This window comes from Desmodus rotundus, chromosome 1, assembly GCF_022682495.2.
Source record: "Desmodus rotundus isolate HL8 chromosome 1, HLdesRot8A.1, whole genome shotgun sequence".
NCBI lineage: Eukaryota > Metazoa > Chordata > Mammalia > Chiroptera > Phyllostomidae > Desmodus > Desmodus rotundus.
The window spans coordinates 69429773-69501861 of NC_071387.1; the positions used below are offsets into that span (position 1 = coordinate 69429773).

General features: G+C 38.2%; 1 pseudogene; it reads right to left on the reverse strand.

Annotated features, from left to right (window-relative positions):
• Positions 1-24348: 24348 nt before the first annotated feature.
• On the reverse strand, positions 24349-29205 carry LOC112302790 (large ribosomal subunit protein eL42-like; annotated as a pseudogene).
• Positions 29206-72089: the final 42884 nt, after the last annotated feature.

Here is a 72089-nt window from a genome sequence, read left to right on the forward strand (position 1 = left end):
GTAGGTAGGCTTTTTTGTACAGTGTTCTTCGTTTGGAATTTGTCTGATTTGTTTCTCACAATTAGACTGAGTACAAAGACCACAAAGGCAAACTATTTTTTTCACCATATCATATCAAGGCTACGTACTATCAGTATGACTCATCACTGATGGTGCTAAGCTTGATCACAAGGTAAAGGTAGTGTTTGTCCAGTTTTTCCACTGTAAAGTTATTCTTTTTTTCTCCACTTCCAAACTGTACCTTTGAGAAAAGAAAGGCACTGTTGCCCTGGTTAGTGTGGCTCAGTTCGTTGGAGCGCTATCCCATAAACCAAAATGTTGTGAGTTTGATCCCCGGTGGAGGCACATACAGGAAGCAACCAATCAATGGTTCTCTCTCACATCGATGTTTCTAATGTTTCTCTCTCACATCGATGTTTCTCTCCCTCTTTCTTCTTCTTAAAAGCAACAAAAATATGTCCTCAGACAAGGAAACAAAGAAAGAGAGGAAGGAAGGAAAGAAGAGGAAGGAAAGAAAGAAAAAAAGAAAGAAGGAAAGAAAGGAAGAAAGGAAGGAAGGGAGTGAGGGAGGGAGGGAGGGAGGGAGGGAGGGAGGAAGGAAGGGAGGAAGAAAGAAAGAAAGGAAGAAAGAGAGAGAGAGAAAGAAAGGAAAGCACTGTTAAATTACTTTAACTTCTTCTGTATAGGAGACTTGTTATATTTTCCACTTATTTGTTCAATCATTTTAATATCAATGTGAATTTGTGTCTATTTATTTAATACTTTTAGTTATAATCCAAAACTACGTTGTTTACTTTGTTGCCCAAATTGTTCTAGCTTTGACCATGAGGAATTTTTCAGTCCCTTTGAAATACAAGGTCTAGCACAAATGATGCCCCTTTTTTATTACAAAATCTTTTATTACAAAATCATAAGCATGTAATTCTTTAATATAACAATATTTCACTCAAGCATACCATATGACATTTTAGATGGAATGTTCAAATTAAAACTGTAAATTATTATAACCACATTATTACCCTACTGACCACATTCAAGCAGGCATTACCTCTGCCAGACTCTATATATCCCATCTAGGGGTGGGCACAGAAAGTAGGCATTTTTCATTAGAATGGGAATAATATAGCATCAAATGGCATAATCCGAGTTGATGATTTGCTTTTATTAAATATAACATCAATTTATTTTTCTTTCATTCTTTGACTATTTATTGAACTCGTAAGCGCTGTGCCAGGTTTCTGTAATAAAGGTTAGCTCTGTCCTTATATAAATGCCCTGATGGGTAAGCACAAAGTGCTAGGGGAGGTCACATGAGGAACATCTAACTAAGATCAGAGGAAGGAAAGTTTCTCTTGAGGAGGTGATACTTGAGCCAAATCTTAATGAACAAGTGGACGATCATAAAAGGGTAAAAACTGTACTCTAAGTAGAGAGAACCATACTGCAAATGACAAAGAGACAAGAGAGAATATGACATGTTTGGGGAGCAAATATTCAAGAGCAGATACCATCAATGTTAAAATTTCACACTGTATCTACAGGCATACATGGTATACAAATTCAGTAGATAAGTTTTACCGTTACCGTTAATGTTAGGTGATGGAATCTGCATGCTCAAATACGTTTCAAGTAATTACATCGCCTATTTTTGTTTGAAAAGTTATCCCTTCCTGTACTGTCATCAGCATATTTGAGAAAGATAGCATTAACTTGTTCCTCTAAGTCTGCCCCACAGGAACCTGGTATCCCTTGGCCAACTCAACGTGTAGTTCAGAGCGACCTTGGCGTAGAGGATTAGGGGGAAGATTAGGGAATAATGAGGCTTAAGCAGTAAATTGAGGCCAGACCGTGAGTGATCTCGAAGGCTGCAGTCACAAGTTTTGACTTCACTTGAGGTCAGCTGGTAACTGTTGGATTTTAAATACAGAAGTGACATACTTCAATTTACCTCTTAGATAAAATTTTAGAGGTGATGGGAGCTGATTGAAATGTAGCAAGTAGTATTCCCATTAAAACAAGTGAAAATTTAAAAGGCCCGAGCTTAAACAGTGGCAGTGGATAAAAAAGAAAAGACATAAAAGAAGGGGGCAAGAAGATTTGGAAGCATCAAGGTGGTAGAAACCACAAAACAGTACTGGATTATTGAGTTTGAAGATTCTGTTGCATATCTGTGTGGAGATATCAAATCAACCTTTGTATATAAATATATAAAGTTAAGGTAAAGGAAATGAGCTTAAACTATAAATTTCAAAGTTGTCAGCATTAAAGTTAATGTAACTGATGGCAATGTGCTAGGTGAGAGGATGATTTGTGTAGAAGTTGGCAGCATATAAAGTCACTGTCATGCTTAACAGAGGGCCCACAGGAGTAGTGTTTCAGTGATTTGGTTAAATCACATGCCACAGTGGTGCCATCAAGAGAACCCTTGGCTAAGATTCTAGCTTTGGGGATTTTTTTAATCCTCACCTGAAGATATATCTATTGATTCTAAAAAGAGAGGAAGGAAGAGAGAGGGAGAGAGAAAGAACAATGTAAGAGAGAAACTTTGATAGGTTGCTTTCCATACACACCCAACGGGGGTCCAACCTGCCATTGAACCCACAACACTTTGGTGTACAAGACAACACTCCAACTAACTGAGCCACCTGACCAGGGCCTAGCTTTGGAGATTTGTTAAAACTGAAAAGAAAACTAAACTATTTTTTTTACTTTTGCAAAGATGTTTACCTTCTGATATTTGGTTTCCTCAATACAAAAAAAAAATAGAAATTGGTAAGCATACTACCTGCCAATCAAATTAAAAAATCTTCATGAATTTTATGTTTTTTATTATTGCAATAAATCAAACCCATGCCAATATAGAAAATTCTGTAAACAGTACTCAGGGCTAAATATTTTCAGTAGAGATGGAATGTAGAGAAGAGAGAGGTGAGTTAAGTTAAGTCCATAAATCCCCTTCAACTTTCATTTTGCTTCTTCATCTCTAACCCCTCAAATGTTCCTAAATATTGGTGGTCACAAATGGGCCTAAGGGTGAATTTGGCCAACATATATGTTTTATTTAGCTGCAGAATTTTTTAAAATTGAAATTGTTACATCACTGAAAAGTCATGTTTTATGTAAAATTCTAGTTTTTTAGTTTATTGAAGAATTAGATCTGGAACACTGGATTCATGTCTTTTCTATAGTAATAATAATTGGAACTGGATAAGCTTGCCCCCTTCTAAAGGAGCATCTGCTTCTTGGTTCACCACATTTCTACCGTTCCCTATTTCCTTACACAAGGCTGGATACGCTCAGTCATCTTCCTGGCTTAGCTGTGGAGCTTTGGTTATAATCTTGGACTACCCAACTTCACAAACAATGACTGAAAAGAAGAAAAGGAAAGGAAAATATAGATTTAAAACTAGGAAGAAAATATACAGTGGGTTGTATTTTCATAATTCCTTATACCCTGCTTTCCTCAAAGCATTGGTTTTTTTACTTGCACTAAAATGCATTTTAAATAGGGATAAAGGCACTTACTATAAGATGCGGCACAGTTCAGTTTCATCTCTAGCTTCTGAAAACTTGAATCTGCTTTTAAGAAAAAGACTCAAAATGCTGTTTCTATGAAACTTTGTTTTTCAAACTAGCACTTGTGATGACATATTTTCAAGGTATCCATAAAGCCTTTGAAGACTGGAAAGTCTCATGCTTTGATTTGCAAAATAATTTTAGAAATTAGTATAAACATATCCTGGACTATTTGGGTACCAGTTTTTTAAAACTTCCACTTGATTTGTGACCAAGTTTGCAATTATTTTGCAATTACATCATTGCAAATGATTTCCAGGAGGCAACATTTCACCTCTAGTACTATATTTTTAAAATATAAGTGCTCAGGTGACCACAGTTGCATTTTAGTTCATACATGATTATTTCCTACCACCTCTTTTAATTGCCTCCTCTACTAGATGACCAGTTATTTTTCAATTTTGAGAACTGCTGAAAAACATCAGGTTGGTCTAAAGGATTTTGTTTGAAAACAACACAAATGTGAAGACTGACCAAGAGGACACATTTAACGTCATAAGTTAATAACAGGTGCATATTTTCTATTTTCCTAAAATGAAAGGTAGAGATATTAACATAGTTATCGAACACTGAATATGCTCCAGACTTTATGCCAAGAACTCTGTGTACCTTACCTTGCCTAACCCACAAATTTTATGAGGCAGCTACTAACCTTATTTTGATGAGGAGGAGTTAAGATTCAGGGAAGTGAAGTACGTTGCCCAATGTCACACTGTCAGGATTAAAATCTAGACTCTTTGACCTGAAGAGCAGGGTTGTTTGCCAAATGGAAGTGACAGATATAGAGGACAGGAAGGGAAGGAAAATATAAATCCCTTAGACAAGTAAGCATGAAGTTAGCTTTGTCTAATTCTTTGTCACATGACTAGTACCTCTAGTTCAAAGAACTACATTTGCCAATTGCTCTAGTCGGCAATGAATACCTGCAACTATCCCATATCAGCAGGGTCTACAGCTGACCTCTCAGAGGTGCTTTCATGTTTAGCTGTGAATGTTGTTACCTGGTCATTTTATACACTGTTAATTCTTGAAGATCTATATGTTGAAAAGTTACCAAAACCTAAAAGTTTTTTATGATTCATAGAAAGCTGAAACATTTCAAGGCGCAACTTCATTTCAGTAAATTTGGTCTATTATCCTGACATCTTAAAACTCTGCTACTTACATAATTAACTTTTTGCCATGAGAAGAGTGCTATTATTCTTTAGATAGCATTTCTGTGACTGTCATACATTTTCTGAAACATTAAGTTAATTTAATTTTGCTTGAGACTAAATAGGAGAATAACTTTTCTTTTGGAGAAAACTCTAAATGTGGATGTGAAAGGCAATACACATCCTTATTAATTATTATAGTAAAGTTATTTAAAATACATGTAGATTTATTGTTTAATTGCAAAGTTCAGAACTCTAGAATGATAGTGACTTTGAAGATGAGAAGCCATCTAGTAGAGGAGTCAAAAAATTTATTAGTAGTCTGTAGTTGTCCATACTCCTTTATTCATTCTTGGCATGTTTAGAAATTTACCGGTCTTATTTATTTGAGAGCTTGTTTCGGATTTGGTCATATGACATCCATCCCTTTAGGTATGAGTATTAATTACCATTTGGGGATTTTTCTGTGCAGAGAACTCCCAGTAGAGGAGAGCAAACCGGTGCACCTGTCTTGGGTTTGGTGTCTGGGAAAAATACCCACTGCTAAAATATGGGGAACTGTTCCAAGCGTGGGAAATGTGGCCCAGCCCCAACTCAGAAAAGCCAGTGGGGAGCGAGGTTAGGTGGGCAGGACCCACCCCCACGGATAAGTTCTCCCGTGGGGAATCAGGCCTGCATTGTACCTAGGCCGCTTTGAGACTTGCTTTTTGCTAAAACTCCCTCACCCTGAATTGAGGCAGCAAATGTTTACTGCATATCATATAGCAAATGTTTTATTGATTACAGTTATCTGCCTTTCTTTAAAGTAACTTCCTAAAATCTATGCTGAACCTTCCAAGGACCAGTGCAACCAGCTCAACCACTTTTCCCTTTACATTTGCAAATATCCTTCCTCTTTTATGTAATTAGCAACACCCTCTCTTTTGTTTTCTGTAACCGCCTAAAGGGAACCTGTGCATAGTAAGTGAGGATCATCCTCAATGTAATGTACCCAGAAAATCAATAAAAGCCTGTCAAGGCAAGGGTCAGGGTGCTCTCCCCTCCAGAGAGTGGCCACGCTGTCCCTTTTCCTCCACAGGACTGGGTAGTCCGTGTGTATTTGTCTATTGCCGCCACAACACCGGATCCTGCAGGCTGGGATCCGCATCAGTAAAAGATACAGAAAATTTAAATGAAAACTCAGCTGCTGTGAAGAGGTGGGGGGTAGGGAAAGGAGGAAACCTAAATGTTAAAGAAGACAAACTGTAACTATAAGATTAAAAAAGAGATCATCAGAAGCTTCCCACACACTATTTGGGTGTTATTTACTAAGTCGTAGCTTATATGTATAATTGCCCACGGTCAACCACCAAAGCAAATCTGGTCGGCATTTTCACCTCACACTCTGTATACATGATGCTTTGCTCTGTTTTTTCACATTTTTTTAATGTAATACCTCGGAAATATGTCCGAATCAGTAATTCTAGGTTTTCACACAATAGTTTTGAAGTGAAAAGAATAATGGAGTAAAGAAAGAGAAAATGAAGAGACTGCAGCTGTTCACTCCCCATGTAAAGGGGGCTACAGCGTGAAAACTAAGGAAAAGTATAGTGTTCATGGAATATGTAAGTAATAGTAATGTGAGGGCAGATAGAAGTTATTTATGGAGCATCTTGTAGGTGTCAGGCAATATACTGCCCAGTATGGACATGGTACAAAACAGACTTGGGCTCAGTCTTCATGTAAGTATATTAGGGAAGAGAGGCAATGACCATGTAATTAAAAGAGTTTGAGAGTTCCATAAGGAAAGTGCTAGGTGCTAAGGAAGTATATATAGAATGGATCAAACCTGTCTAGGAAGTCTGGGCAGTGTCACTAAGAAAGGATGTTACTAATTAGTCAAAGCAATGGAATTGTGAGAAAGAGCTTGCCAGGCAGATACCCTTCACTTCCACAAAGGAGAAAGGTAAAAAGAAGCCTAAATACATAAAGGCAAACTGCGAAACAAGCTGTAAAGAAAACCAACAGATTCGGTGAATGGAGGGCCTAATTTACAGTGGTCTGAGAAGACCTCTTTGAGAAAGTGATCCTTGAGGTGATATCTGAAGAATGCAAAGGGGCTAGTTATGAAAGAGCAAGGAGTAAGATGATTCAGGTAGAAGACCTTGAGAAGGCACACTCCCTGGTATATTTAAGGAACTCAAAGTAGGTCAGAGTCCCTAAACATGGTGTGTCAGCAGGAGAGTAGCATGAGATAGAATTGAAGAGGAAGGCTAGAGCCAGATTTAGCAGGCCTGGTGGACTCTAGTTTATAAGGGGAGTCATTGGGGAGTTTTTGATCCATGGCTCAACATGCATAGAGACCTCACAATGGCTCTGGAAGATGAGTAAACTGAAGCTATGAAAAATTAAATAGGATTCTAAATGCTTTGCACACTGTGAAAGACAGAGCCAGCTTTTGAACCTAGGCCTATTTAACCTCATGTTCATTGGAAAGGTATCTGTGAGTGAATCACTTAGACTAATGATTGACAATGAAGAATCCTTGGAGAAACATATTCAGAAAGAGTTTTTGGACTTTTCAAAATCCCCACTCCATAGAGAAAAACGCTGTGAATGGAACCTCTTAGTATTTTAGAATTGAGAGTGTGTGTCCAGATCAAATGCTAAAGAGAGAACAAACTTCACCAAAAAAATCAAAACAAACACCACAACCTCCCAAAAAGCCCCGAAACAGATGGTCTTTTTAAGTTCTCTTTATTTATTTAAATACATGGAGGCAAAAAAAAGAGACAATTTTTAGACTGACCAATGACCAATGTTCTCATATTTTATAACTCAAGAGATAGACTTTCCCTCTTTTTTCTTAGTAGTCCATCTGTGACTTTTTTCCTGTTCTATTAAATATTGTGTCTTGGCTTTTGGAGTCCTAAAATTATGTTGTGTCCTTTATTGATGGTGACAGTCAGTAACCTAGTGAGCTGGCATCTGCTTCCCGATTCCCCACCTTCACTGGCACAAAAGGGTGTTCTCCACTGAGCACCTTGGAAGAATGATCAGGCATGGACTGGGGTAATGGCCAATGAACAGCTCATAGAGGCACACTTCTTATCCCTTACCTAGTCTGGGCTGTTTTCTTAGTTGTCACCTTGAAGAACCCTTCTGGTTATGAAATTTCCAATGACTATTTTTCAGAGTCTGAAAAAATAAGAATAGATTAAATCATTAGATAGGAAAAAAGGGTTTGAATTGAAAACACAACCTAATCATTGTGGTGAACACCGTCTGTTCACTGGTGATCTGGGCAAGTAAGGGAGTCCTGGAGACTTGACAGCTGGCTCGCAGATTTCTGAATGAGTGAGGAAATTTTCCAGTTCATCTGTGGAGAATTTAGTCCGACATTACAGCATTAAGCTACCCATCTGCAGCCTGCAATTGGTATAGACAAGAGAATCACTATTGCTTTGTGGAGACAAGCCACAGATCTGGGATGAAGCAGGCTGGCATGTGCCTATTTGGGGTTGGCAGGGCTGAGGTTTAGTCTATTGTTGCAAGACTGCATTACCCAAGAAAAGTGAGAGTCTGATTGCATTAGGCATTCATCACACAGTGTCTTACAATGGACCGAATGTATGGAAGGAACTGAGAAACCCTGACTCTGTAAAGGCTGTTGTTCATACTCTCTTGCTTGTTGTTTGTGCCCTTCCAAATGGGCTAGTGTCTTTTTCCTCCGAAGTCCATCTATTACTCCAGTTGGATGGCTCTGTTTTGATGCTGATATCAGTTTATGGGTTATTATATCTATTTACAAATGATGACTCAAATGAGAAAACTCTGGAATGGAAAACACTCCATATGCCCATAAATCACAAACTGAATAAAAGTTGGCAACATGAAAGTGATTGTGTTGGAAGCTAGAAAGCCTCAGTCAGCCAACCTTTATTGAACCTCTGATATTGTATGCTCCATTACTTGAGAGACTGCAAAGGAAATAAAGAATATGGAAAAGTATGTGCAGAAAGTAATTTAAAGGTCATACAGTCCAAATGCCCATCTCAAGCAGAAGACTAGTTTCTTGCCATTGGACTTGTATTTTAAAGGGTAGGATAACTAAAAAAGAAAATGTATATGTTGGCCCAAATAGAGCAAATAGAATGTAGTCCTTCCTTTTTTAAAAACCTTTTTTAAGTATATTTTGTTGATTATGCTGTTACAGTTTTTCCCAATTTTCTACCTTTATCCCCACTCTGCCCCGCACCCCCCAACCCTCCAGCATTCCTCCCCTCAGTTCTTGTCCATGGGTTGTACATATAATTTCTTTGACTTTTCTGTTTCCTATACCATTCTTAACCTCTCCCCATCTATTTTATGCCTACCAATTATGCTTCTTATTCCCTGTACCCCTTCCCACTGAAACCCCTCCATGTGATATCAATTTCTCTGATTCTGTTTTTGTCCTAGTTGTTTGCTTAGTATTTGTTTTCATTGTTGTTGTTTTTAGGTTCAGTTGTTGATAGTTGTGAGTTTGTTGTCATTTTACTCTACATAGTTTTTGATCTTCTTTTTCTTAGATAAGTCCCTTTAACATTTCATTTAATAAGGGCTTGGTGATGATATAACTTGACCTTATCTGGAAAGCACTTTATCTGCCCTTTCTTTCTAAATGAGAGATTTGCTGGATAGAGTAATCTTGGATGTAGGTCTTTGCTTTTCATGACTTAAATACTTCTTTCCAGTTCCCTCTTGCTTGCAAGGTTTCTTTTGAGAAATCAGCTAATGGTCTTATGTGAACTCCTTTGTAGATAACTGTCTCCTTTCCTCTTGCTGCTTTTAAGATTCTCTCCTTATCTTTAATCTTGGGTAACTTAATGATGATATGTCTTGGTGTGTGCTTCCTTGTGTCCAGCTTCTTTGGGACTCTCTGAGCTTCCTGGACTTCCTGGAAGTCTATTTCCTTAGCCGGATTGGGAAAGTTTTCCTTCGTTATTTGTTCAAATAAGTTTTCCATTTCTTGCTGCTGTTCTTCTTCTGGCATCCCTGTAATTTGGATATTGGAACATTTAAAGTTGTCCCAAAGATTCCTCAGCCTCTCTTCATTTTTTTGAATTCTTGTTTCTTCATTCTGTTCCAGGTGGATTTTATTTCTTCCTTCTGTTCCAAATCATTGCTTTGAGTCCTGGTTTCCTTCCTGTCACTGTTAGTTCCCTGAATATTTTGCTTTATTTCACTTTGGGTAGTCTTCATTTGCTCTTTCATTTTTCAACATTTTTCGACCAAGCTCAGTCAGTTCTGTGAGCATCTTGATTACCAATGTTTTGAATTCCACATCAAATAGGTTGGCTATCTCCTCATTCCTTAGCTCTTTCTCTGGAGTTTTGCTCTGTTCTTTCATTTGTGCCCTATTTCTTTGTCTCAGCACACCTGTTGTGTTGTAAGGGGGTGGGGCCTTAGGTATTCATCAGGGCAGAGCAACCCTCTTTGCCCCAGCGTAGTGTTGTCTGTGGGGGAGGGGCCAGAGAGGGAACAATGGAGCTTGCCTGCTTGTCTCTAGCCCACTTTTCAACAAACTCTCATGTGAGACTGGGAGTTTCTCCCACTGTGGCAACCCCTGCCATAGTCCACAGTCAGCTCTGAGTCTCAGTTTCCCATTCAACCAGCCCCGTTTGCACAGTCCACCGCCTTGCCCTGGTTCCTTTCAGCCAACCCCACCCTTGAGGTCTGCCTCCTTGCCCTGGGGTCTCTCTGTCAGCCTGTCTTACCAGTCTGGTTGGTCTGGTTGACTACTTCTTTAATTCCTTGGTTGTCAGAGTTCCATGCAGCTTGATTTTCTGCCACTTCTGATTGCTTATTGTTTTTAGATTGGTTGTTACCCTCCTTTTGGTTGTGCATGGAAGTGTAGGGTTTCTACCTATGAAGGGTTTCTACCTACACCTCTATCTTGACTGGAACTTTTTTTTTTTTTTTGCATTTGCATGAAGCTGTTTGGTTGACTTTAAAATAGTCATACTAGTAGTAATATTAGTAAAAAGTAATAGTAAAAATTATTACAATTTATTGAGCTCTTACCAAGTGTCAGTTACTTTATAAGCATTGTACCTTAATCTTTACAAAACTCTATGAGATAAATACTATCATTAAATTCCATTAAAATATGACAGTTTTGAAGTGCACCTAGATTTTGTGACTTGCCCAAGATCAGACAGAGTGAACAGAGCCAGGATTTAAACCCAAATGAAGAACCTCAGGTTATTTCTACATGTGAAGGGAAAGTAGATTCTGCATAATAAAAATTGAGATAAATGCCTTTTCTGCACTTATAAGTTTTCTAACTAGGGCAAGTCTTTTCCACTCTTGAATCTCAGTTTATTCATTTTAAATGCAAAAATAGTGATCAACACAAAAGGTGGTTGGGGTGATCATACAAAATAATGCATGTGAACCTGCTTTAATTTTTTTTTAAGCATTAATAACATGATCTTTCATTTAGGCAACAAACATTAGTTGAGTGCCTCCATTGTGTTCAGCACTTTGTGCTAGAATAATAACACATGGTGGAGGCCACAGATAGCTCATCATGTTGTGGCGAGAAGCAAGTACATGGTTATATTGTAGTGAGATAACTGTCACGGCATCAAGAGAAAGAGAAATAAGGAACTGTATCGTGAAAGGTTGAAGATGACTTTGTAGAAGTAATGTCTTACCTTGCTGTCTAATAGAGAAGCAGGCTCATGTCTGGCCAGAAAAACATCTTATGGTTTGTGATGTTGAGGAGAGATGAGAAGAGCATGGTATGTTAGGATAAAGGTGAAATTTTAAAATATTTTTAAACAAGCTTTTTATTTTAGATTTAAAGAAAAATTGTGAAAATAGTAGTTTCTGTATATATACCACACCTAGATTCTGTTATTATTAATGTCTTACATTAGAATGATAGGATTGCCACAATTAAAAAACATTGACATATTAACTAAAGTCAATACTTTATTCCAATTTTTATAATTTTTAGCTAATATCTTTATTCCATTATGAGATCCAATCCAGGATACTATATTGCAATTAGTCATAATGTCTCCTTAGGCTCCCTTTGGCTGTGACTGTGTTTTCTTGTTTTTGATTACCTTAAAAGTTTTGAGGAGTACTAGTCAGATAATTTGTTGAATGTTCCCCATTTGTTATTTGTCTGATGTTTCATCAACAGGCATATTATCAATATGTCTATCACTCTTAAAAATTAACCTGATCACCTGACTTGGGCAGTGTTTGTCAGGATTCTCCATGATAATTACTCTCTTCCTTCTTTTTATACTGTATTCTTTGGAAGAAAGTTACTATGCATAGCCTTACTCAAGGAGAGAGGAATTATACTCCACTTCCTTGAGGGTAAAGTAGCTACATAAATAATTTGAAATTCTTTTGAATGAGCAATTTTTCTATAATCCCCACTTATTTATTTAATAATTATATATAATTATATGTATACACATATAAAATCTTCATGAATATTTATTTTATACTTTGGAGTATAAACCAATACTTCTTTCTTTTGTTGATTAAATTGATTCATCTATGGCCATTAGGAGCTCCTTCAGTTATCTCTTTGTCCATTTAATTTAATCCTTTCATTATGTTTTGGGTGTTTCCCCCCCACCTCCTTACTTTCTGACACTGCTAAATGCCAGACTCATCTTGTATATTTTGTATATTTTCTATTTGTGTCCTAGAAACAGCTATTTAAAAAAAAAAACACCTGGTTTCTTTTATTGGAGAATGGTATAAGAAATCAGGATCTGGGTGCTAGATGTGTTTATTGCTACTGGGATGTCATTGCTTCAAGGCTTTCTGAGCTAACAGAGAAAGGAAAAATATAGTATAAACTAACCAGTGTACATACACATATTTATGTCTTTTCATTTTATATTTTAATCATTTTTATTTTTCAACTACAGTTGGCATACACTATTATACTAGTTTCAGTGTTCACCCCAGTGATTAGACACTATATATATATATATATATATATATATATATATATATATATATATACACATATATATATATATTATATATAACTTACTAAATGATAGCCCCAAGAAATCTCCCACCCATCTGACACCATATACAGTTATTAGAATATTAATGACTATATACCCTATGCTGTACTTTACATCCCCGTGACTATTCTGTAACAACCAACTTGTACTTCTAAACCCTTTCACCCTGTTCTCCCATTTCACCAATCTCCCTCTCTTCTGGCAACTATCAAAATGTTCTTTGTATCTGTGAGTCTGTTTCTGTTCTGCATGTTTGTTTATTTTGTTTTTTAGATTCAATTGTTGAAAGAAGTATTTATTGCCATTTTATTGTTTATACTTTTTATCTTTTTTTCCTTCTTCTTCTTAAAGAGGACCTCCTAAAATTTCATGTAATACTAGTTTGGTGGTGATGAACTCCTTTTGCTTTTTTCTTGTCTGAGAAGTTCTTTATTGCCCTTAATTCTAAACAATAGCTTTGCTGGGTAGAGTAATCTTGGTTGTAGGTTCTTACATTTCATCACTTTCAATATTTCTTATAAATGCCTTTGGACTGCAAAGATTCTGTTGAAGAATCAGCTGACAGTTTTATGGGAGCTCCCTTTTAGGTAACTAACTGCTTTCTTGCTACTTTTAAGATTGTCTTTAAGTTTTTGCATTTTAATTGTGATGTGGCTTGGCATGGGCCTCATCTTGTTTGGGACTCTCTGCACATACTGAACTTGTATGTCTATTTTCTTCATCAGATTAGGGAAGTTTTCTGTCATTATTTTTTCAAATAGGTTTTCAATTTCTTGCTCTCTCTTCTCTTACCAGCACCCTCATGATGCAAATGTTTGTACTCTTGAAGTTGTCCCAGAAGCTCCTTCTCTCTATATATTTTTTTCTTTATGCTGTTCTGATTGAGTTTATTGCTTTCTTATATTACAAATCTCCAATTTGATTCTTGGCTTCATCTCCTGTACTGTTGATTCCCTGTAAATTATTTTTCATTTCAGTTAGTGTAGGCTTCATTTCTGACTGGTCCTTTTTCATGCTCTAAAAGTTCTCACAAAGTTTACTCAGCATCTTTATAACCAGTGATTTGAACTCTGCATCTAGTACACTACTTGTCTCCATTTTGTTTAGTTTTTTTCCCTGGAGTTTTGTTCTCTTCTTTCATTTGGAACTTGTTTCTTTGTCTCCTCATTTTGGCTGCCTTCCTGTGTTTGTTTCTATGTATTAGATAGAGCTGCTCCATCTCCCACGTTTGGTAGAGTAGATTAATGTAGTAGGTGTTCTGTAGGGCCCAGTGATACAACCTCCCTGATCACACAAGCTGGGCATTCCAGGTGCATCCCCTACATCAGCTGTATACACCCTCCTTTTATAGTTGAGTCTTGATTGCTGTTGGCACATCAATGGGATGGACTTACTTCCAGGCCTATCAGCTGCAAAGACTAGCTGAAGCCATCAACCTCTGACCACTGTGGAAGATTAACTGTGTAGGAGCCCACCCCACAGAGCAGAAATTACTTCAGCAGAACTCCAGGGCCCAATGAATCTGTCCCCTGAGCATGTTGCTTGTAGAGGTCATTGGGTGGTGATGCTTCAACGTGGTCTGGAGATATCCACTGGTTGCACTGGCTCTGGAGCCCCTGGGATGTGCAGGCCAGGGCCAGACACTACCTGTGTTCTGACCAGGGCCACCCAACACAAGCTACAATATGATCTGCAGAATGTTCCTATTTATGCTGGGCTTAAAGGTGCCCAGGAGAGGCAAAGCTGCAAACCAAGACTGGCTGTCACTAGTGTGGGGCCTGGAGCTAATTAAGAAGAAGTATGGGGCACCCTGAGACCAGATGCTAATTGTTTTGGAAATTTTAGGAAAATCTCAAGCATGAGCCAAGACAGGCCAATCTTATGGAAAGCCATTGGAAACAGCTTGGGTGAGCCCACAAGTTGGTTAGGGCAGGGTCTCAAGGAATCACCAAGGCGGGGAAAACAGTGTGAGCCAGGTTCATGAGTTTCAGATATGGCACTTACCTGCCAGCTCTGTAGGGGAAGTAGGACTCTTCAAAGGAACAATGGCTACCTCCAACACTTCTGTCTGGGAGAAAGCTGCCTCCCCAGCTCTCACGCCATTGCCATAGAATTCAGTTCCTCCTCATATGTCTCTGGTGCCTTTCTAGCTTCTGCCCCAGCTCTGGAGCTCAGAGTAAGTGAGTCTGAGTAAGTCTGTTTGAAGGCCCTTTAAGGGCAACTGCCTGGGACTCCACAAGCACTCTGTCTCCCTCAGCTCCAAGCCTTGTTGGATTTTATAGCCAGAAGTTATGGGAATTTCTCTCTCTGTCCCTGAGACCCTGGGCTGGGAGGCCTGTTATGGGTAAGTGACGTCTATAGCTGAAATATCCTTCCCTATTTTTATCTGTCATACATCATTGTGGGACCAGCCCATTCCACATCTCTGCCCCTCCTTCCAGTCTCAATTTGGTTTCTTTAATTTCCTAATTGTAAGACTTTCATTCAGCCAGATTTCAGGCAGTTCTGAATGATGGTTCTTCTATAGTTAGTTGTAATTTTGATGTTATTTATAAGTACTTTATATGAAACCATCTGTATCAATATTGAGCTAAACATGAGTTCATACTGATGTGCCAACTCTAATCCATTACAACGTGGATCATTCTAGCCTTTTCATCTTGTAGATTCTTTGGAATTTTCAACATAAACAATCATGTGAAATAACAATAGTTTCATTTTCTTAACAATTTGTATACATTTTTGTAATGCTTAAGGTAGAACTTCCATTAAGATATTGAATAGGAGTGGTGAGAGAGAACACCTGTGCCCTGTTCCTGATCTTATGGAGGAAGCATAATGCAGAATGTACATTTTGTAGTTGTTCTTTGTCAAGTTGAGAAATTTATCTTCTATTCCTACTTTTCTGACAATTTTTTATTAGCCCAAATTTATTCATTCATATTCTTTTTTAATATATTTATTGATTATGCTATTACAGTTGTCCCATTTCCCCTCCTTCACTCAACTCCATCCTGCCCACCCCCTCCCTCCCACATTCCCCCCCTATAGTTCGTATCCATGGGTCACACTCATAAGTTCTTTGGCTTCTACATTTCCTATACTATTCTTACCCTCCCCCTGTCTATTTTCTTCCTACCATTCATGCTACTTATTCTCTGTACCTTCCCCCCTCCCCCTCCCACTCCCCTGTTGATAACCCTCCATGTGATCTCCATTTCTGTGGTTCTGTTCCTGTTCTAGTTGTTTGCTTAGTTTGCTTTTGTTTTTGTTTTAGGTGTGGTTGTTAATAACTGTGAGTTTGCTCTCATTTTTACTGTTCCTATTTTTTATCTTCTTTTTCTTAGGTAACTCCCTTTAACATTTCATATAATAAGGGGTTGGTGATGATGAACTCCTTGAACTTGACGTTATCTGAGAAGCACTTTATCTGCCCTTTCATTCTAAATGATAGCTTTGCTGGATACAGTAATCTTGGATGTAGGTTCTTGCCTTTCATGACTTGGAATACTTCTTTCCAGCCCCTTCTTGCCTGTAAGGTCTCTTTGGAGAAATCAGCTGACAGTCTTATGGGAACCCCTTTGTAGGTAACTGTCTCCTTTTCTCTTGCTGCTTCTAAGATTCTCTCCTTCTGTTTCATCTTGGGTAATGTAATTATGATGTGTCTTGGTGTGTTCCTCCTTGGGTCCAGCTTCTTTGGGACTATCTGAGCTTCCTGGACTTCCTGGAAGTCTATTTCCTTTGCCAGATGAGGGAAGTTCTCCTTCATTATTTGTTCAAATAAGTTTTCCATTTTTTGCTCTTCCTCTTCTCCTTCTGGCACCCCTATAATTCGGATGTTGGAACATTTCAAGATGTCCTGGAGGTTCCTAAGGCTGTCCTCATTTTTCCAAATTCTTGTTGCTTCCTTCTTTTCTGGTTGGATGTTTCTTTCTTCCTTCTGGTCCACACCATTGATTTGAGTCCCAGTTTCCTTTGCATCACTATTGGTTCCCTGTACATCTTCCTTTGTCTCTCTTAGCATAGCCTTCATTTTTTCATCTAGTTTTCGACCAAATTCAACCAATTCTGTGAGCATCCTAATTACTAGTGTTTTGAACTGTGCATCTGATAGTTTGGCTATCTGTTCATTGCTTAGTTGAATTATTTCTGGAGCTTTGCAGTGTTCTGTCATTTGGGCCTTTTTTTTTGGTCTGGGTGTGCCTGTTACTTAAAGGGGTGGAGCCTTAGGTGTTCCCTTGGGCGGGGTAATGCTGGTCGCTGCACTGTGACGCTGTACATCGGGGAGGGGCTGAGAGGGAGCACTGGCGCCTGCTCCACTCTCCACCGGATTTCAGCCACTCCCTCCATACCCACAATCAACTTGGGCCCCTCTGGTGCTGGTTCCCGAGTAGGTGGGCTTGTGCACACTCTAGGCCCCTGTGGGTCTCTCCAGCGAATTCTCCTGTGAGGCTGGGAGTTTCTCCTGCTGCCACCCCAACCCCCACGGGTGTTTTCACTCAGAGGTTTGAGGCTTTATTTACCCGTGCTGGAGCCCTGGGTTACGCAGTCTGCTTTGCTCCCCACCGTTTGTCCTGGTTTTTATATGCTCGAATGTAGGGCCGCAGGGTCTGCTAGCGGTCAGACTGCCTGCCCCGTTAGTCCCACACTCCGCCAGTCTCGGTCCTGCCACGGCAACGCAAGTCCTATCCGCCCAGGCTGCCCGTCTCTGCCCCTCCTACCGGTCTGGATGAAAGTTTATTTTTTATCTCCTTGGTGTTGGACTTTCTTGCCCTTTGATTTTCTGTCAGTTCTGGTTGTGCAAGGAGGTGCAGTGTGTCTACCTACGGTTCCATCTTGGTTCTCCGTTTTCTGACAATTTTTAATGTCATGAATGGATATTAAAATTTTCAAATGATATCTGGTGTTGATTGACATAATCATATGATTTTTCTTTAGCTTGTTGATATGATGGATCATACTAACTGACTTTGAATATTGGATCATCATTGCATATATTTAAAGAATGTCACGTGGTTGTAGTGTTTAATTCTTTCAAAAATGTATTGGATACAATTACCTAATATTTTATTTAGGATTTTGCATTTAAGTTTATGTGACTTATTGTCTATAGTTTTTCTTTTTTGTCATATTTTTATCCAGTTTTGTTATTAGGGCAATATTGGCCTTGTAGAATAAGTTAAGAAGTCTTCTGTCTGCTTATATTTTTGAAGAAAGAAATTATGAAGAATCAATATTATGTCTTAAATGTTTTATAGAATTCACCAGTAAAACCATTTGGGCTGGGTATGTTTCTTTTTGAAAGTTTATTCATTTTTAATACAAAAGACCACTGAAGTATTCCTACACTTTTATGGCTTCAGTGGGTTTTGGATCCAGATGAGAGAGTCTTGGCTATATTTCTCTGGATAAGCCTACTACTCCAGATTTCAGCATAATAGTTTTCCCTGTAATCTCAGTTCTCTCACGGCCCCAAGAAAAGTAATTTTCAGCCTTTCCAGGTTTTACTTCCTATAAGGCCAGGAATGATGACTTCTAAGCTATTTACATGTTGGAGTTGAAGCTGGAAGTCCAAGAAAATTTTCACATGTCTGGGAGGTATAAACAAGGCAAGGGAGACAAGGCTGGAAAAAGAGGAGTGATTCCACTGCTCTAAGTCCTTTTGTGCCAGGCTAAAGTTTGATATATGCTATAGGACAGAAATGTGCAACCATGGAAGCATTGTAGCTGGGGGGTGACACAACCAGTAGGAAGACACTGATGGCAGCATAAGAGTACTTCCCCTGGAGCCTGGAGGCACGGACATGATGTGGTCAGACTTATGCAACTGCGTTACACATACTCCTCTAATTTAGATATCTTAAGTGCATTTAATACTTTTATTTAGTTGTTATTTCAACAGGGCACATGTCATTCTTTATTTGATTAAACTAGAAGGAACACTTTTGTGTTGTCTTGTTCCAATCTGCTTTCCCCATGCACAAAGTTAAATAGTAATTGAACTGAGTGAATAGAATGATTCAGGAGTTTCAATGCAATTTCACCCCAAGCTATCTTCAGCAGCCCTGTTGCTAGAAATGCAGGTTAGAGGTGAATTTATACATTAATTTCTTAAAGTCTTATAAAATCATGTTAATTTCATACTTTTGTTGACAGGGATACTTCCTGTCTTGCTGCTTTTTCAGGGATTGTATGTGAAAAGCTATAAAGAATAACATTTTAGTACTCTATATACATAGAGTACTAAACATGAATTAAAGTATATACATGATTTTATACACATGAATCAACAGTTGTGATATAGTGGTACATTTTACCAGCAAAGTCCTGGAAATCAGTGAATCAAATGTCAGTGGACTTGACTCAACAAACAATAGCTGGCACCATCTATGAGTCAGGTAATGTTCCTAAGCACCATGAATAAAAATATGAATATTATAGACCTGCCTTTAATGACTCAGAATCTAGTGGATTAGGCAGGCATGCAGTTATGAAGAATATCAATCAGTTTATAATAAATGAGAATATAACCATAAAATGTCTTCCAGTTTTTACTACATAGCCAAGACCTATGCTAAGCATTTTGTATACATGATCACATTCATTACAGCAACCCTGATATGTTGGCATTATATCCATTTTGTAGATGAAAAATATGAGGCCTCAAAGATCTAAGTGTTTTGCCAAGGTCACAGCAAGCAGAGGAACCAGGATAGAAATGAGATCTTTCTGGTTCAGAAGCGTACACTTCCATCTGTGCACTCCGCATTAAAGTATGGCAACACGAAAGTGTGATTAATTCTCTCTGGATGAGTCAAGAAAAGATTCATGGAGAAGATGGCATTCAAACTAGATTTTGACAGAGTTGAAGACTGCCAGGATAAAAATTAAGAAAGGAGCATATAAGACAGGAAAAAGAGCAAGAGCAAAGGTATGGAAAGGTTCTGGGCTGGTGAGACCTGCAGTGCCAGGAGCATGGCTTGTGAAGAAGATCGGAGGGTGAAGAGGCCTGACCTGGGTGGGGCTGAAAATAAGAGAAGATGAAGGACATTTGCTGCCATGCTAAGGCATGAATTATGAAGCAGGCGGAGATTTGGGAACACAAGAATTAGTGACCTGATCAAATCTAGGTTTTATCAAGGTGACAATGGAGGCGTGTGGAGGATGGAGTGCAAGGAAGCAAGCCCAGGGGCAGGGAGATCATTTTGAAAGTTGTTATGAAACACGGGGCGGTGGGGGGGTAGTTAAAGACTTAATTCTTAATATGAAATCAACAATTTTTATTTGCAGAATCAGAAGACTTTAATTTCTTTTCTAAGAAATTTTTTGATTTCCCTAATATTGCTAACAATTCAAGCACTCAACTGTAAGTTGAAATGACTTCCATTGCCTGGGTTATAGTAAGAGTTAATCCAAGGCTCAATGTTCTGAATTCTAGAGAGAAGTCCTCCTGGTTTCTTCTGAATTCAACACAGGAAAACAACAACAACAACAACAACAACAACAAAACCCTCACAAAACAGTACTTCAACCTAGTCGTGTCTGGCATATTAGTCAACATTCATTTATTGTTTCAAAAATAATTACTTAATTCCTACAATGTGCTAGGCATTCTTTTATTCAAGGAGACTTATTAAGTACCTCCTAGAGATAAAACATTGTGTCAGGCATTAGAGACAGACTGGTGAACAATAAAGACTGGGTCTGCTTCCAGAGGGCTTATTATCTAACTGATTTGGGGTGTGGTAGGAAAGTGCGCAAACTTTAACTGAGAAAAAGCATACCAAAGTTTAAAAGAAACACTGGGCCCAAATTTCCCTTTGGTGAGATTCTTCCCAGAGCAGATCTAATTCTGCATGCATACTGCACTTGTTTCCACATTTGTGTTCAAATCAGTGCTGTCTTCTTCTGGCTTACCATTTCCTTCAAACGTTTCTCCAGATGTGGAAAGTTTTGGGCTCATTACTTTGCTATGTAGCTCATGTCTTGCTCGAAGTTACTCAGGCTGTCTATTAACTATCATGAGCTAACTAATCTGGTCAAAGGATCCTCTTATAAACAGGAAACTTCTTTCTTACTCAATGTACACTCTTGGTTCTTGGTGCTAAACATTTAATCTTTGATCCTTTTTTTTAATCCTCACTGGAGGATATGTTTATAGTCCTAGACAGAGAGGAAGGGAGAGAGAGGGTGAGAGAGAGACACACAGAGAAAGACAGGGAGAGAGAGAGAGAAACATCGATGTGGGAGAGAAACATGGATTAGTTGCCTCCTGTATGCTCCCTGACCAGGGATTGAACCCGCAAACTTTTGGTGTATGGGAGAATGCTCCAACCAACTGAACCACCCAGCTAGGGCTAGACATTTGATGTTAATGGTCTTTAGACTTTTAATTGCTTTCCTTAAACAACATTGGACCTCAGGAAGCCCATTTTGTGGCAGAAGTAAGTTCAAACAATTCTTACATGTTTATTCCATGACCTTGAAGTTCTTTTACAAAGCATAGAAACATTTCTTTGTGTAACTAAGCTCAAAGGGGTAGGGAAACAAAATGTAGCCTGGAACTGGGGTGAGAAGTTTGAGTGAAATCCATGTAGTTGCTAGTAAGTACCAATGGAATATTTCACAGAACTGGTCCTCAGGGACTTCTTCATTTCTGAAGTGGTCAGTGATGTAACTGGATAGTGGGCAGAGTCTGAGAAAATGAATGAGCTGATTCTATGTCACAGGAGAGGGCAGATCCCTCCGCCAAGACCTCTATTAATTGGCAACCAGTCTGCTCCGGGTTGGATCAGCTGCTCCTCAAGTGAAGGCAGACCATCATAGACAGGCCATCTGCTCCATTTCCTCAGCAATGGCACTTGTTCAGTTCTTACCTTAGAACCTGCTCTTCTTGATGAGATCAACAATATGTTTGAAGCACCAGAGATGCTGTGCAGCTTAGCAGAGAAATGATGTTTTATGAAGTGTCATCCTGTGCAACCATCTGGAGAGAATCACATTTGACCATCCTTGGGGACTATTTATCCCAGAGTTCTGATCCCATCCATTGAAAACTGTCCATTTTTCTTGGTTTAGAGATAGCATACTCCACTGCCCCTTTTCATAGGTGGAGAAAAATTTTGCCATTACACAGTGATTCGTGAATAAAAGTCAGAGTTACTGGAGATGAATTATTTAATGAGAATAAGACATACAAAATGAAAATGCCTCACACTTTAAGGCAAGAGTTCATTGGAAATCTGTTTCCTGCCTCCTGTAAACTAATTAGAACTATGACCTACCCCCACCACAAGATAGCTAGAAATTGAGTCAGTATAGATTTAAAGTCATCAAAGATTTTACTTATATTAGTCAATAACACATAATTCAAAACACTTTAAAATTTCAATTGAAAATGGTATAATGAGATAAAGACAATACTTAATACTCACAAGAAAAACATCATGTTAACACTCTTCTGTATATATTTTTAAAACATATTTTTCACATAACCAAAATATCATTAATATACCTAATAAAATAAATTATTTTATAAATTATTTTATTAGGTATATTAATGATATACCTAATTCCCATAACTTAGAATACCCAGCCCATACTACAATTCTTCAGTGGTATCAAAAACATGTTTTTAGAGTTGATTTTCTCATATAAGGTCTACTCGTTGCATTGCCATTTGGTCTTCATGGTCTTCTTCAGACTCTTAATTGTTTTCCTTAAATAACACTGAAAGGGACCTGAACCTTGAAAGTTAGTATATGCCTGCTAACTGTATCTTTTATAGCTACTTTTTGAATACTTAAATGGATTGTAGTCTCCTAATATATATTTAGAAAGAGTGGTTAATAAAGCCCATTTATGGCAGAAGTCCAAACAATTCTTACATGCTTATTCTTGAATATTTGTCTAGAATAGTTTTTCCTTTTTTTTTTCTCCTGTACCATTGACATGTTGAAGAAATTGGCCCAGTGGCCTCATATATTCTGGATTTGCTTTTTGCAGCATAATTTTACTTGCTCCTGAATGTTCTATATTATTGCAGAATGGACCGGGAAATAAGTGTGTGATTAGATCACATTATTTTTTTCTAAATTTCATAGATGATATATTCTGTACTTCAAATTCACATCTGAAGGTATATAATAACCAGTTTCTAATATTTGGTAATGCTGAGTGGTTACTGATCACTTCAATTTTTCTCCTAATAGTTTTTGTGTATGTTCATGACAATTGAAACCATTTTTCATTATAACTTGCAAAATTGTAAGTTTCTAATACTACATTTCTTATGCACTTGTTAGAATAATTATTCTGTAAAGAAAAATTGCCACTTATCCAATAGGTCAAAAGGATATGATCTTTGGTGGACTCGGTTGGTTGCAACATTATCCCAAAGAACTTTCTCCTTCCTTTTAGTGGGGAATGGGAATTGGAGATCACAATTTGGGTTCTAAGAGTGCTCACTGCTCCTGACTTGCCACTGCTTCCAAGAATTTTTAGTAAACAGAACTAGTCAATATGTAGTTTTAAAACAAAAGAGATTAAATCACTTTACATTCATATTTTTAATTCCATTTTAACACACACAGGTTTTTACTTAAATTCTTGGGCTTTGTTTTCTCAAACTGAAAATATTTGTTCTTACTGACATTAACACAGTCACTTCTTCACTCTATCTTACAACATCCTATACTAGGTTTTAAAGAGAAATACTAATTTTAGTATTCAAATTAAATTTACGGAGTATAGTCTAAGAGCTCCATTTCCCTAATTATGAAAGAGAAGTTAGCATTTTTTATACACACACACACATGGACTCATTTCTTTTGCTGTACTTTCCCTTCATTATGAGAAGAGACTGAAAATTTTTTTTATTTATTTATAAAAATTCTGTATTTATTCTTACATATTTAAACCTTCAAAGTATTCTCCATTTGATGCAATACACCTATCAAGACGTTTTTCCACTGCTCAAAACAGTTTTTGAACTTGTCAATATTGATGCCTTTTAGTGCTTCTGCCATTTTTTGTTTCACCTCTTCCACAAAAGCAAAATGTTTCTCTTTGAGGACTTTCTCCGTTGAGAGAAACAAAAATGTTTCTCTGGGCAAGATTGGATGCCGAGGGAGGGTGGGACACTGTGGTCCTGCCATTTTTAGTCAAAAACTGCCGAACATTCTGTGTAGCATGGTGCGCTCATAAATCACCCATCGTGAAATGGGAAAACATACTGAAAATGTCTTCAAAAAGAATTCACTGAAGCCGAATGCAGTCTCTCACAGCAACACCAGCAGGTACACTGATACAGATGGGTTCCTAGAACACACATCTTGTTGGGGAAGCTGTACTACAAAGGGGCCTTCCCTCCAGAGGATGATTCCAGTTTTTTGGGGTCCCCCCTCATATCTCCTGTCAATTTTTGTTTTGGATACTTGATCATTTCTTCTCAATTATGAGTGCTTTAACTATCAGGGTTATCAAAACTTTGTAAGTTGTAAACATTTTTCACAGCTTATCATTTATTAATCTCGAAGTAGATCTCACCTTAACATTTTATCTCCTTATATTAAAAGAAAAGACAAAGCTTAGAATTGGATCACTTGGCCCTTTCTCTTCTTATCTCCTCCCAGTCTCACATGTTTGCATCTTTTAATAATGAGCATTCTTTTAGATTTTCAGATGGGCTCAACAGATTCAAGCCTCAGGACAATCCTCTTTGTAATTTTAGCTTTTCCAAAAAATTGGCTTAGTCGGCCCACCACAGCCACTCTGCTTCCTGTCATAATGCCCCTCTTCCTGGGCATGCAGAGAATCCTTGCCTTTCTTCTACTGTGTCACTTTGTGGGGTAGATGTTTGCCACACTCTTTGTAGAAAGTCCAGCAAAGTAAAGGAACATTCACCACGTCTGTGGGAGCACTATCAGGTTGGAAAGAAAGCTAATTTATTATTATTTTTTGCTCTGTTTATGTTTTATAATGTAAATTTTTGTTTTTAATTTTTACATATTCAAATTTATCAAGTTGTTCCTATATTTCTTCTATATTTTAAATCAGAGGAAAATTTTATCTACTCCTGGCTTATAAAGGAATTTGTAGATGTTTTTTCCTACTGTGTGGTTTCTTATTCTGATCCACTTGATATTCATACAGGTGTATAGTGTGAAGAGCAGGTTTACTTTTCTCTTTTTCCATATGTCTCCACAGTTGGCAAACTGTTAATTTAAAAGTCTATTTTAGACCTCCATTTCTGGATGGAATGGACTAGCTTGTATCTTGATAATACAAAAATAGAAATAGAATAAAAATGATAATAATAATACAAAATGAATAGGTGTTGCTGAGCTCTCATGTCCTTCAGCACTTGAGGGGCCCAGCAGAGAAATGCATTCAGGTGAACCAAATATTTGCTGGTGTCCTTACCTTTGAGGAATTAATTCACTGATGTATCCGTGCCCACGCTGAGAAGTCAAACATAAAGTAGACTAAAAGACTGAGAAGATCTTGAGTTCCCAATTTAATTAGTTTTGAAAATGTATCCTGTCTTGTGACAAGATGTAGAATATTTCATCACTCTAGAAAATTCCCTTGTGTTTCTTTCCGGTCAATACTCTAAAGAAGCAACTACTGTTGGGATTTTCTTTCACCACAGCTTAGTTTTGCCTGTGTTTGCACTTTTTAATCATGGAATTATATAACAAGTATTCATTTATGTCTTTCTTATTTTATTAAACATAATGTTTTAGCTATTCATCCATGTGGTTTGTATCAGGATCTATTTTGGTTTTAGAGTGTTTACTTTGGGGGAATGGAACTCTACCCTAAACTAGAACCCAGTTGCTTGGTCATTGGATATATTGTATCCCTGTGTTACTCATTTACCTTCCCTCTGGGGTCAGACTTCTCTGTTTTTTATGCCTCTACTTGGCCTTATGTAGACTTCTGTGACACTGTACTTTGAAGTCAGAGACTATGGCTTGACCATCCTTTATCTCCAGGTTTAGCACAATTTCTAGTACATGGTAAGTGGCCAGTGTCAAAGACTTGACTAAATTCTGCTTTGAATAGATTGATTACCTATAACTGTAATGCTGCCTCTCCACAGCTGGTCAGTCACATTTGGACCACCCCTCCCCTCTTGCCTTGGACAAACCTGCAAATTTGTTGCCTTGGTTTGATCTGTTGGATTATTGCCCAATGATGTAAGTAGTAACCCAAACGCTGATTCAGCAAAATAAAAATGTAAAGTGACTAGCATCTCACTTTGCATGCACTAGTTGCTCAATAAAGTGGGGAGAGAGATGTGGGGAACTCCTGGTCCATACTCTTGGACCAATTATTGAAGCCACAGAGGTTCCACTATTTCCTGCAGCCAAGCCTGGTCAAACTATAAAACTCTTCTTACTGTTTCAAAATTACAGCAGATTTGTTTTCCTTTAGTGGTGTTTGCCATTTTTTTAAAGTTCATGCTCTTTTATACATTGTATTTCTCCATCAGAAAGCAAGTACCTTGCAGCAAGGAACTATGTCCTCCAGCACTTTTTTCACTTGCCAGGGACTGAATTACCGGTGGTATACACACCGGACACTCAAATATGTAGAGAAAGGGGTGGAAATGAGTATAGAACAGAATAATTAATAGATCTAATCCCTGAAGTGCTTGATACCATACAATGACACTTAAAAGCTTTTTCTAACTGTCACTCTTTATAGCACAGCAAAAGAACAAAAAGATAGAAATCAAAGAGAACATCTGGATAAAAAGTGGAAGGAAGCAACAGAAGGGAAACTTAGCCATAAGAATGCTCTATAACTGTGAAATTCCAAACTCAAGGGAAAGGTTAGAAAAACATGATAGGCTCCACTTAAAGGCAACTTAGTTTTCTTAGCAAATGGATTCAGTAATTGGAATTTTTGTTCATTATTTTCCTCTGGGAGTGTGTGGATGAGAGTTAATTAATGTGGTAAAATTTTACAGTATCTTTGAAAATTGTAACTTGTTAAAGAAACAAATTGCACTACATCTGCGTGATTTGGGGATGGGGGGAGGTGATGGCATGGGAATGGGTAGAGAAGACCCAGTCCTACCAGATCTGTCCCCTCTCAGGTTTCCGGCCCCCCAGACTGAACATGATATAGCTAGAGGAGAAATACATGGAGGATGACAAATACTACAGATTTATAACATATGATTGTCAGCTTAATTGCATAGCTTTGTGCATAAACCTTACCTGATAGGCTACTGGGGCAACTTTCAAGTTTGCGTACTCAAGTTGAGTTCCGTTGTCTCTAAGTCTCCATCCACTTCATTATTTTTTCTTATCTCTCATATTTTCAGAAGGCATTCAAGCAACTATTGCTGAGTAATAAACCACCCCAAACTTAACAATGTAATTTAACTATTTTATAATGCTTACAAATTTTGTGAGTCAGAAATTCAGAGAAGATGGCTTGTCTCTGCTCTACAATATCTCAGGTGAGTGGAGACAGATTTTTGGAAGCTTTGTTATTTGCATGTACAGTGTCTGGGCTGGGGATGTCTCTTCACCTTCTCTCAACACTATGGTTGGCTTGAGATGAAGCATTCCAAGAAGCCAGACAGAAGTTCCATGGTCTTTACGTCCCAAACCTACAAGTCTCCTGCCTTCACTTCTGCCATACTTCATCTTCAGAGCAGCCATAAGAACCTTAAGATTCTAGGGGAGAGACAGTACAAACAACCCACCTTGATGGAAGAAGTGTTAAAATCTCCAGTCATAAAAAATAGAAGATAAATACCACATCTGTATGTTTTAAAAAAATAGAGGGTATTCTTATTAAGCAACACTTTCCAAACTTGCTCAGAGGAAAGGTTATGCATTTGTTTCAGGCTATTAATAGTAATAAGTCTGGTGAATAGGGATTGTGGTTAGATTTTGCCAATGAGGTATTTGCATGGTATTTGGAAAATGGAAGAGAGGCCATTTTCATTATTTGGCAACTATGGGCAGATGGCAAATTTCTGCTTAAGTACTACAGTCAGCTAGGTTCATTAGTGGCAGTTTCCTTAAATGTCTATAGCTCCCTAATTTCCTAAAACCCAGCAGTCCTTTGCCCTGCCTCTTTCCCCTGCCTCTTTCCCCCAGCTCTTCCATCAGTTTGGTAAACACTAATTTCCTGTATTAACTACCTTGTTATTTGTTTTATATCAAATATTTTATTGTTATTCTATTACAGTTGTCCCAATATTTCCCCCTTTACCCTCCTCGACACAGCCCACCCCCACTCCCACAGGCATTCCTCACCCTGTTGTCCACGTCCATGGGTCATTCATACAAATTCCTTGACTAGTCCCTTCCCCTTCTTTCCACCCTTATCCCCCTCCCCCCTCCCCTGTGGTCACTGTCAGTCTGCCCTATTTCCATTCCTCTGGATCTATTGTGCTCATTTGTTTGTTTTGTTCTTTAGGTTCCTCTTAAAGGTGAGATCATATAGTATTTGTGTTCACTGCCTGGCTTATTTCACTTAGCATAATACTCTCCAGTTTCATCTGTGCTGTCATGAAGGGTAGGAGTCCTTTCTTTCTGCTGCATAGAATTCCATTGTATAAATGTACCACAGTTTTTTGACCCACTCATTTACTGATAGGCACGTAGACTGTTTCCAGCACTTGGCTCTTATAAATAACATTGTTATTAACATAGTGTTGCATAAGTTCTTTTGAATTGGTGATTCAGGTTTCTTAGGGTATATTCCCGGCAGTGGAATCACTGGGTCCACAGATTGTTTCATTTTCAGTTTTTTGAGGAAATTCCCTACTGTTTCCACAGTAGCTGCAACAATCTTCATTCCCACCAAAAGTGTACTAGGATTCCCTTTTCTCCACACCCTCGACAGTACTTTTTGTTTGTTGATTTGCCTTTTAATGATGGTTATGCTGACCCATGTGAGGTGATATCTCATTGTGGTTTTAATTTGCATCTCCCTGATGGCTAGTGATGATGAGCATCCTTTCATATGCCTCTGGGCCCTCTGTATGTCCTCCTTGAAGAATTGTCTCTTCAGGTCTTTTGCCTATTGGATTGTTTTTCTTCCTGTTGTTGAATCATATGAGTTCTTTATATATTTTGGAGATCAAACTCTTGTCCAAGGTATCATTGGCAAAACCCATATGGTTGGTCTCCTTTGTATTTTGATGATGGTTTATTTAGCTGTGCAGCTTTTTAATTTGATGTAGTGCCATTTGTTTATTCTTTCCTTTATTTCCCTTGCCCTAGGGGATATATTGGCAAAAATATCGCTGTGTGGGATATCTGATATTTTACTGCCTATGTTTTCTTCTAGGACTTTTATGGCATCATGACTTATAATTAACCCTTTTATGAATTTTGACTTTATTGTGGCATATGGTATGGTGGTCTAGTTTCATTTTTTTGCACGTACCAATCCAGATCTCCCATCGCCATTTATTGAAGAGGCTATTTTTACTCCATTGTATGCTCCTGCCTCCTCTGTCAAATATTAATTGACTATAGAGACATGGGTTTATTTCTGGACTCTCTATTCTGTTTCATTGGTCTATGTATCTGTTCTTATGCTTGTACCAGATTATTTTGATTACAATGGACTTGCAATTGACATTAGATTTGATATCAGGTATTGTGATCCCTCCTACTTTATTCTTTCTCAAAATTGCTGAGGCTATTTGGGGTCTTTTCTGGTTACATATAAATTTTGACATATTTTTTCTAGATCTGTGAAATATGCCATTACTGTTTTAATAGGTATTTCATTTAATCTATAGATTGCTTTGGGTATTATGGACATTTTAATGATGTAAATTCTTCCAATCTATGAACACGGTACATGCTTCCATTTATTTGTGTCTTCCTTAATGTATGTCTCTAGTGTTCTGTGGTTTTCTGAGTACAGATCTTTACCTCCTTGGTTAAGCTTATTCCTACTTTATTTTTCTTCTTGTTATAGTAAATGGGATCTTTTCCTAGTTTCTGTTTCTGATATTTCTTTGTTGATATACAGAAATACTCTCAATTTTTTAATATTAACTTTGTATCCCATTATATTGCCAAATTCACTTATTGAGTTGATTTTTGGTGCAGACTATAGGGTTTTCTATGTACACTATCATGTCATCTGCAAATAATGACAGTTTTACTTCCTCCTTTCCAATTTGGATGCCTTTTATTTCTTTTTCTTGTCTGATTGCTGTGGCTAGAACTTCCAATCCTATGTTGAATAAGCATGATGAAAGTGGACATCCTTGTCTTGTTCCTGATCTTAAGGGGAAAGCTTTTAGTTTTTGCCTGTTGAGTATGATATTGGCTGTAGGTTTCTCATATATGACCTTTATTGAGGTATGCTCCCTCTATTCCCACTTTGCTGAGTGTTTTATTATAAATGAGTGCTGCACCTTATCAAATGCTTTTTCCATATGTATTGATATGGTCATGTGATTTTTGTCTTAATTTATTTATGTAGTGTATTATGTTTATTGATTTGTGAATGTTGTACCATCCTTGAATCCCTGGGATGACTCCCAGTTGATCATGATGTATAATTTTTTTAATGTATTTCTGGATCTGGATTGTTGATATTTTGTTGAGGATTTTAGCATCTATGTTCATCAGATATATTGGCCTGTAGTTTTCTTTCTTTGTTATATCTTTACATGGTTTTAGAATTAAGGTAATATTGGCCTCATAAAAGGAGTCTCAGAGTCTCTAAAAAAGTGTTTGACGGTCTTACCTCTTCTTGAATTTTTTGAAATAGTTTAAGAAGGATAGGAGTTAGTTCTTTAAGTGTTTGCTAAAATTTGCCTGTGAAACTACCCAGTCCATGGCTATTGTGTGCTGGGAGATTTTTTTTTATTACTGCTTCAATTTCACTAGTTGTTATTGGTCTATTCAGGCTTCCTGTTTCTTCTTGATTCAGTTTTGGAAGACTGTATGTCTCTAGAAATTTTTCCATTTCACCCAAGTTGTCTGATTTATTGGCATATAGTTTTTTGTAGTAATTTATTACAATCCTTTATATTTCTTTTGTATCAGTTGTAACTTCTCCTCTTTCATTTCTGATTTTATTTATTTGGGTCTTCTCTCTTTTTTTCTTGGCGAGTGTGTTTAAAAGTTTGTCTATTTTGTTTATCTTTTCAAAGAACTAGCTCCTGGATTTATTGATGTTTTGAATTGTTTTTATTCTCTATGTCATTTAATTCTGTTGTGATCTTGATTATTTCGTTCCTTCTACTCACTCTTGGATTTTTGTTGTTCCTCTAGTTCTTGTAGATGAAACGTTATGTTGCTTGTTTGAGATTTTTTTATCTTCTTTAAGTAGGCTTGCATTGCTATGAACTCCCCTTGCAGGACTGCCTTTGCTGTGTACCATAGGTTTGGGGCTGTGGTGTGTTAATTTTCATTTGTTTCCAAAACTTTTTGATTTCTTCCTTGATCTCATTGTTTACCCATTCATTCTTTAATGACATGTTATTCAGTCTCCATGAATTTGAATGTTTTTTAGTTTTCCCCTTGAGGTTGGTTTGTAGTTTCAAGCCATTGTGGTCTGAGAAAATGCTTGATATTATTTCAATTTTATTGAATTTGTTGAGGCTTGTTTTGTGGCCTATCATGTGGTCTACCTTTGAAAATGTTCCATGTGCATTTCTTTTTAAATTTCTAATATTTTGCTTCTTTGGGGTGAATGGTTATGTATATATCAGTTAAGCTCATTTGATCAAGCATGTCATTCAGTGCCACAATGTCTTTGTTCATCCTTTGTTTGGAAGATCACTCCATTGTTGAGAGTGGGATGTTCAAAACCCCTATAAGTGAGTTTCTGTCTATATCTTTCTTGAAGTCCTCCAAGATTTTCCTTACATATTTGGGTGCTCCTATGTTGGGTGCATATATGTTTATAATGTTTATGTCTTCTTAATGGATTCTTCCCTTAAGTGTTATGAAGTATCTTTCTGTGTCACTTTTTATGAACTTTGTTTTGAAGTTTATTCTGTCTGATATAAATATTGCTACCCTATTTTTTTTTCATGGTGATTGCTTGAAATATTTTTCCATCCTTTCACTTTCAGTCTGTGCAGGTCTTTGTTCTGAGGTGGGTCTCTTGTAGGCAGTATATATGTGGGTCATGTTTTCTTATACATTTAGCTACCTTATGTCTTTTGATTGGAGCACTTAATCCATTTACATTTAAGGTGATTATTGACAGGTACTTATTCATTGCCAACTTTTTTCCCTTTGTTCTGGTGTTCCTCTCCCTCTCTCTTTTTTCTTCATCTTCTTAAATCAGTCCCTTTATCATCTTTTGCAATGCTAGTTTAGTGTAGATGTGTACTTTTAGCCTTTTTTGGTCTAGGAAACTCCTTATTTTACCGTATTTTAAGTGAGAGTCTTGCTGGGAAGTGTACTCTTGGTTGCAGGCCCTTGCTTTTAATACTTGGAATATTTCTTGCCATTCCCTTCTTGCTTGCAGTGTTTCTGTTGAGAAATCAGCTGCTAACCTTATCAAGCCTTCCTTGTATGTTCCTAGATGCTTTTCCTTTGCTTCCTTTTCTTCCTAGCTGCTTTGCTTCCTTTAAGATTATCTCTTTGTCTTTAAATTTTGCCATTTTAACTATGATGTGTCTTGGAGTGAGACACATTGTGTTCGTCTTGATGGGGACTCTCTGTGCTTCCTGGACTTGTGTGACTGCTTCCCTCACCAAGTCAGGGAAGTTTTCTCTCATTATTTTTGTAAGTAGGTTTTTATCCCTTGGTCCTCTTCTTCTTCTGGTATCCCTATGATATGAATACTATTACATTTCATGTTGTCCTGAAGCTCCCTTAAAATAGCTTCATTCTTTTTTAGTCTTTTTTTGTTTTTGCTGCTCTGTCTGGGAATTTTTTTCTACCTTGTCCTCCAACTTGCTGATTTTATCTTCTGCTTCATCCAGCCTGCTTTTGATTCTTTCTAGTGTATTCTTCATTTCAAATATTGTATTCTTCATTTCCTCCTGGCTCTTATTGATAATTTCTATGTCCTCTTTTTATGCTGATGTAGTTACCAGTAAGTTCCTTGTGGCTTCCATAGAGTTCCTTGTTGTTCTCACTGAGCTCCTTGGGCATCCTTATAACCATTATTTTGAACTGTATATCTGATATACAGCTTGCCTCAGTTTCATTCAGCATCCTTTCCTGATATTCCTCCTTTCCTTTTAACTGCGGTTGTTTCTTTTTCTCCCCATTTTAGGTGACTCTTTTTGTTTGTTTCTGCTTTTAGATTGATCTGCCTTGACTCCTCGTCTTTGTGGGGTGTACTTCTGTGGTAGGAATCTTGTGGGACTCAGTGGTGCTGTCTCCTTGATCTCCTCAGCTAGATGTCCTTGGGATGCCTTTATACCATTTATGTGGGCTCTCAAATTCTAATGAGATTTTGTTTGCTGGTGGGTTGTTCTTTGGTGGATTATTCCCTCCAGCTGGCTGACTGAAAGTCACAACACCCATCATATATTGTATGCTGCCAGAACAAATAAAACAACCCAGGAAACAAAACCCACACCTGCAAAAAATAATCCCCACCCACGACCACATTATGAACAGCAAATGAGCAAATATTAATAAAGGTGTAAAGAAATTAAAATTATTATAAGAAAGGAAAAATGACTATGAGATGACTAACTGAAAAAATAATGATATTGAGAGGGTAGAAGGAGGAGAAATAATAAGAGTAGGGAATAGAAACAAGGTGAAGAAATAAAGAAAATAGAATTTACATTGTAAATAGAAACAATGGAAGAAATGGGAAACAATGGGAAGAAAGCAAAATGGAGTAAGAAAAGTATATAGTATGAGGTTTAAATGAAATTTTAACAGCGGGTAGGGTGATAACAAGGGAAAGAAGGGGAAGAGTAATCAAGGAACATGTATAAAGGACCCATGGACAAAGCCAAAGGAGGGAAGGATCGAGGGTGGGAGGTGGCAGTGGGCAGGGAAGAGGGTAGTGGTGGCAGGAAAATGGAGACAACTATACTTGAACAACAATAAAAATACAAGTACAAAAAAAGAGAAAGAAGTACAAATGGGTAGTTATAGAATAGCCATGGGGATGTAAAGTACAGTGTAAGAAATGGAGCAGACAAAGAACTTATTTGCATGACCCATGGACATGAACAATGGTGAGGGGATTATCTGAGGGAGCGGGGGTGCTGAGTGGGGGGTAAGGGAGGTAAAATCAGGACAACTGTAATAGCATAATCAATACAATATAATTTTAAAAACAATTAAAAATAAAAATAGTAAAAAAAATTAGTAACCAAATTGGAGAAAAAGATCCATGACAGCAATATCAATGACAAATGAGCAAAGATTAATACAGGTGGAATGGGAATAAGAAGGGAAAATTTTAAAAAACGTATGAGTTTTCTAAAGGAAGGAAATGTGATTTTGAGAGGATAGAGGGAGACTAAATAATAAGAGTAAGGAATGAAAACCAAGCTAAGAGAGGGAAAAAGTAAAACTTAAAATGAAAAAATAGAAAGGGCAGGATGAAGGCAAAATGGAGTGGGAGAGGGGAACAGTAAAATTTGAGATTTGAAATATAAAAATAATGATGATCTAGGAGTAAAATTGAAGAAATAAAACAACAACCACCATATCAACAACCAATGAGCAAAGATTAATAAAGGTGGAGAGAGAATAAGGGTATTTTGAGAATGGGAAAAAGAATGTGAGATGACTAATATCAAAAAAATGGTTTTGAGAGGTTGGAAGGGGAAGAAATTGTAAGTGTGGAATAGAAACAAGTCATAGCAAGAAAAAAAATAAAATTTAGAGTAAAAATAAGAGGAAGGAAGAAGGCAAAATGGAGTAGAGAAGGGAAGAGGAATATATGAGATTTAAAACAAACTAAAATAAAAAACTAGTAAAATAACAGGAACAAACTTGAAAAAAAAAGAAATAAATGCTTAAAAGCTATGCAGGAAAGAAAATAACACAAATAATGAAAAAGACTATGGTGGGATTTGTCTCAGCAGAGTCCAGCGTTTGCCACTGTCTTCTTTCAGGATCCAACCCTGGTGATGTCAGATGGTGTCCTAGTCTAGGCCTAGGCAGCTTGTTTGAGACTACAAGTGACCCACAATCTGTGGCTGTCTCCTTCAGACTTGGCTGGTCCCCACTCTTCTGCCCTCCTGGCTTTCCATCAGCACAGGACCCAGGAGTGGTTGATTTAATCATCCAAGAGGACTGACAATACCTCCTCCACCTGCCTACAGAGGGATCCTCTGATGGGATTGGGAGGGTATGAACCCTGGGTCACCAGATGGGGCAGTAGTCTGTCTTCAAAGAAGATGGTGGGAGTGTTTCCCCTACCCCTTGCCACATATCTTGGTTTGTCCCAGATTCTTTCCAATAATGTATGAGTTCTGGTAAATTAGCAGTCCGTTTCCTGTGAGGGGCCAATCTATGTAAAATGGCAGCGATATCCTATTTGTCACAGACAGCAGCTCCGTTTAAGCACTGAGGTTGGGTGGGGCCCTGAACACCTTGTTGTGCCTGTCTCTAATCTCTCTGCTGGTTTCAGTGAATCAGGGCCTAGGGAACAGTGTAGCACTGTAGTGTCTGGTAGAAAGGGCCCTTTCAGAGCTTTTCCTTCTCTCCCCCCCCCCTCCCCGCAGATATTCACGCAGCAGGGGGCTCCTTAGCCCGGCCTCACTGATCTGCAGAGCCTGTTATCCAGCAGGTGGGGGTTGGGTACGCCTGCCTGGGAGGAGGACCTGCCTGCAATGGATCTCAGATGTTCAGCTCCTGGCCATCCATTCCCCAGCCTGCCACTGTCACTGGAGACTCAGGCCCAAACTCTCCACTCTGCAAAGCTCCCTACTCACCAGTCATTGCTGGGCCAAGCATCGCAGTCCCTTCAGCATGCCAATATCACTCTGGTTTCTTTTTTAGCAGAGCTGCTGTGGGCATGCACACACCAGAGCACAGAATCCCTACCAAGTCTTCCCTCATCTCCTCTTCTAAAAGAGCTTCTGTGTGCCCCCCACCCCTGCACCCCGTGGGCCTGTTCTTCAGTGCTTCCCCTCCCCAAAAAGCACAAAGTCTCTGTCAGGGCTCACCACAGCCTGCCAGAGCCTCCAACAGTTTTAGATAAGGTTTCTTTCTGGATCTCTCCTGGATGGTGCTGGGAAGAGTCAGTCTAGCAGCAGTACTAAGCATGGGGGCGGTGGCAGGGTGCTCTCACTGCTCCCTCCAGTGAGTCTCAGCCTCAGGCAGGCTGCTCAGGCAGGGCTATCTCCGCGGCCAGCACTGCCCCAGCTGTCTCTCTCCCTGACCAGAGCTCAAGGGTCCTGAACTGAACCACAGTCTCCTCAGTTAGACTCTGTCCCATTCACAGTTCCCCATGGCACCCAGGGTTGGGGAAGCAACAGCCCCCTCCCCAGTAAGTACCACAGTCCCCAGATCCTGGCTACTGGCAGCAGTGTGGCGCGCAACCATGCCTGGGGTGGAGAGCACAGAGACACATCTGGGTGCCTAGGTGCTAGCACTCTAGAGGCTTCTTTACAAGCAGGATATTTTAAATTCCTCAGAATGGCTCCTGCCCCAAATCTCTGTAGCCAGAAATGCTGGGCCGGGCAGCTGCAGCAACAGCTGTTTTGGCAGGAGAGCCTGGGCTACCCGTTCCAGTGCTTTGCAGGGGGGCAGGCCTACTCACACACGCGTGCCACAAGCTCATCCACGTACACACTCACACATACTCTCACTCACTCTCAACTGGATTTTCAAGTTGATTGCTCTGTGGTTTAGCTATAAGACCAATTCAGGTCCAGGAGCAAGTGGACAGAACTTCCAGGTGCTCTGCTGCCATCTTGAATATGACAAGTTCCTTCTCATTTGAAATACCTATAGAAATTTCCCTGTTTCCACAACTGACATATATTCTACAATTATATTATGTAGAATATATAGAATTACGTATATATTCTACATAATATAACTTATTTACATATTTATGTTTACATTGAATCAGGGAATTCTTTCACAGATAGTTCTTAATGGTGAGACATATTCCTTTTGGGGATTGGGAAAAATTACCTTTATTATACAGTAATAGCTGATTTTATTTACTCAATTTATATTGAAGATCTCTAAAAATTAACTTTAAATAATTAGAAAGATTTTTGCAATCAACTTAACAGTTTGCATTTGAGATAAATTTTAGTAAGAGTGAAAATAAGGAAGAGAAGAAAGAATGTTCTGACAATACTCCATTTTGGGATTAAATGCCATGAATATAAGGAAAGCTTAAGTAATTTAATAAACCCTTAAGGGATATGATCTATACCAAATAAGCAATAATACTGGTGGAACTCTGATATTTTAATATACATTTGGCTTATTTTACTTAGCATAAGCTCTCCAGATCCATCCATGTTGTCACCAAGGATAGAAGCTCCTACTTTCTTTCTGCTGCATAGTATTCCATTGTGTAAAGGTACTATAGTTTTTTAATCCATTCATTTACTGATGGGCACTTAGGTTGCTTCCAAATCAACAAGCAAGCAAAATATAACCAGAGACAATGAAATAAAGAACAAACTGACAATAACCAGAGGGGAGGTGGGGGAGGAATAATGTTGGAAAATAGGGGAAGGACCAGGAAGGAACATGTATAAAGGGCACATGGACAAAGCCAAAGAGGGTAGGATTGAGGGTGGGGGGTGAGGATGGGTGGGGCTGGGGGGTGAGAAATGGCGACAACTATGCTTGAACAACAATAGAACATAAATAAAATACATTTGAAATAGCAAAGAAGAAAATATGTTCTAATTTAGATTATTTTGTCCTTTTTTGGTATTTTCTTCCAGTTAAGTTTTTATCAGAGTATCTGTCTACATTACACTTATGGACATAAATATCTATGACACTTCTCATCTATATTTATGGAACAGAAAGTCATAATGAGATATGTCATGTATTGAGTCATTAAATATTGAATATAATATGCAAAATCATTACTAAATCTATAAAACAACACTGTCTTTGCTCCTAAAGATCACATTATTATTCCAATAATTTCAAAGAAAATAAGAACAAGTTTTGAAAAGATTACAGTCAAACTTGAATATAACTGAGATATGGGCAACACAAAAGATAATTCTGGGCAATTTTTTATGATTTCTGACTACTTGAAGGGAGTTCCAAAAATAACATATTATTCTTGGTCCTTTCTATATCTAGCCTCCCCCCCAAAAAAAAACAGTTAGACTGTTGAAAAATTCTAAATTGGAGTTTGCTAGGCAAATATCTATTTGCTAGTTGAGACTATATGAACTAAATTCAGAAATTCTGCTTTGATAAATATCATGCCATGCATGCTTTGCTCTCTGATGTCAGCTTATACATAAATATGAACCCAAAGCCTAGAAAGCACGTGTGTGTGTGCATGAGTGATCTGCTAGTGTGTTGAGAGTATTGTTGTCACCTTCTTCACTGATGAGAACACTGGGTTATTATTGGATTGCGGCTCACAAAGACCACTTGCACACCTTTTGCCATTTGACCACATTCGTAATCTTTGTTGAACCATTTTAATGAATGCTTTTGATCACTGAGGAAATTGAGCAAAGATTGTTAAAGGATGGGAAAATTCTACCTTGCCCAAAAACAAATCCCAAATTTGTGCTTGTGGATTGGTGGAAAATATTTGTTTTGTAGGATAATGTTAACAAATTCCTGGAGCAAAATATCCATAAAACTCTAATAATATTCTGTCATGCATTCTGGATAAAATATCACTTGCATACATGTTCAAGGAACTTATAGACTTGTAAAGAGACATATAATATAAGCAAATGAGCATAATGAGTTATAAGGGTCCTAATAAGTCTCTGCAAAGTAGATTGGAGCAAAAAGCCAGGACTACAGTGGCTACAGATTCAAAATAGCAATAAGCAGAGGAAGTGACACAAAATGTGCTTTAAAAAGTTAGTAGATCTTCACGGTGAAATGGGAGAAAAGGGATTGTATTTTGAAGGAACAACATGTGGGAAGGACACAAGGCCATTTGGAAACACTGGTAACTTGTAGAGGTTGAATATATTGAATAAGCAGGCTCTGGGAGAAGCTCCAGTGAAAAGAGGGGCCAGAGAAAGGAAAAGGCCAGATGTGGAAGAGCTTGTCCGCTATCTTGAGGTTTTATTTGTGTAAAAAGGGAAGTCAGAAAGGATTTGAATCATCATCATATTGAAAGGCCAATGTAGCATTTTAGAAAAGATCACACTGGCTGCATAATGGAGAATGCATTAGAAGTGTACTGAGGGACAACTTAAGAGAACTTTAATGTAGTTTACACAGAAGGGAAAAAAGAGTCTTCTTAAAAGCTGAATGTGGGTAGAGGTTCCTTCAGGGACTTCTCCAATACTTTTCACCTTTCATTGTGGGATTGAGTGAGGAAGGTAAGTTTCCATAGAGAAAATCAATTGGGCTTTATGCAAAATTTGTAGCTATTTTCTCTACACATAAGTTCAGAACTCAGATCCCTATCCCTGCCTCTTTCTATACAAAGTAGACTAGTGTGATAAGAACAAAGAGGAGGGAAGAGGAGAAAGTATTTAAAAATAAAGTCAAGACAAATAGTCAAACATCAATTATACAAGTAAAACAATCCCCAATTTGACATTCCTTCTTTTAATTGATTTGAGAGAGAGAGAGAAACCGGGAGAGACACACGGAGAGATAAATATCGATTTGTTGTTTCACTTATTGATGCATTTATTGGTTGATTCTTGTATGTGCCCTACTGGGGATTAAATCCACAACCTTGGCTTACAGGGACAGTGCTCTAAGCTAGTAAGCTACCTGGCCAGGCCCACAGTTTGACAATTCTTAAAAGATAACAAAAGGCTAGAGTGTTTATGGACTGAAGGTTACCAGGAGACTATGTAAAAAGAAATCAATAAATGAAGTAGGATCAGAAAAAAACCTACAACCAAGAAAGAAAAGCCCAATATAAGGATGGCTGCTGAGGAAGGTCAATCTAACTGAATTGGTGATGCCTCGAAGAAAGATAGTTTTTAAGCAATAATCTGAAAAGACAGGAACTTTGAGAAAAGACGAACTAATTAGGAATATATTATGCTTGCTGTCAGGAAACATTGCATTGATTTCTTCTTTTTTTATATATTTTTTAATTTTATTTTTTTATTGTTATTCAATTACAGTTGTGTGCCTTTTCTCCCCATTCCTCCACCCCACCCCAGCTGAACCCACCTCCCTCCCGCACCTCCTCCCTCCCCCTTGATTTTGTCCATGTGTCCTTTATAGTAGTTCCTGTAATCCCCTCTCCTCACTGTCCCCTCCCCACTCCCCCCTGACCATTGTTAGATTGTTCTTAACTTCAATGTCTCTGGTTATATTTTGTTTGCTTTTTTCTTCTATTTATTATGTTCCAATTGAAGGTAAGATCATATGGTATTTGTCCCTCACCGTCTGGCTTATTTCACTTAGCATAATGCTCTCCAGTTCCATCCATGCTGTTGCAAAGGGTATAAGCTCCTTCTTTCTCTCTGCTGCGTAGAATTCCATTGTGTAAATATACCATAGTTTTTGGATCCACTCGTTTGCTGATGGGCACTTAGGTTGCTTCCAGTACTTGGCTATTGTAAATTGTGCTGCTATGAACATTGGGGTGCACAGGTTCTTTTGGATAGGTGTTTCAGTGTTCTTAGGGTATAATCCCAGCAGCGGAATTGCTGGGTCAAAGGGCAGTTCCATTTTTAGTTTTCTGAGGAAATTCCATATTGTTTTCCACAGTGGCCTCACCAGTCTGCATTCCCACCAACAGTGCACTAGGGTTCCCTTTTCTCCGCATCCTCTCCAACATTTGTTTGTCGACTTGTTTATGTTGGCCACTCTGACTGGTGTGAGATGGTACCTCATTGTGGTTTTAATTTGCATCTCTGATGGCTAGTGATGCTGAGCATCTTTTCATATGTCTCTGGGCCCTCTGTATGTCTTCCTTGGAGAAGTGTCTATTCAAGTCCTTTGCCCATTTTTTAATTGGGTTGTTTGTCTTCCTGGAGTGGAGTCCTGTGAGTTCTTTGTATATGTTGGAGATCAGGCCCTTGTCTGAGGTATCATTGGCAAATATGTTTTCCCATACTGTTGCTTCTCTTTGTAATTTGGTGCTGTTTTCTTTAGCCATGCAGAAGCTTTTTATTTTGATGAGGTCCCATTTGTTTATTCTTTCCTTTATGTCCCTTGTTTTAGGGGACATGTCTGTGAGGATGTTGCTGCGTGGAATGTCTGAGATTTTCCTACCAAAGTTTTCCTCTAGGACTTTTATGGTGTAACGACTTATATTTAAGTCTTTTATCCATCTTGGGTTTATTTTCGTGTATGGCGTAAGTTGGTAATCGAGTTTCATTTTTTTGCACATAGCTGTCCAGATCTCCCAACACCATCTGTTGAAGAGGCTGTTTTTGCTCCATTTTATGCTCCTGCCTCCTTTGTCAAATATTAATTGACCGTAAAGACTTGAGTTTATTTCTGGGCTCTCTGTTCTGTTCCATTGGTCTATGTGCCTGTTTTTATGCCAGTACCAGGCTGTTTTGATTACCGTGGCCTTGTAATACAGTTTGATGTCAGGTATTGTGATCCCTCCTGCTTTGTTTTCTTTCTCAAAATTGCTGCAGCTATTCAGGGTCGTTTATGGTTCCATATAAATTTCTGAAATGTTTGCTGTATATCTGTGAAATATGTCATGGGTACTCTAATAGGGATTGCATTGAATCTATAAATTGCTTTGGGTAGTATGGCCATTTTGATGATGTTAATTCTTCCAATCCATGAGCATGGTACATGCTTCCATTTGTTTGTGTCTTCCTTAATTTCTTTCTTCAGTGTGATTTCTTCTTAATAAGTTGTTAAATGGACTCTTCAGAATAATTCTTACCTTAAAATTTTGAGGAAATACTAGACTTTGTGAGGAAACCAAGCCCTTTGAAAATTTATCAAACTACTGGTAAAGTAAAACAACTCACGACTTACCCTTAAAGGTACCAATACTAGTCATAAACAAAGAATTCATAATGGATTCATTCAAAGACAATTTCAGTCACAAGTGTCAATGATTAATAGAAAAATCATTTGTGTGTGTTTATAATTTTATGGTAATTGAAGTTGTAAGTAAGACATAAAGAAACCAGATGCCCAATTGTAAGTTAAGGAACTCCCAGGATTATAGCTAAATTGATCATTTAACCCTGGTTACTTATGAGTCCCTAAAAGTCAGAGGGTAGGGCCAAAAAAATGTATGTCCAGAAACTCGAATGTTTATGTTTTATAGAAGTGATGTGTTCCAGGAGTTAGGCTACACTAACCAGACTCACATGAGTGTGATGAACAAGTTAGGTAATGCATGAATTTATAATGAAAACTTAGCTTCAAAGCAAATTGGTATACTTGTGTCAGCTGATCTGCTCAGTATGGGAAAAGCTATGTAGGAAGTCAGCCTGTAATCAGAAGACTTTTTGGTAAGCTGAAATAGCAAGAACCAGAATAAGTTGTGTAATCCAAATAGCTGGAGTCTTAACGGCATGATATCATGGAGTCTTAACGGCATGTGTCCCAAACACTAAACCAGGCTTGCTGGCTCTTCAGTGTACGCTCTTCCCTGAATGAATTAGGGGCATTTATAATTTGCCCCCCTGGGCTCTCTTTCTGGGCACAGTATAGAGTACATTCCTTTCCAGTTCAGGCAAATGTTAGGAGGACGGATAGGTAATCTAAGATCTTTTTCATGGTTTTAGTACTAGAGAGATGCAAGAGGCAGGAGTTTCCTGGGGCTAGAGCTAGCTTTAAGAATGTAAGGATGTTACAACTTTAACAGTTTTGACCTGAAGCAAGTATGATGAATTGAGTCTCCAGGGACAAGCATCAGGGATGCTGGAATTGCTTAGAGCTGAGGGCAACTCAGCTGTGTAGGGTAGGTAGCTGTGATGTCAATGGTTTTCACCTGAAGCCATAGAGATAGATGTGGGGAAAAGTCTTTTTCTGCTAGAGAGCAAATGGGAAGCTTGTGGATTAAAGGAAGATGAGAAGACAGTATAACATCCTGGGTTAGAAAGAAAGATAAACTTAAATCTTGAGTAGGTAAGCATCTGTGAGGTTTTTGGTAAAAGCTGCTTCTAATCATGAGCAATCTGGACTATTTCAGAAAGTTCTTATTCTATACATTGAACTCCTACAAAGAAGGAACGAACTCGGGCAGGAACTGGAAAGTCAAAGGCTGAACATCTCAGCCATGACCAGTAGTCTAATACACCGAAGTCTGAAATTCCCAGGAAATTCCCAGGTGCTGGTAATTAGTGTGCATACCATTTTGTGCAGAACCAAGGGGAGACAGCTGCATGACATGCTTGCACACCCATTTGAAAACTGATTTTTTGTTTAACGTGTTCTTATGGGACTTGTAAATGCTGAGCCTCGTTGGCTATCAGAGCTGGTGGTTTGAGGGCCTGTCCCTCGGATAGCAGCCACAAAAGTTGGAGTGGTAGCTACATGGACAAGGTCCTTCCAAGGAGAAGCTGGAGAATTGGTTTCATTGTTGGAGCTAGTCAGAAGGAAAATCGGAATGAGTATTAATCGTGGTATAGAGATAAAATCACACTGCCCATATTTCCACAAAGTAGGTGAGTACATTTTTGCTTTGTGTCCCCATTCCAGGAGCTAGCTTATTAAAGGGATCATAACTGATCGTGGCTCCCAGCACAGCCACATGCAGAACCCATGCTGGCCCCCACCATATGGGGTACTCAGATGTGGAAGATGAAGTACAGCATCAAAGAAACAATATAAGGATCAGTTGGTGGCAGATAATTCTTCAGAGAATGTTGAAGAAAGCAAGTCTTCTTAGAAATAAAATTCTTAAAGCTAGTACTTCAATTTAACTCTAGCAGGTCTCATAAGACTATGAGTAAGTATTGTGATAAAAGATAACATTTTTTTCAGCCTAGACTGGTATGAATAAACACAACATGAGGCCCATAAGAGAGGATGAGCAGGGCCTGCATGATGCAAGGAGAGTAAACCATGCTATATTAGAACTCAGACTACTTTGTAACACCCTGGCAAGGGGTTTTCAGTAATCTTTCAGTGGAGAGGAGACAAATGTGTATTTCAGACCTCCCACTATAATAATTGCATGGGAGTAACTCAAGTTAGCCGTACAGTAAAAGGTATATATGGTGTTCATTGCATGGTGTAAGACTTTAAACAAATTCCTGTATCACTTTCATAAATCTTAGTTACAAACAACAAGAACATAAACAAGAGCAAGAACTACACCTCTGGTGTGCTTATAAATGGGTATTTGGGTGGAGCAAACTTGACTGATGATTGAAATCAAGGTTCTGGATCTGAGAGGGATAAACTAGGTCATAACATCTATAGAAAGCTGTTTTTACTCAGCTTGTTCCTTTCTCAGAATGATACACAGTAAATTGATAGGGATGTTAGAAGTATCAATTGTCCCAGCACCCAAGTCAGGGACCTGTGGAGGTGGATGGAAAGACTGATGTAGATTAGGATTTAGATCAAGAAAATGAGTGGGTTGAAAGGTCAGTCTGCTGTATTGGACATATATGATAAAAAATAGAATACAGGTTGGGGTAAAGTAGGTTTACAGTTGTTAGTATGGAAAACAATACAATAATTAATCACTAACAATACAAGACTAACGGTGTTTTGTGTACTCAGGACTATAAACCTACTTTGCCCCACCCCTGTATTGGCTTCCAAATGTGTGTCCAGGGCTTGTCCAGGACATTAACATGTATGTTCATGCCTTGGCGCTGAAACGCCAGCTTTGGAACTGTTTTCCTATCTCACCTGGTGTGAGTAGGGCTTCCCAGACAGCTATGGGTCTGGGTCCTGTTGGCAAAGGGTCTATTGTTCACGGAAGCCACAAAGCAGTCACTGTCGGTTGGCTCTAAAAACAAGTTAGTTCTAGACCTTACTGCTTTGGTGAGCTTGTGATATGGACTCTGGTGCTAATTTTAAAATCCTGAGATACTGCAACTGTACAGGGCTGGGAAGAAGTGGTCTGACAGCAGAGGTGAGCATTTTGTAAAAGCTGTCAGATGACTGCCGATGATAAGAGTAGGAAAAGTGCTTGGGAACTGACTTACTTGTACTATCCCTGGCTAAAGCCTTTTTTATTATTAACTCAACTCTATACAACCTTTTGTTTACAGATCATTTAAATTAGTTTTTCCTCCGACGGGCTGCTGGATTAACTCCCCCGAGGGAGGAAAGCACAGCTGAAACAGGTGAAAAGACCGCCCAGGGCAGTGGCAAGGCTGTGAGGGCAGAGCGCCTACGGACAAATCCCTGGGGTCCTCTCCAGCGCCCGCGTCACTGTGCTGTTGCGGGTCACCACACCCCTCCTCCCACCCAGGTCTGTAATTCCTAAAACTGCTTTTGCCACTGGCAATTTACAGATGATCTATTTGGGTCTCACAACTATAAATAACCTCTTGGCAAAATGTAGTTGAGCTGCCGAGTATGTTAATAGACTTAAAATGTCTTCATTTGACTCTTGAATCTGGTAAAAACTGGTTTCGTTCAGCCTTCCTATGCTCAGTGTACAACTTCTCTGGAGGCCTGTCAGATCTCTAGAATATTCAAGGAAAGATGATTAGTATTTGAATGAAAATATGTTCATTTCTGGCCTTGGATGACTAGACTAATGGTCTGAGAAATGCAAGTATGAGACAGTTACTAAGACAATGCCCCACATCGGACTCCCACATCTGATGGCCCACCTCCATAAACTCATATGCCTTTTGACTTGCAAAAATGTAAGTAAATCAGCAAAGCTATTGAAAAATATCAGAAAATGTTTTTATTCCTTTCAGGTGATACCAAAATGTGGACTATAAAAGGTATATTGAGATTTTTAAATCACATAATTAATGACTTTTGAGATGATGTCTGTTTCTATGGAGTGTGAAGAGATTAAGGCTGCTTTTGACTTTCATCTTTTCGTGTATGCTGTCATATTGTTACCTTCTTGTGTCTCAGTCGTCAGGAGGCAACAGGGCACTGAAAACTGGGAGCATGCCTAGTCCAGGACAGATTTTTGCAGTATTGATCCTTTGTTTTCAAGCCTTCATACTTTTCGTTACTCCTCTTTTCTCTTTACTTCATTATGCCTCTGGCTGCTCTAACCCTTCATTTTTTAGTCTGACTTAACTGTGTCTTTACCTAAATCCCTTCTCCTCATATTCCAAAATTGCTCTTCTGTTTTCTAAGTCCCGGCTATTAAAGCACTCATTTCTCTGGGGATATCTCAACTGAAGTTTAGGAGGGAAGTAATTTAAGGCAGCCAGTGCACTGTGCACTCTCCATAAAGGATTTAATTGTTAAACTAATTTTCTTAGAGTTATTTACCTTTCAAAATGGCCTTGTTAACCCAAATGAATCTTGATTTGGTAGAATTTCACACCTGAGAAGAGGGAAAGAGGCATTTAGGCAGTGTGGAGAAGAGATTTTAAGGCAGTGGGATATCCTCACTGCTTGTTCAGCATAGAGACTTATACCTGAGGTTAGATAACTAAATATTGATCAAATTGTTTATAATTTTATCATTACTGCCCTGTAGAATATTGATCAATTCAAATGGGTGATTTTGAGATGACATAGATGAATATTTGATAAGAGGCTTCTGGCTTGTTTGTCTTATAACCAACTCAGAAGTAAGGTAGATTACTTGTTTGGACTCTAAGATGCTCATAAATGTTCTGCCTTGCTGGATATTGCACCCTTCTCACCTTGATTGAAGTTCACATTGCAGGTCACTAGTGGGTTATAAAACTAATAGAAATAACCTCTGCTGTTTGTAGTGGTTTTGTCTCCCTCTCTCCTGGTGTGTGGCTAAGTTGAAGACATTCACCATCTGGTGACTTGTACCTATAGAATGAGGTATAAAATAATTCTAGGCTATGGTTTTCTCACAGCTGGGATAGGATGACAGCATATATGCAGAGGAACGAGCTGAGAGCTGTCAGTTATGGGGAGAGGAAAAAAGAAAGACCGATGGCAACTTCACTCCTTTCCTATTTCCCCCACAGGGACATGCAGATTTGGTCTTAACTGAAACGGAAAACTTTCAGTGTCTAGCACTAGGATTTCAATTCATTGTATACATTCCTTTGAGTTTCTGGGATAACTTAGTAAAAAAGATCCATTTGGTTTCCTGGATCTTGAGAAAAATTATGATGCTCGTGAAGCCAACAGGCCTCATGGGATAATTTTAAAGTTATATATGTTAGACCAAAGACATGTGTAGGACACAGAAATCACTTCTTAAATTAGCTTTATTTAAATATGTCAGCCTCCAGCCAACATGGTCACTTGAGGGGATGTGGTATGGAGGAAAATATTTACAAGAGAGACAAGAGGAGTCAATGACTTTGACCTTCACTGGAGCATGTTTATCCTACCAACACCCCATTCATGTTCTCCTTACAAGCTCATGGCACTTTCTAGCGTTCTGTTCTTGCCTGGAATGACCGGATGTTTCTTAACATCTTGTCAGCAATTACATGGTTTGTATTCTACCTTATAGGCAATAATAATAGATCAGATAAACACTGAAATTGCTGAAACCTCAGTTACCTACTCGGAAAGATAAAGCCATTAGAGGTGATAGGGCTGTACAGGGGATCACTAGTTAACTCTGTTGAGTAAAAAAATAAAATTAAAGACCCAAAACTGTTTGAGGCTAGATGGCAGAGAAATTTATAATTGTCCAATTCTGAAGAAAACAGGGGAAATAGTTTTATTGGTACCGATTTGAATTCAAACCCCAGCTGCTCTCAGGTAGTAGGCTAGGATACGCTTCCTAAAATAGCTCTGCTGTCCTATCCCTTGCTATAGCAAAGGCAGCTACAGGAAAACCAGCTTTGTCCTGCAAGAAAAGCACCTGCCTAGCTCAAGGTTTCTGAAAAGCATGCTCACACCTGGTAGTCATTAGAAAAGTTTTGCAAACTTGCTCCATGGAAGGAGCTAAGATAGGCTACTTCAACATCACATCTCCCTCCCCTGCATGTCCAGGTTCTTCTGCAAACTGAATGGCCTTTTTTGGAGCAGGGACAGAAACAGCTAATTTGGGAGGTGGGAATGGTCAAAGTATAGAGCAAATAACATTTTCTTTCTTGCATTGCCTGGAAGACTATATTCTTGGAACACATACACCGAGACAGCTGTCACACATCCTTTTTTTTTTTTTTACAAATTTTATTTATTTATTTTAGACAGAGGGGAAGGGAGGGTGAAAGAGAGAGAGAAACATCACTCAGTTGCCTCTTGCACGCCCTTGACCAGGGACCTGGCCCACAGCCCAGGTATGTGCCCTGACAGGGAACCAGACTGGTGACCTTCTGGTTTGCAGGGCAATGCCCAACCCGTCAGGGCCACACATTTTAATTATACAGAGCACAGCTATAGATGACACAGAAAATATATTTGTTTATCTTAGAAAATATTTGCTAGAAAACACGTTAACATCAATCTGAAAAGGCCCACAGTTCTTGAGATATGGTGGAAATATCCTATGGAGTTAGAAGTATTCAAGAGCTCTGCTATAGGCTTTGCGCCACCCTCCCAAACCTTACTTCCTTTTTCTCACAGGGTGAGTACCAGTGCTAGGATCATTGGAAGTGTTGCCTTTCCTTCCAGTTAATGAACATGTATCTCACTATTGTCTGTGCTCATATTGTTTTGAAGTTTTAAACCAAGTGAATTTTGCTATCATCCAACTCAAAGAGAAACAGAGTTTGTTTATAATTACATGTTACAGTGCATTTTGATGCCCCTTGTCTATTACTGGACCTATATCAGTTGGCCTAATAATACTCTATAACATTTGCCTGTCTTCACAGCACTTGCATTCTCTGAAATTATCTTGTTTTCCTCCTTATTTATTGTTTGTATGCTCCAAAAGAATGTCAGCTCAGGAAGGCAGAAACTATGGCCATCTCTTTGGTCACGGTAGTCTGAGGACCTAGAACAGTTCTCAGTACACTCAGTAGGTGAATGTTGGTCAGAGAAAAGACTGGAACAATCAGAAGAATTGTCCTGCACTGAATGGGTAAATGAATGAATGAACTCAGTGCTATTGTTTCTGTCCTTAATTTTATTTGACTTTCCAGCATCATTTGATATAGTTTATCATTCTTTCCATAATGAAGTACTCTCTGCCTTGCCCTTGATTCTATGACAAGACATTGTTTTGCCCCTGGCCACTCCTCAGATTCCTCTGCCAGCTCTTCCTGTATTGACCTCTAGATATTGGAGCTCTCCAGGACTCTGTCCTGAGCCCTCTTCTCTTTCTTAAATTCAGTCACCTAGAGTGACATGTCTCCAGTTCCTAGGCTTTAATTGCCCCATGTATGCTGACAGCTCCAAACACATGCAACCAGACAGGATGTCCCCTATGGACTCCAGGCTTGAATATGCAACTTCCTGTTTGATCTGCATTTGAATGTCTCATGGCTTTCTTAAAATTAACTTTTAAATCAAACTCTTAAACTTTCACGCAACCACCCTCACTAACGAACCAGCCAGCCAACCAAAAAAATGAACAAGCAAAATAGTTATCAGATACAACCCATCCTTTCCTGTCTTGATTAGCTTTGCTAATCGATGTCACCTCCCACACAATAGCTCAGATGAGAAACCTGGGAGTCATGCTTGAGTCAGGCATTTCCTTAATTCTCACAGGTACTCTATCTGAATGTCCTATTGTTTCTACCCCAAAATATATCTGCACATTTTCTTTTCTATCTCTACTGAGGGTTTTCTTCCTTTCAGTAATGCCGTACCATTATAGTTCCCACTCTTGACCAACACCAACACCTTCCACAGGGCAGCCATCAATCAGATGGTGCCACTCCCTGGCTTGAAACCCTCCTTGGCTCCACCTTCCTACCTATGGCCTATGAAACCTTAAGGGATCTCATCTCAGCCTTTCTCCTAGTCACTTTTCTACCCACCATGCTTCAACCATGTTGACTTCTTTCCTGTTCCTTGTAATTGTCTTAACTCTTGCCAGCCTCAGAGTTTTCACCCATGTTTATTCTGACAGGATTCTTTCTTCTGCCATAATTGGGTTAAATTCTTCGTATCTATTCATGTCTCAAGGGAATTTTCAGACAGCCCATGTAAGTAGTTCCTTTCTCTATACTACCACTGTAGTCTTTTTCTACACCTTGTTCTTTTAAAATTTTTATTATGCTAATTATTATTTTTTTTATTTCCTTGCATCTGAGCACATCGTGGGGTTGTACTCTCTTTGAATTTAGGTGTGGTCATGTGACTTTCTTTGCACAATGAAACATAAGTAGGAGGGATATGAGCAACTTATGAATAGAAACTTTAAGACCACTGTGGGAGTTGCCACATTCATTTCCCACTGCTGTGGAAACTGTAGGAAGCACATGTTAAGACAAAGCCTTTGTCAGTCTGAGTCCCCAAATGACAACAATGTGCAGCCCTTTCATGTAGATTTGTACTGAGCAAACTGCATGAGGAAGGAAAAAAACCTTTACTGCTATGAAGTCATTGAGATTTGGGGGTTGCTCATCATCTAGCATAATCTGACCCATCCTGACCAATGCATTCAGGAACTTGACACTTCATTTCTTTATTATCTTTCCCCACTAGCCCACAATATCTGTGAGGGCAGAAGCCATGCTTTGTTTGAGTCTTCAATGTGCATTTATTAAATAACTAATTATATAACACAATAAGCACTTCAAAAGTAACTTTGAATGAAAGAAGAAACGAATGTCGCCCCACCCTTGGCTGTTAAATATGACTTCACACCATGTTATAGACATTGTGACGAAGTTATTAGACATAGTAATGTTAGTATGCATTTACACAGTATTTTACAAAATCCTATAGAATACATTCACCCGTTCAGAAATCTATTGCGCTTCAACATTTGTCAAATGTGGTAAATGCCAAAAGTGCATGAGCGTATAGGTAAGAGCATAGCAGTCATCTGAACGAATGTTAAGAATGAAGTAGTGTGGGGGAAATAATTAATTAATGTAAATCCTTTAATATACATGCTGTCGCTGATCCCCTGTTCTTCTATGCTGACCTTATAGTGGAGGTGGACTTCTGAGGAGTTCTGTCCCTGCTTCAATGGAACAGGGCACCAGCTCTCTAAGATGATACCTAGAGCTTGACAAATTCTTATAGTTGCATAGTTTTAAGTATTTTATTACTATTGATAAAGTTCTTTGGCCAACATAATCTCAGTTGTTTCTCCAAATAAAAAGTAAGCAGACAACTGAGGCATGTAGACATGACTAGCTCCACTTTTCATATGAGAAAACTGAGATTCATGAAAATCACAATGTAATCAAATACGTGGCACAGTTGAAGCCCAACCCTAGACCTTTGCCTTTTATTCATTCCAGGCATTTTTTGGGGGGAGCTTACATATATCGAGTATTTTAAATGAATTCAGTAGATAGTGACAGTGCTCCTATTTTACAGATTAGGAAATTGTGACTAGTCCAACCTCACTGTTAGTTGGTAGCTGAGCTGTTTGTTTATACTGCCTCTACTGCCTTCCTCACTTCCTTCCTTTGGCAATGATTCCTGTGGATCTTGCAGAACTACAGGCTATTTTTGTGCAAAAAATATCATGCTATCAGATTGTTTGCTTCTATATTTTTGCTGTTCTTTTAAGCTATAATAATTGCCAGTTGCCTAAACCAGTAATATTCCAATATAAATACTTAAAACCCTCAATATAGCACTGTCTCAATATAGCAATGTTGGGGTGCTTAGGGTAAAAGTCAGCAACATGAAGAGGGGACTCACTCATAATGGCCTGCCAGTTCCTAGTGGCTAGTTGAGCCCTAGCTTCTGTTTCCAGTGGCATTCTGTAACATCTGTTCAAATCTGCCACCAGGAGGCACAGTGTATATGACAGTAGTCTTCTGACTTCTTAATAGCAAATATGAAGATTGTTTTGGCTACCTAGAGGAAGAGGGAGTTTTAGAAAGCTTGAAGCTATAAACCTTGCTACACGGGCACTATAACTCAATAACTATTTGAGACAACATTGCTATTATACTCATACTCTTTTCTATAGAATGCATGTCAAGGATTAAACGTACAGGTTCCAATTTTGATGGGAAGACCCCGGAGCAAAAGTAGCATTAGCAAAACAAATTTTGGACCTTGACTGCATTGCAGTTGATTAATAACATTTAGTCTTAGTCCCTAAAGTTTCCCATTCTACCCCTTACTGTTCCATTTTCTAATAACAAACCAGAGATTCCAATTCTTTTCGATATTAAGGCGATCCTTTCTATCAGGGACAATTCCTCAGAGGTGAATATTGGCCTTTGTTAATATTTATGATTACAAAGATCTTTGGAAGTTTTCTCACTCGAAAAAAGAAGATGATAATAGTATCTGTTTCACAAAAGGGCAAGTAGAATGATAAATATAAATGTTTTGTAAAATGAAAAGGATTCTATGGTTTCTGTTAATATAGAAATATGTTAAATATAGAGATAATAATGACTACCTCTCAAGCTTGTGGAAAATTTGAGAAAACTAATGAGATTATATTTATAACACCTTCAGGCTTCTTCAAAAATAATTGGTATATAATGTCATGTATAATTAATGATTAGTTATTTACTTTGTGTTTGTACTTAGTTTAGGGAAGCAGTATCTTTTACTGTTTGATTTAAAAGGTAGCAATGGAGTTGAAAAGGACCACATGCTAAATAATTAATTTGGTAGACCACACACCTAGGCATATCAAAAGTAGGATACTCAAGATGCCATATTATTTTCAGATACAAGATTTTAAAAATATTTAGCTTTGTCTGTTTCTCAAGGCTCTATGAACTTAATGAAGGTAGTTTCATCTAATTCAGCATGGTGGAATTGAATTTGAAGTTGACTGTTAACCTTGTTTCAATGATCAAATTAAACTGTTATTTTTAAAAAGGAACCTACATTAACTGGAATAAAACTTAAAAGTACTAGACCAACCGAGTATAATGTTGGTCGAAAGTGAGAGCTGTTAACATAGAAAAGTTGGTAAAGGAAACTCTGAAAGCTTCCTCTTTGTTAAGTATGAAGAGAAAACATAAATATGAGTTAATAAGAGGTTTTTATATTTGATCTCTAATAGAAGAAGCTGTGTTAAAGTCTCTTGCAGTCTTCTGATTCCCTAATCATTACTATTTAATAGCTAGTCTGTGCAATGTAGTATGCCAGACTCTGCTTCCTCAAAGAATTATAACGCTGTTGAGTGATCTTTCCAAATTTATAGATCAGTTGAGTAGTGAGGGCATGTATATATAAGTACAGTTAAAAGCACATGATAGATAGCAAGTGCCAAAGGAATGATATGGAAAATAAATATCCCGTAAGAGTTTGAAGAAAAGGGATTCTTGAGGGGTGTTTATTCAAGCTTGTAAAAGTGAGAAGAGTGTGTTAGTCATGCATTATATATTTTTTCATTGATTTATCTTTTTATTATTGAGTTGTAAGGGTTCCTTACATATTATGGATACAAGGTGCTTATCGAACATATTATTTGCAAAATTTTTCTCCTAGTCTGTAGCTTATTTTTTTAACTTCCTTAACGGTATCTGTTGAAGCGCAAAAACTTCAATTTGATGATGTCCAATTTTTTCTTTACGGATCATGTTCTGGGTATAGTATCTAAGAACTCTTTGCCCAACCCATGGTCATGAGGATATCTTTCCTATGTGTTCTTCTAAAAGTTTAATAGTTTCAGCTCTTACATTTTCTCATATTATCCATTTTGAGATAAGTTTTGTGCATGGTATGGGGTAAGGTTCTAAATTCATCTTCTTACATGTGGATATCCAATTGTGTCAGCACTCTTTGTTGAAAAAAACCTACTTTTAAAGTATATTTTATTGATCATACTATTACAGTTGTCCCAATTTTTTCTTGCTTTATCCCTCTCCTCCTTGCACCCCCACCCTACCCTTCAGCAACCCCCCCCCTTTAGTTCATGTTCATCGGTTGTACATATAAGTTCTTTGGCTTCTCCACTGCCTATACTATTGTTCACTTCCCCTTGTCTACTTTGTGCCTACTTATTATGCTTCTTATTGCCTGTATCTTTTCCCTCCCATGCTCCTCTCCCCTTCCCCACTGATTCTGTTCCTGTTCCAGTTGTTTGCTTAGTTTTTGTTTTTAAGGTTCCGTTTTGATAGTTGTGAGTTTGTTGTCATTTTACTCTTCATAGTTTTGATCTTCTTCTATTTCTATGATAAGTCCCTTTAACATTTCATATAATAAGAGCTTGGTGATGATGAACTATTTTAACTTTATGTTATCTGGGAAGCACTTTATTTGCCCTTCCATTCTAAATGACAGCTTCACTGGATAGAGTAATCTTGGATGTAGGTCCCTGCCTTTCATGTCTTCACATGCTTCTTTCCATCCCCTCTTGCCTATAAGGTGTCTTTTGAGAAATCAACTGATAGCCTTATGGGCACTCCTATGTAGGTAACTCTATACTTACCTCTTGCTGCTTTTAAGATTCTCTCCTTTTCTTTAATCTTGGGTAACTTAATGATGATGTGTCTTGGTGTGTTCCTCCTTGGGCCCAATTTCTTTGGGACTCTCTGGGCTTCCTGGACTTCCTGGAAGTCTATTTCCTTCACCAGGTTGGGGAAGTTTTCCTTCATTATTTGTTCAAGTTAGTTTTCAATTTCTTGCTCTTCCTCTTCTCCTTCTGGCAGCCCTATGATTTAGTGTTGGAGTGTTTAACATTGTTCCACAGGTTCCTCAGCCTCTCATTTTTGTGAACTCTTGTTCCTTCATTCTGTTCTGGTTAGATGTTTATTTCTTCCTTTTGTTCCAAATTGTTGATTTGGGTCCCGGTTTCCTTCTCTTCACTGTTGGTTCCCTGTATATTTTCCTTTATTTCATTTTGTGGAGCGTTCATTTCTTCCTTCATTTTGCAACTGAGCTCTATCAATTTTGTGAGCATCCTGATTACCTGTGTTTTGAACTCTGCATCAGATAGGTTGTCTGTCTCCTTGTTGCTTAGTTTTATTTCTGGAATTTGATCTATTCTTTCATTTGGGCTATATTTCTTTGTCTCAGCACACCTGTTATGTTGTAAGGTGTGGAGCCTTAAGTATTTACGGTGGCAACCCTCTTCTCTGTGTTGTGGTGCTGTCTGTGGGGGACGGGTCAGAGAGGGAACAATGACACTTGCTCGGCTCTCACCCTACTTTCTGTCACTTCCCTCTCCCACAGGCGGATTGTGCCCTTTCAGGTGCTGATTCCTGGGTTGGTAGGTTTGTGTACATCCTAGGACCTTGTGAGCCTCTCCAATGGACTCTCCTGTGAAACTGGGAGTTTCTCCTGCCACTGCAACCTCCATAGGATTTTACAGCCAGAGGTTTTGAGTCTTTAGTTTCCTGCACTGAAACCCCTGGTTTCGTGGTCTATTTCACTCCCCAGTTGTTCCTCCCTGCTTATCCACCCGTGGATGTGGGACTTCCCATGAGGTCCACCAACTTGCCTTGCCACATGTCCTCTCTCCCCTCTTCTCTGTCCCTCCTACCAGGCTGGATGAATGTTTCTTTAACTCCTTGGTTGTTGGACTTCCACGCCATTTGATTTTCTGGCAGGTCTGGTTGATTTTTGTTTTTAAATTGGTTGTTGTCCTTTTTGTTGTGCGAGGAAGTGAAGCATTTCTGGCTATACCTCCATCTTGGCTGGAAGTATGAAAAGACTATTTTTTCCCCTCACTGGATTACCTTGACACCTTTGTTAAATATCAACTAACCATAAATGTAAGGATTTTACTTCTGCACTCCCAATCATTTCTCTTTGACTTATATATCTTTTCTTTTTTCAGTGCCACACTATTTTGATTACTGTGTAATTATATTAAATTTTGATATTGAAAAGGTAGGTCCCCCAACATCTTTTTCAAAATGGTTTTGGTTATTTTCAGTCTTTCACATTTCAATATAAATTTTAGGAATTGCTCATCAATTTCTGAAAAAAAAAGTGCCAATATTTTGATAGATATTACTTTGAATCAACAGATTAGGTTGAGGTGAATTGCTACCTTGACAATGTTGAAGATGAACATAGAATACTTCTCCACTGATTTGCATCTTATTTCATTTCTCTTGGCAACATCTTATAGCTTTCAGTGTACAGGACCTCAACTTCTTTTATTAAATTGAATCATAAGTATTTTTTCACTTTTTGAGTTTTTATAAAGGAATTGTGATCTTAATTACATATATGGGTGGTTCATTGCTCATGTGTAGAAATTTATTTTATGTTTCTATATTTATCTTGGCTCCTTTGACCTCACTGAACTAATATATTAGTTTTAATGTTTTTTTAATGTAGAGTCCTCAGTATTTTCTACATACAATGTCATGTTTGCTTACAAATAAAGATAGTTTTCCTTTCTAATATTCATTCCATTAATTTATTTATATTGCTTTATTACACCGGCCAGGATCCAGGATAAGGTTGAATAGGATAATGAGAATGAACATTCTTGCCTGTTCCCAATCTTAAGGGAAAATATTCAATCTTTCATATTAAATATAATATTAGCTGTAGATTTTTTCATAGATTTTCTTTATCAGGTTGAGGAAAATCTCTTATATTCCTAATTTGTTTAGAGGTTTTTTGAAAATTGGTATTGAATTTTCTCTATTGAAAAGGAATAAATATTTTTGTTATTAATTATATTAATGTAGCAATTATAATTATTAATAGAGATGTAAATTATTAAATGGAAATTTTGGAGATAAAATATAACAAATAAAAATTTACTAGGGTACTCAACAGCAGATTTGAGATGATGGGAGAAAAAAGTCAAACAAAGAAAAGCAAAATTAAACAGAAAATTTAAAAAATGAAGAAAAAGCACCAGAGCCTCGGAGTCTATGGGAAACAATGACTATATGCATAAAGAACTCACAGAAGTGGATAAATAGAAAGTAGAAGTACAAAATATTTTAAAATAATAAAAACTTTCTATATTTGAAGAAAAACATTGACTTAGACTTCCAAGAAGATCAACAAATTTGAAATAGGATAGACACAAATAAGTTCACTAGAAACATTGTAATCAAATTGTTCATAGCCAGAGACAAAAAGAACATCTTACCCTGGCCAGGATGGCTCAATTGATTGCCTACTGTCCACAAATGGAAAAGTCACAGGTTTGATTCTGGTCAGGGCACATGTCCAGGTTGTGGGTTTGGTCCTTGGTCAGGGCGTGTGCAGAAGGCAACCAATCAATGTATCTCTCTCACATCAACATTTCCCTTCCTCTCTTTCTCTCTCCCTTCCCTTCTCTCTGGAATACATATAAAAAAGAAAAAAAATCTTGAAAACAGCAAGAGAATAGTAACTCATTACATACAGAAAGAAAAACAATATGACCTACAGTTGACTTCTCACCAGAAACAATTACGTTCAAAAAATAATGGGATAACATTCAAGTGCCAAAAGAAAAAAGTAAACCAAAAATTCTATATTCAACAAAACTATATTTTAAAAATGAAAGTGAAAATGCTCATATAATATTATTTGAATGTAGAAAAATCCCAAAGAATCTACCAACAACTTCTGAAACTAGTAAGTTTAACAAGGTCAGAGGATACAAGATCAATATAGAAAAGTCAACTGTGTCCTAGCAATTAACATGTGCAATGTGAGACTTTTTAAAAAGAAACATTTATAATAGTTCCAAAAATAGGTATTTAAAATAGTTCCCATGCTCTCTGAAAGTTGTGTTCCTATTAAACTTTTTGTAAGCTGTAATGACACAAAGCTAAGTGTATCCCCTGCTTTCCAAAAGATTGCAATCACTTCATTTTTATGAAAGACCAATGTTATTAGTACCTATTTTTGCTAACTGACCAAAAAAATTTTTCACTTTTACCAAAAAAAAAAATCCATTACCATACTCATATACATATTTCCTAAAAGCAGTATAACTCAGACTTCAGAAAATGGGGGCACCTGTACTTAGGTATATGTCTAACAAAAATGTACAGAATTTTTGTTATGAGTGGAAATATACAAAACTCTGAAAGAGGAATTTGAAGAGGATTATATTAATGTAGAATATACTGTATACTTTGAGCCTTAAAATATATACCTGTACTGATGTTCTTTATTTATTGGATCACTGTTGTCATACTTTCCTTTAATTCCTGACATCTGGCTCCCTTTTGTTTCTTGAACATATCAATAGCTCCTCTGCAGTCTGAGTCCAATATTTGTATCCCCTCAGAGTCAGCCTCTACTTACTGCTCTTTTTCCCTGAGTGTGGTCACAATTCCTATTCCTTTGCATGTCTTACAATATTTTGCTGAAAGCAGAACATTTTAGATAACATCTTCTTGCAACTCTATATCTGAATCCTCCCAGGGTTGTTTTTATTGGTTTAGTGACTTGTGTGTACTAATTCTGTGGATATGCTCTCCCCTATGGTATGTGATAATATGTGGCCATTGACATCTCTGCTTAGATGAGAAAAAAAAATCCTGTTCTTGTTTTTAATACTAGTTTCTGGGGGTCATCCCTGTGTCACCATAACTTAATGATCAGCTGAGGTGGTACTCAAGTACATCGAGGCCATAAGGATTCTACCCTTCATTTATGGACCTATGTTTGGATTGGGGAATGCATTTAAAATTCAAGCTGTTTATAATTTGACCCATCTTTTACTTTCTGCTCTCTGGTGTCTCTTCTGTACTTGCACAGGTTTCATATTCATTCAGGGAATGTGTAGCTGCCTAGTTCCCCCTTCATTCTCTTCTGACCCTGTGTACAACCTCGTGAATGCACACAGCTTTTCAGACCACCAACGTGCAAACTCCTCAAAGCCTACTACAGTTTTCTCATTCCATGATCTGTTATATTTCTGGCTACTCAGCTTCGCAGGGTTAAAAATCAAGCCAGCTACCTCTGGCCGCAAAGCCCCTGTTTTTCAGAGATTACCCTCTTGTGGTGGAATTACCATTCTGATGAAACCAGGGATGTTTTAGTCCCTCTGGAATAAAACACTAGAACATCCCATTGTTCTTACCCAAGTTTCAATAACTTTTCTTGAATGAACGAACACTTCTAAATTTATTGTATGCCTGTGGCTGATTTCCAGAGTCCTGAAATTGTTGTTTTAGACAATTTTATCATTGCTTATCGGAGAGAATTTGATATTCTGCCATTCTAAAAGTCTCATGTCACAATTAATTTTTTAATTAAAATATAAAAACATATTGTCTATATTTACCCATACATTGGCCATTCTGGTGCTCTTCATTCCTTTCTATAGATCTGATTTTATATCTGGTATAAGATTCTTTTCACCTGAAGAACTTTAATATTTTTCATGTTACAAGTTTGCTTGATGAATTCTCTTACCTTTTGTATTTCTTGAAACATCTTTGGTTACCTATACTTGTGAAGAATTTTTTTAGATATAGAATTCTAAGTTGAGAGTTTGATTTTTCCTTTCAGCATATAAAAGTTGTTCCATTGTCTTATGGTTTTCATTTTGCTAACAAGAAATCAGGAGAAATTCTCAACTATTTTCCCCTATTTACTGTGTTCCTTTTTCTTCTGGCTAATTTTAATATTTTTTATTTATCACTAATATTCAGCAATTTGATTATATTATGCCTGAATATGGTTTTCTCTGCAGTTCTCCTCTTCGATATTTGTTGATCTTGGATCTACAAGTTTGCATTTTTTATTATTTTGGGGATAGGTGGTTAAGCACTTATATATTTTTTTAGATTTTATTTATTTAATTTTAGAGAAAGAGAGGAAGAAAGGGAAGAGGGAGAGAAACATCAATGCATGGTTGCCTCTCACAAGCCCCCTACTGGGGACCTAGACCACAACACAGTGTGCCCTGACTGGGAATTGAACCAGCAACCCTTTGGTTCACAGGCTGGCACTCAATCCACTGAGCTACAACAGCCAGAGCTGCATTTTTTATTAAGTTTAGACGTTAGTCGTAATTTCTTCAAGTTCTTGTTTTTTGTAACCCCATAACTTCTCTTCTGGGAAACCAATCACTTATGTATTAGATTTCTTGACATTAGTACACATGCCATTGAATTTCCTTTTTTCCTTTTTTTTTTTCTCTATGACTTTGTTCGGATATTTTCTATTGCTAAATCTTCAAATTCACCAATCTTTAAATTCTACTTTTGTTTTTAATATTTTATTAAGAATATCCAGGAATGTTTTTCAGACATTATATTTTTCAGCTCTGGAAGTTCCATGTGGTTCTTTTTAAGGATATCTTTCTTTCATTTCTCTCATCATCTCAATATTACAGCTTTGTACAGATGGAACATATTTATGAGTACATAGCTTTTGAAAAGTCCCATCTGCTAATTGCATCATCTCTGTCATTTTTAGTCTGTTTCTATTGACTGCTTTTTCTCTTGGTAATAGATAACATTTTCTTGTTTCTTTCATGTCTAATAATATTTGATTGAATGCTTGAGATTATTAATTTTACATTGCTGAACAATATAAAATGATTTTTGTGGTATTCAGTGTTGGTCTTTGTTCTGGCCAAGAAGTTACTTGTATATGAATTTGATTCTTTTTAGATTTACAGTTTATCTTTTTGTGGTATATCTAGAGTAAAATTTACTATAGTGTTGGTTTATCCCCATTATTTGGCATTCCGGGGTCTTTACTAAAAGTCCCATGTACTTACTTGGAGTCTTTCCACTCTGGCTGGTAGAAATTCTGGTCCTTTGTGAGCTCTGGAAATTATTTAGCTTATACTCCCTTGATTATTTTTCTTTCTTCAACGGTTATTGTTTTCCTTGCCTCATACAATTTTACTTAAGCAGGCAGTCAAGCACTCAATGGATATTAGATTTGTAGAGCTCTGTTTCCACACAGTTCTCTCTTCCATGCTACAGTGTCCTATAATGTTTAGCCACCTTGGCCTCCCTGAACTCTAACTTCTGTCTAAAGGTTCTGTTTGGTTCAGGGTTTCCAGGTATGTTTGGGTTCTCTCACCCTGAACTATAGTCCAGAATTGCCTCTAACCTGAAAACTGGGACTGCCATTGGGCTGACCTCATTGTTTTTCCTCCTCTCAATAGTCACAGCCCTGTGTTTTCCAATGTACACAGCGTTTGCTAAATTTAGCATATAAAATGCAGGGCAAGTATCTAAATTTGTATTTTAGATAAGCAACAAACACTTATTTAGTATCAGTAGGTCTCAAATGATGCATGAGACATACAAACACTAAAATTGTTTATCATATTCAACTTACATTCTATATTTTAACTGGAAATCCTGAGAAACAGTTGTTTTCTATCAGTTTCTAGTTTCTTATGGTGAGAGGACATTCCTGTAGCAGTTATTCCTTTTATGGGTATAAGCAGAAGTCCTGATATTGTTTATGAGTATTCTACACTATGAATTTCACATTGTTGATTCTCTCAAAATTCTTGTCTTCTATGAAAGAGTACATATTGAAATTTGTTTTTCTGGCAGCTAAGTATCAATAGCTAAGCTTGATCATTTTGAATGTTTTTTAGAGCTTTCTTCTGGCGTTTCTACAGTGGCCTATAATCTAGGGCTCGTTAGTTCACTATTAAGATGTGACCCGTCTGGAGTTTCTATTGAATGTCTTAGTTTTCAGCTATTCTCATTACACTGGCCAGTCAGAGTTCTAATATCTCCCAGCCCTATGTGAGCTCGGGGAATTGTTCAGCTAAATCTTCTAGTGATTGTTCTTTTCCTGCCTCACAGAGCTTCACCTTATATAAGCACAACACAATATTCCACCAAAGACTCAAGAGGATCCCTATGCAGCTGTCTGAAGCTCTTTCTCTGCATAGTTCCCTCCTCTCTGGTACTTTGCCCTGCAAATTCTAGCCACCTCAGCTTCTCCAAACTATAATCTCTGTCCCCTGAACTCAGCAAGGCCACTGTGCTCTGCTTGGAATCCCCTGCCCTACACTGCAGTCTGGAAAGTACCTCCAGGAATACAGCCCAACCTAGGGCTCCTCTTGCGTATTTCCCACCTCTCAGGTATCACAATCCTGTGTTAACTCTTGTCCAGAACCACTTACTTTATAATGGTCAGAAGTGGAAGTCTGACTTCTAAAATATTTTTATCTGTGAGGTACTTACGCTTATTTTTCAGCCTCATTATAAATTCTGCATTGGGAGGAGGATCTGGCTCATCCTTATGTTGATAACTTCATATCTATTTAGTTCCTCAGTTTAAAGTGAAGCCAGGAAGATCACCAGTTTAAAATACTCTGGGCTCTGTGCTCTGGACAGGTCAAAATTATTAGTTACCCTCACGGATCCAGCATAGTGTCAGGAATAGAGTAGATGTACAATAAACATTTAATAAATACAAGAATAAATTAATAAATGGCAAGGCATGGGGATTGGAATTGGCAGTCGGTTCCTGATTTGTGGACCAAGGAGCTTGGGCATTGCCTGTGGGAAGCTGAAACCAGTATAAATGGGTATGAGCTATGCTCAAAGCGATGCCCTTTAGAATTTTCATTTGGAAGGGACTTCAGAGAGAGCTACACTAGTGTGATGTGTTCAATTTAGGAACAACAGAAGGCAGGCCAACGAAAGAGGACTGAGTGAAAAATAATCAACAAATTGCACATTTGAGTTAACAGTGGGCTTAGCATAGGCCTGGATTCTGAAATTGGGTGAAGAGGATGACATTGTTAAGTGTCCTGTCAAAGGATAATGAAAGCCAAAGAAAGTCTGACAGCGCATGCTATGGAAAGTATACTAAAAGTCAGTGGAAATGAGGGCTATGTTATCTTTGAGATTCCTTCCTTTTCAAACAGTCATTCATTCATTCATTCATTCAATCACTCACTCATTCAAGTATTTATGACTAAATATATCCTATGTTTCAGCAAATGATTTAGCAATACAAAAATATCAAAACTTTCCCCTTGTCTTAAAGGAGAACAACACATTGTTACAGGAATATAGACAGTCTAGTAACTAACTGCAATAGAGCAATAAAGTTCTTGAATGAAGTCTTCATTTACTCTTTGAAAGCCACTGCTGGAAGTGTCAGGGAAGAGAATTCTGCGATAGTTTCAGTAGAGTTTATGTGATTCTGAAGTAAAATTGCAACGTAGAATAGGCCGCTACTGCTGCCATACTTAAACACTTTTGAGTCACTCTTAGGAAGTCAACAGAAGAAAGGCAAAACTGAGCTGGAAAGTGGTGAATATATATTCTTAAATATTGACATTAGTTTGTACTTCTGCTAGAGAAAAACACAGGTCTAAGCCACATTATCATACTATTTAGTATTAATCTGTATAAGGATAATTGACTTATTTTTTAATGTTTTCTTAAGTTATTTTAAAAATGGACTTATCATGAAACTGGCTGGAGCCGTGTGAAAAATATCATATTTTTACACCAAAAAGCCCAAAGTCCTAGCTGTTGACATATTTTTTAGGTACCAGTGAGGCTTGCTCTGCTCATAAAGTAGGTAGGATAACACTTCATGGAGTAATATTAAAGAACATTATCTTATTTTGTATAAAGATTATTTTGCTGAGTTACTAGTTAATCTAGTAAACTTTGCTTTCATTAATGAGAACATTTGAATTTCTTTTACTTTAGAAAGTTTCTTTTCTTTTTCCATGAAGTTTATTTATGTTTTTCATTAGGAAATTAAATATTAATTATAGAGAGATTGGAAAACAGAACAGTGAAAAGAATACTCATTTTCTACCATCCCAAATAATGAGTTAATAACAATATGTATTCTTGCGCTTATTTTCTATTCACCTTTATGTATTTTTATTAATATGACACTGTTCAGATTATAGTGTACAAATAGTTCTGGGGTTTTTTTACTCTTATTGTTTTACCATACATAATTGTAAGTATATATGACTTTTTTATCTCCTATTACTGAATCATTAAACACAAGGAGAAGGAAGGGGACAAACAGCTAAACTGAATTCTGTGCATTTATATCATATGACTCTTTAATTTATTTAATTAATATAACAACCATGTAAGGAAAGTGTTCTACTTTAAAGAAATAAAATCTTAGAGAAGGACTTCCTGAGTTTACAGAGTAATCTTTTAAGTGTATACTTCAGATATGAACTTGGGACTACAGGACACCTAAAAATGTTCTTATAGATTTCAACAGAAACAAGAGAGAAACAGAATGAAGGAACGAATGTGGGAGCTGTTCAGTGGTTGGCAGAGGGGTAAAGGGATTATGAATAGGTTCATTTCCAAAGAAGAAAAGTTTCCTTAGTTTAACCTCCCTAATCTAAAATAGAGAAAATGCAATTGAACAAGAGGTGGAATGGGAGGAGAAAGAAATAGTTCAAATTCTAGTCCTGTTATTATTTTTTTCTTTTTGGAGAAGCAACCCCATGGCCAGTTGAGTTATATTTTTACACTATCTTTGGAACCAGATTATTTTAACAAGTGCTGTCCGATTGCTGTGTTATTTAAAAGAAAAGCTTCTTACATTTCTAATTAGACTTTACTTTTAAAATATCTGTCATGTTTAGGGCCTGTGAAGATTTATGTCTCCTATCTGTGAAAATAAAAATTTTTCTTTCTTTAGGCTGATTTTGCTTAGGTAAAGTCACCAGAGGCAGTTTTAAGTATTTTTATTGATTATGCTATTATAGTTTTCCCAGTTTGTTCCCCTTTATGTCCCCTCCACCCTGCTCCCCCAACCCTCCAGCATCCCCCCTTAGTTCATGTCCATGGGTTGCACATGTAAGTTCTTTGAGTCTGTTTCCTATACCATTTTTTATCTCTCCCCATCTATTTTATGATTACTAATAACGCTGCTTCTTCCCTGTACCTTCCCCCCCATTCCTCCCTCCCCCGTCCCCACTGAAATCCTTCCATGTGATGTCCATTCCTCTGATTCTGTTCCTGTTCTAGTTGTTTGCTTAGTATTTGTTTTTGTTGCTTTTCTTTTCTTTTAAGTTCATTTGTTGATAGTTGTGAGTTTGTTGTCATTTTACTCTTCATAGTTTTGGTCTTTTTCTTAGATAAGTCCCTTTAACCTTTCATATAATAAGGGCTTGATGATGATAAACTCCTTTAACTTGACCTTATCTGGGAAGCACTTTATCTGCCCTTCCATTCTAATTGAAAGCTTTGCTGGATAGAGTAATCTTGGATATAGGTCCTTGCCTTTCATGACTTCAAAATTTGTTTCGCCCCTTCTTGCCTGCAAGGTTTGTTTTGAGAAATCAGCTGACAGTGTTATGGGAACTCCTTTGTAGGTAACTCTCTCCTTTCCTCTTGCTTCTTTTAGGATTTTCTCTTTATCTTTAACCTTGGGTAACTTAATGATGATTTGCCTTGGTGTGTTCCTCTTTGGGTCCAACTTCTTTGGGACGCTCTGGGCTTCCTAGACTTTTTGGGAGTCTATTTCCTTCACCAGATTGATGGAGTTTTCCTTCATTATTTGTTCAAATAAGTATTCAATTTCTTGTTGTTGTTGTTCTCCTTCTGGCACCCCTATAATTCAGATATTGGAAAATTTCAGGTGGTCCCAGAGGTTTGTAAGCCTCTCTTCACTTTTTTGAATTCTTGTTTCTTCTTTCTGTTCTGGTTGGATGTTTATTTTTTCCTTTTGTTCCAAATCTTTGCTTTGAGTCCTGGTTTCCTTCCTGTCACTGTTGGTTCCCTGAATATTTTGCTTTATTTCATTTTGGGTATCTTTCATTAGTTTTTTTATTTTTTTGACCAAGCTGAGTCAGATCTGTGAGCATTTTGATTACCAGGGCTTTAAATTCTCCATTAGATAGGTTAGCTATCTCCTCTTCACTTAGTTCTCTTTCTGAAGTTTTGCTCTGTTCTTTCATTTGGGCCCTCTTTCTTTGTCTTGGTGCACCTGTTAAGTTGTAAGGGGGTGGGGCCTTAGGTATTCACCCAGGCAGGGCAACCCTCCTTGCTGTGCTGCGATGCTGCCTGTTGGGGAGGGGCCAGAAAGAGAACAATGCAGCTCCCCTGCTCCTCTCTAGCCAACTCTGCAACAAACTCTTGTGTGAGACTGGGAGTTTCGCCCACTGTGGCAACCCCCACTATATTCTACAGTCAGCTCTGAGACTCAGTTTCACCTTCAGCCAGCCCCACCTGCCCAGTCAGCTAACTTGCCTCAGTTTTTCTGAGCGTGCCTGGTCCACAGGGTCTGCCACCTTACTGGTTTGGTTATTGTGGTTGATTTTTTCTTTAATTCCTTGGTTGTCAAAGTTCCATGCATTTTGATTTTCTGGCACTTCTAGCTATTGATTTTTGATTGGTTGTTATCCTCCTTTTGGTTGTGCAAGGAAGTGAAGGGTTTCTACGTACACCTCCATCTTGGCCGGAACTACTAGAGGCAGTTTAAATTTTGTGTTTTATTCTTGGATGCTCTGGGTGCTAGTTTGAGAATTTGAGTTGGTAGGAAGCTATTTTTCCCAAAACATAATCAAGAGATCAACCAATCCACTTGTGTATATCTGTATATTTTGAGGATTTCAGAGAGAAATGACATGACAACCATGTACCTTTTTTAGAGATGTCCTTGGCCTGTGTTTTTGTATACAGAATAGACTTGAATAGCCCATCCTTAAGCCACGTTTACCACATATAAATATCCAAAAACCAACTCGTGATTACTTTTGCCACTATTTTTGCTTTTTAAAAAATCTCAACTATCCCATAACTGCTAGTGATGTGACAAGTGTAATAATCTCCTAACGAGAAAACTGAAGGTATTTATCTTTCTTCTCTTATTTCATCTATTCAACAACTTACAAAATTCCACTACTTTTCTTCAAGTTCATTCTCAATTTTATAATTTCTTCTTCATTACCAAGAGTTATGGTGAGATCATTAAAAACAGGTTTGTTTGTTTTTTTAATTTAATTATGGCAACTGCCTCCTAACTGCTCTTCCTGGCTTCCAAATTTTCCTTTATTTTCAACACACACAGTGATGTCCAGGTAATAATCTTCAGTAACTACTTCGAACATCTTTTCTATATCCCAAATGCTCTGTGATGCCTCTGGTATCACTGCCCTATAACCTTCCAGAGGGTAGGGGCTTGTCCTAGCCAGTACCTATGACAGTGTCTGGTACAGAGCAGAACATAGATATTTAATTAGTGAATGAAGAGTGACTGCCCACTAAATCAATGGAGGTAGGGGGTGGGGAACTAGAAGAACTACATGGACTTCTTCTGTTGTCTCAAATTTTCAGGTAAAACCTCTAAGCTAAGGACTGCTACAAACAAAAACACCCTCACGTTCTAAAGACAGCGCCCACCTGCAGCTAGATACCATCCATATAGGGCAGTGGCTCTCACCTGGAGGTGATGGACAACATATAGAGACATTTGGCTTTCATAGCTCAAGGGGAAGGGAAGCTTCTGGCATCTAGTGGGTGTAGGGTTGGGATGCTGTTAAATATCCTTCATGTAGAATCCTGTCTTCTCAAACAAACAAAAGATCTTAGCCATTTTGTTCATAATTCTGTGTTTGAGAAACTTCCTCTGGGATTTAAGAAGGTCCTTTGACTTATTCTCTCACTCACTATTTAATCTATGTGGTCAGAAGACAGAATATTTAAAAAAATGTATGAGTAAGGGGATATAGGTTTAGGGATAAAATATTTTTGTTTTTCTTCTCTCTTCTAACTTCAAGTGAAGTTAGGGAGTCTCTAAATAATCCCTCGGGGATTTGAAGGTTGTTACAAGATGGGAAAATGTCATCTCAGTCGCTCACTGGATGTCTGCTGAGCTGCAGAGACTACAACACTCCTTTGTTCTGAGGCAGGACAAGGGCAATAGGGGGTGTTCTTGGAAGTGCTTGGCACGCATTCTGAGAGTTCCAAGTGTACATGAAAAAAGAGACTGGTGCTTGGCTCTTGCCTAAAGAATTCCAAACATGGGGAAAATGAGTTACAGCAGGCCAATGGAGGAAGGCAGTAGAAGCTGCTGAAAACTTCACCTTTTGGTATGACAAGAACACATGAATTTTCTGTGGCTAACTGATCACCTGAAAAGGTAACTGGGCTCAAGATATATTGAAGGAAATGTGCCTGTGAGGATAGTCTGCCTTGGCAAGGAGTCCCTAAAAGTCTGAACCTATAGGAATATCTGCTGGTAGCAGGAGATAGATGTTTTCAGTGTGGTGTTGTATGAGGTCAGCTGGGTATGGTTTTGCCCACTTGAAGAAATCACCCAATAAGCAGGTCAATACATGACCTATGAAAGAGTGGGGAATGGGCTCTACAAAAAAGCTGACATTTAGGCATTAGCCACCCAGAGTAAACAAATGATCGTTAAACAGCACTTCACCCTATGCTGCCTCCTGAGTACGAATACAATGGAGGAGGAAGAGGACCAAGCATCATCAGAAGGAAAAAGAAGGAACAAATAAAAGGAAAAAGGAAAAAAAAAGTAAATAAACAAGGAAGGGTAAAACCCCACATTCCCCAGAGTGGTTTCCAAGCCTGGGATTTATGGAAACTGATGTGAGGATAGATTGAACCGGGTTTGAAACTGCATCTCTGGTTTAGACTAGAAAAGGCTGTGTAATATCTGAGAGTGAATTCTCAGTAACTAAAGTGTGGGTTTTTTCCTCATGAATGAATGTGACCAAAAAGTTGAAGGAATTACTCAAAGTATTGTCTAGAACCTGAAAAGAGATCCAATAGGGTATGTTTGAGCAACTAGTTGGAAGAAAAAGTGTTTCTGGCCTCATTCCCATAGAGTTCAACCGCGTTTAAAAATCAGCGCTATTAGCCTTTGTTGCACACCTCACATGGCTCAGTATCATATTTGTTCAATGTTAACATGCATTAAATCATCTCACCTTTTAATAGTCTCAAAAGATAAGAATTTTATTTCCATTTAAAGATGAGGAAAAGGGTTGTAAAGGTCAAACGACATCATGATGAAACTGGAGTGAGGGTTTCTAGGTTCTGTGTTTTGACAAGATAGTTTAAGCACAGGAACAATCATGCTTGTTCTGCCTTTGACTCAGAGCCATATGTTCCAGGGCATGCTCCTCAAATTTTACCCTTTTCGGACAGACTTCAACATTCTTACTTTGCATATTGATATTGCTATCAGCTAAAGCATCCTATCTTTTAGCACTAGAGCTGTCTCCCTTCTGAATTATTAAATATGCTGACGAGGTGAGTGAAAAATGAGTTTCTCTGAGTTGCATTGAAGGTGCTGTGTAAGGGTGGAAGAGTTCATTCAGGAGATGATCTAATCATTTAGCAAACACTGGCTGGTGCCCACTTCTCCACACCCAGTTACATGTGTGAACAAATACGGTGGCCGAAGAGGTGCTAAAATGTAGCAAGTTAAGAATTAATTTTTATTAGATCCTGCTAATTGTTTTCACTGTTTTGATCTTAAAACTGCCAGAAAGCACTGATTCTAGGTGTAAAAATGAAACCATAGTGCCTGCCTCCCAGGACTTCCAGGCAAGATGGCAGTGTAGGTAAAAACAGCTCACTTCCTCACACAACCACATCAAAACTACAACTAAAATATAAAACAACCATCACTCAGACCCATCAGAAATTGATTTGATTGGAAGTCTGACAACTACTGAATTAAAGAAACTATTTCCGCCAGACTGGTAGGAGGGGCGGAAATGCAGAATGTGCTGGTCCCATATCCATGTGTAGTGGATAAAAATTCAGGAGGGATATCTCAGTAACAAGGAGTCCCATCCCTACACCAGGCCCCCAGCCCAAGGTTTCAGTGACATGAAGATAAGTCCCCATAACTTCTGGTGGCAAAAACCAGCAAGGATTTAGTTGGTGGAAGAAACTTCTGGAGTCACAAGCATTTCCCTTTGAAGAACCACACATGGACTTAGTCAGATTCACTCGCTCTGAGCTCCAGCACTGAGGTAGCAGCTTGAAAGACACCAGTGGCATCTGGGGAGGACCTGAAGTATCTGACATCGAGGCAGGAGCTGGGGGACAGCTTTCTCCTAGACAAATGGCAGGCAGAGGCCACTGTCTCTCTTCTGAGCCCTGCCCACAAAGAGCCACAGAGCCCACAGGAAGATGCCATATCTGAGTCTCCATCAACCTGGCTAACACTGTTTGCCCTGCTGTAGAATTCCTCTAAGACTCTGTCCCACCCAACTTAAGGGGCCACTCACACTCTTAACTATGACTTTTCCATATGAATGACTGGTTTTGGCTCATGTTTCACAACTTCCTAAATCCTCTCAAATAAGCAACAGCCAGCCTCAGCAATCCCCCAGCCTCCATACCTCTTGCTAAGTGGTCCCAGGCCCAGCACTAGCAACAACCTGCCTATATTCACAGCTTGGCTTTGCCTGAAAATATCCAAGCCTAGCACAAGTAGCAGCCCTCTCAGATGGCTTTATAGCTCATCCAGGGTGGCCCTGGGCAGAACTGGTAGGGGTGACCTTGGCCTGCACCACCTTGGCAACCCCAGAGCCTGCATAACCAATGACAGCTACACATCATGTCAAGCACCATCACCCTGCCTCTGCACAGCTGGTCTTCCACAGAGGGCAGAAGTTGGTGGTCAGTGGTCACAGCCAGTCCTTGCAACTTACTGGCCTGGGTAAATCCCTCCCATTAACCTGCCAACAGCTATGAAGGCTCCACTACAAAAGGAGGGTGTACTCTGGCCACATGAAAGATGCACCTTGAATACCCAGCTTAGGTGATAGGGGAAGCTGTGCCACTAGATCCTATCGGACACCTACTACATTAGGCCATGCTACCAAGACAGGGAGTCATAGCAGTTCAACCTAATACATACAAACACAGGGAGGCTGCCAAAAATAAGGAGATAAATAAACATGGTCCAAATGAAAGAACAGATCAACGCCCCAGAAAAAGAACTAAACAAAATAGAGATAAGCAATCTATCAGATGCAGAGTTCAAAACACTGGTTATAAGGGTGCCCAAGGAACTTAGTGAGGTCCTCAGCAGGATAAAAAAGATCCAGTCAGAAATGAAGGGTACACTAATTGAAATAAAGAACAATTTACAGGGAAATAGAAGTAGAGTGGATGAAGCCAAGAATCAAATATGTGATTTGGAACATAAGGAAGCAAAAAAGAACCAAACAGAACAAGAAAAAAGAATCCAAAAAATGAGGATAGGGTAATCAGTTTCTGGGACAACTTCGAGCCTTCCAACATTCACATCATAGGGGTGCCAGAAGGAGAAGAGAAAGCAAGAAATTTGAAATCTATCTGAAAAAATGAAAGAAAACTTCCCTAATTTAGTGAAGGAAATAAACATGCAAGTCCAGGAAGCACAGAGAGTCCTACACAAGAGGGATACAAAGAGGACCACACCAAGACAATCATAATTAAAATGCCAAAGATAAAGAGAGAATATTAAAAGAAGCAAGAGGAAAGGAGATAAGTACCTACAAATGAGTTCCCATAAGACTGTCAGCTGATTTCTCAAAAGAAAATTTGCAGGCTAGAAGAGACTGGCAAGAAATATTCAGAGTCATAAAAACCAGGGACCTACAGACAAGATTGCTCTACCCAGCAAAGCTATCATTTAGAATTGAAGGGCAGATAAAGAGCTTCCTCCTGGACAAGAAAAAACTAAAGGAGTTCATCATCACCGAACCATTATTTTATGAAATGTTAAAGGGACTTATTTAAGAAAAAGAAGGTGATCAAAACTATGAACAATAAAATGGTAATAAATGCATATCTATTAACTGAATCTAAAAAAAAACAAATAAGCAAACAAGAAGAACAGGGACAGAATCATGGATACAGATGGTGTTTTGATGGTTACTAGATGGGAGGGGGGTGTGAGGGAATGTTTGAAGAATTGAGGGGCTTAAGAAGTACAAACAGGTAGTTACAGAATAGCCATGGGGATGCAAACTACAGTATAAGAAATGGAGTAGCCAAAGGACTTATACGCATGACCTGTGGACAGGAGCAATGGTGTGGGGATTGCCTGAGGGAGTGGAGGGTGCTGGGTGGAGGAGGACTAAGGGGGGGAAATTAGGACAACTATAATAGTATAATCAATAAAATATAATTAAAAAAGAAAAAAATGAAACCATTTTCTACCTTATTTGTCTAACAAATCATACTAAAATCTTCATTAAATAAGTATGTACTCATCCAATGAAGTAGTAAGATAATAGTCAACACTTATTATAACAGAGTCCAGAGTCTAAATTAGGCTTTTGTAAAGCA